Source organism: Camellia sinensis, chromosome 1 (genome assembly GCF_055761805.1).
Source record: "Camellia sinensis isolate YWXY chromosome 1, ASM5576180v1, whole genome shotgun sequence".
NCBI classification, from domain to species: Eukaryota; Viridiplantae; Streptophyta; class Magnoliopsida; order Ericales; family Theaceae; genus Camellia; species Camellia sinensis.
The window spans coordinates 9,278,713-9,350,801 of record NC_138961.1 but is presented as its reverse complement, the minus strand read 5'-3'; the positions used below and the strand labels follow the sequence as shown (position 1 = coordinate 9,350,801).

The 72,089-nt window shown below is 40.4% G+C and overlaps 1 protein-coding gene and 1 long non-coding RNA gene across 3 annotated transcripts; both read right to left on the bottom strand.

Annotated features, from left to right (window-relative positions):
• Window positions 1-13,761: 13,761 nt before the first annotated feature.
• LOC145791447 (uncharacterized) lies at window positions 13,762-39,495 on the bottom strand. 2 transcript variants are annotated; one of them, XR_014331149.1, is made up of 4 exons: window positions 39,292-39,495; window positions 37,309-37,546; window positions 37,084-37,225; window positions 13,762-14,114 (listed from the first exon to the last, which is right to left on the bottom strand). It is a non-coding gene; the product is annotated as an uncharacterized LOC145791447 (long non-coding RNA). The 2 variants fall into 2 exon arrangements; XR_014331148.1 differs by lacking the exon at window positions 13,762-14,114 and having other exon boundaries at window positions 36,868-37,225.
• LOC114256524 (uncharacterized) lies at window positions 27,867-30,689 on the bottom strand. The gene is made up of 4 exons (XM_028196193.2): window positions 29,784-30,689; window positions 28,861-29,673; window positions 28,645-28,763; window positions 27,867-28,551 (listed from the first exon to the last, which is right to left on the bottom strand). Exons 1-3 carry the CDS (start codon window positions 30,508-30,510, stop codon window positions 28,660-28,662), a joined length of 1,644 nt encoding a protein of 547 aa, XP_028051994.2. The 5' UTR covers window positions 30,511-30,689; the 3' UTR covers window positions 27,867-28,551; window positions 28,645-28,659.
• Window positions 39,496-72,089: the final 32,594 nt, after the last annotated feature.

Below are 72,089 nucleotides of genomic sequence, written 5' to 3'. Positions count from 1 at the left end.
GCACTCCCTGCCTGAAGTGCCCGGCACCCCCTCACTGGGGTGCCATGCAAAGCTTACTTTGCAACTCTTTGAGATGGCATCTCTCCCTTCCATCCAGTCTTGGAGAGATCCCAATATGTCTCTAATTCAGGAGCAAAAGAAACTTTCTTCCCTGGGACATGCTTTGCTGTCTTGGTCTCTTTGCTCTGAGCTGTCTTTAAAATTGGCCGCAATGGCTCCGTCTTGTGCACCTCCGAACTGCCTCCATGCGTTCTTGTACACTTTGGTTGCCATGTCTGCTGGGCCCTATGTCTCTTCTGTGCATGTCTTGTACGTCTTGCCCGGTAAGTGACAGTAGCTCCGTCTGTCACAACCTTCTCCACAAGCCTGTACAGGTTGCCAAATCATCTATCCGTCGATGAATGGTCTTCTCTTTTGATTGAACCAAATCCTCCAACGAACTCCGGAGATAATCATTTCTGCAATCCTCTGATCACCCCTGACCAATCCTGATCTCCCTTGATTTGCCATTTAATCAAGCCTGATCTCTTCTGGTCTTCAATGATCTATCTCAATCTGTATCTGGTTGTCCAATCTGGTCAGAATCTACCCATTCTAACCTCTTCAGTGAATCCGCAGCGTTCCACAATATCCAGCAACCTTCCTTCGAGTATTGAAGATGACAAACACCCATGTTTTGACAATCTTTCCAAACCGTTCAGAATTTCACTATTCTGACCTCGCGGTTGCGTCCGGAGCGGTCCGTTTAGCTAGAACCAATCTTTGCTGCATTTTCGGGGACCTCACTGAAAACTATCCCCGAAAGCTGGGCCACACCACAATTTTCTAAAAATTCTGGGCCAAATTGCAATTTTCAGAAGTTCAGGGAATATTCCGTGTACTAACAGAATATTCCGTCCACTGTCCCTAACGCCGTCTGCCACTTTAATCTGCCTTCTTTTTACAAAAACTCCGTCTCCAAAATCTGACCGTACGGATATGTCCGGAATACTCCAAATAGTTGAAAACCACTATTGGATCGCCAAAAACGGACTCCAAATGGCTTTGATCTAGCCAAAACATTTTGTACGCCTCAGATCTGCGGCTGCAACGTAGCCGCGAAGCACTGGATCCCTCCCTGCTTCTGGTTGACTGGTCAACACCACTGCTGACGTGGTAGACACGTGGCACACCTTTGCTGATGTGTCGCCACGTGTCGACGACGTGGCACGCTGACGCGGCCTGCGCGTGTTCCAGGCGCGTGGTGGACACGCGCTGCCTGCCCACTCGTCTTCTTCCTTCAGCGCGCGTGGGGCGCGTGCGTGAGACTGGGCCAACGCGCCGACTCTCTTCACGGCACGTGGGGGCGCGTGGCGAGACTGGGATTCACGGGCCAACTTCTAGGGGCGCGTGAGGGCGCGTCCGGCCTCCGTTGGGTGTCTGCTTTATGTTTCTGGACTCCTCGCGTCGAGCCCTTACTCCTGGTATGCTCAAAATCTGATTTCGAGTAATGCGATTTCTGGACAGTTTCAAACATCGCACTGTTTTTGTTTCGAAACGCCGCCGACGAGGCTCTGATACCAATTGTTGGGATCTGGGATTCCGCCCAAGACCTTATAGAAATTATTTCATGCAGAAAAAACACACCCACACTCAAGGAGACACAATATTTAACGTGGTTCGGCCTCAATGCCTACGTCCACGGGAGAGTAGCCGGTTATCACTATAACAATGGAGATATTACAGAAAGATTACAATAGAGAAGGAGCTCACACTCTCCTCACTCACCTACTCACCCGTTTCCCTCGCTCACACCGAGGGAGACGGTCTCTCCGCCTTACATATCTCACTCTGTGGCTTGCTCTGTTTTTCTCTCTCTATTAAACTCTCACCACAACCTCCATTTATACACTAACAGAGGGAGAGCTTGACTGTCCTGTTGAAAGCTTTGTCCCACCATGTGAAGACTTCACATGGCCAACTCCATGCTTTCTCCTTTGTTGCTGGCGCATGGCAAGCCTCATGGCTGCCAACTCAAGCCTCATGGCTTGCCAACTCATGCCAACCTCTTTTGCCTTCCTTTTACCATGTGGGTTGGCCACCCTTCCATGTGGCTACCAACTCAATTTGGGTTGATCTCCTACATGTTCCTGCAGTGCCCCCAAAACGACGTCGTTTTGGGGGCAAAAAATAAAAAAATGAAGGAAAGAAGAAGAAGAAAGAAGAAACTGAGAGAACCACATTTGCTTCCATCACAAACCCTTCTTCTTCCTTCGGCGGCACCAGCTCCCTTCTCTCTGCGCGTGCGATCTCAATTTTGCCATCAACACCCAACCACCATCATCGGTCACATTTCATCACCGCCCAGCCACTGCCACAACAAGACTCTTTTCTCTTGATTCCTCTTCGCCGCTGCACACACGTAAAAGTCTAGAATTTTAAAACAAATGGGTTCATTGAAATTAAATAGAAACAATAGCAGAACTACAGATTTTTTTAGGATATTCTACAGAACCCCTAAATTGTTTTACAAATTTCAAACAAGTTCAAATTCAAATTTTTAGGGCTTTACACTATAAACAATTAAAACCTAATCTAAATAAAAACAAAACAATGGAAGCTAATATTATGACCCAATTTTTGCAACGAACACTACAATTATATGTAGTGATCTTTTTCTATCATTTTTTAGTTGAGATGCTGGCAATGATGATATGCTCGTGACAGCAAGTTGAAGCCGTAGGCAATGAAGCTTTTCTGTGGCTCTGTGTTGTGTTTTCTTCGTCAATCTCTCTTTGAAAATCCTAGATCTGGGTTTGCACGCTCCTCCTCCCTTGCCTTGCCTCGTCGCCACAGTTTCGCCTCACCTCGCTGCTGACTCACCGCCGTTTCGCCTCATCGACTATACTCCTTCAGCTTCGTCTTTCTCTCATTATATTTTTCAATTTTAAGAATTTTTACCAAGCACAATAGAAGATGAGAGATATATGGATTTTAGGGAGAAAAGTCATTGGTTGTATTGAAAACTGAGTAAACAATTCTTATATTGTTACATCCATTTCTGGATAGGCATTATGGCCCCGTTTGGTAGAACTGTAGGAAAGTGATTTTTGACTTATAAAAAGGTATAAGCTGTATTGTTAAGCTGAATCAAATACATCAAAATAGTTTAAATTAAGCTAAAAGCTGAAATAAGCTGAAAATAAGCCCTACCAAACAGGGTCTATATTTAATAATTAATTTTTTGTTATTTTGCAGAGCAACTGTTTTTTGGGAGCAATTATTCAATCCCCATAGGCCAAAAAAAAAAAAGAAAGAAAGAAAAAAAAGAAGGAAAATAAAATTAAAAGCAATTTCCCAATTTGTCATTGTCCATACTCTGGTTGAATGATCATCATTTTGGTCCATAATTGATTGTTAAGTAATTTCCCCGAATGTTTAATGCTGTTGACCTCAATGCCAAGCAAAAGCATTTTTTCGGTGAAATTACTGCAGCACAATTCATAATTTATTCTAGACTCTCTTTGCACGTTTCTAGACTCCCTTTGCATGTGCAATGATCTATCCAGATAAACTGACACAATTAAGTAGTATATTTTTACATTTTAATTTTTATTAAAATGTTACAACATTTCTCATGAATATACTTATTAATTTTCACCAAATCTCTGAACAACCCGAAACATTTTAATTTTTAATAGAATGTTACAAGATTACTCATGAATATACTTATGAATTTCCACCAAATCTCTATGCAACCCGATGCATCTTTATAGTTTGATTTGATTAAATCATTTGGAAATTTTCTTGGCCAAAGAAGTCTAAGATATTTGAATTTACAATTCATTCACATTGCACTTGTATTTTTTATTCGTGTTTTAATATTATTTCCGTTGTTTACTCTTTTAAATTGAACATTTAGAATTATTTATATTAATTTATTAAGATAAGAAGTATATTAAATCCCGCAACCAAAACATTACGTGAGCCATTATATATTCATCAAAAATTAATTATATTTAGAAGATTTGCTACTGAAAAAAGTTTAATAATAAATATAAAATAACTCATTCAACATTTCTGAAAATCCTAAGTGATTCGTGATTAGATCAAGATTAAAATATTCCAAATCCCAATTATTCAAAACACTCAATCTAAAATCAACAAGCACTTACGAGAATGATTTTAGTTTCTTTGTTTTTAGTAATAAACAATAAATCGACACAAACGATTTTTACGTGGAAAAACCACAATTGAAGAATTCAATTGTAATCAAAAACCACGGGCGAACCGCCACTAATCAATCCACTACTGAAGAACGAAAGATTACAAAGATAATACACAAATTACCCAACCCAGTCAATTTTTCCTCGAATCTTCTGTAACTCTTTCACCACGCCTTCGTCACGGAACTGATCAATCTTGAAGTTGATCCCACAACTTCGCTTGTCGAATTAACGACTACGTATAGAATCAAACGCCTTTTGAAACTCTACGTTTTATCCTTCGGATTCCACCGAAGATAACTCTCTTGAATATAAAGTATCAAACTCCTTGATGTATGAATCTCAATTCATAAGTTTAGAACTCTCTCAAGAACATCAAGGAAAACTCACAAAAAACTCAGAAGAAAACTTCAAACAAAACCCTAGGACTCTTGAATAGGATCTAGGAAAAGTAATCCTGAAAATAGCCTAAACAGGTATAAATAGAAAATCTGAGTCCGCGATCTCCGCTCGAGCGCTCCATATCCCGCTCGGACGGCTTCAACAAAAAATGCGTGTGATTAAACAGAGGTACGCTCGAGCGCTTGAGATTCCACTCGAGCGTAAAATCACACACCCCAGTACTTTTACAGACCTGTCAAACTACTGAGATACCACAAACTCCGCTCGAGCACACAAGACCCCGCTCAAGCGGGAAAGACAAAAATACAGGAAAAATACAATTTTAACAACTCAAAGTTTTGTACCCGGATTTGACAATAAAGGATCCTAACAATCTCCCCCTTTGTCAATTCCCGGACAAAACCTTTCTAAACATTTTTCCCTGAAACACACGCACTAAACAAGATTAAAAACAAAGAAAAATGCTAAACTACTCTAAAAACAAACACTCTTGCCATGAACACAACCATCCAACTTTAACCAACATTCACCTGTGTAAAAATAACAACACACCAAAACAAAACAAAACAAAACTGTGGAATAGCATCAGAAGTGAAATGTATCATGCCAAAGTATTATGCCAATCAAAATATCTGTCATGAACAAAAGATGTACCAATATCCAAAGTCATATGAACAAATGTACCAATATCAACATATCCAAAATGACAAAAGATGCCAATATCAAAAAAATATCCAAAATACCAAAAATGTACAGATGCCAATATCAAAATATATCCAAAATGACAAAAGACCAATGTACCAATGTAACATATCTCCCCCTTTTTGGCCGGGAAACATAAACAAATCATGCAGCAAGAGGAGGCTGTTGAGACTGAATGATATGGGCTAGCTGAGTGAGAGTCTGCTCCATCTGACTAAGACGACCATCAAACGCATCAAAGCGTGCATCCAGAAAATCCAAGCGCCGGGTCATGACTTCCTGAAACTGCTGAAGCTGAACAAGAAGATCTGGAGAAGGAACAGTATCCTTACCACCAGCTGCAGCGGCATCAAACTCCGCCTTCTCAGCGAGGCCAGCAGCGACACCTGCAGAAGGACCAGCCCGGGACGACTACCCCTTAACATGAGCCCTACTTTGTGACACAGTTTTTTTTTGTAAAAGGGCGAGAAGGAAAGCCAAATTCGTCATCTTCTAAGACCGGGACCTCAAGATCAAACAGAAGACGGTTTATCAAACAACCATACGGAAGGCCAAGCTGTTTATTCCCATGAACACCGATCATCTTTTTGATAATAAGGGTGGCGAGGTCAAAAGACATGTGATTGGCAATAGAGTATAAAATGAACCCTTGGTCTTGTTTAATCTCAGAGGAGTGGGTGGTCACAATGATGTTGGCACAGACAATAAGATTAAGCAGTCTGAACTCTGGAAGAAGTTCATACTGTTTAATCAAATCACCTTTTGGCCAATGGCGGGAAACACCACACAACTCCTTAGCCACAGTATCAAAATTACAGGTAGGTCGGTCTGGAATGGGAAAAGGATAATGCTCGGGAAAGACTTGCTCAATCTTAAGAAGCTGGCGTATGAGGGCAGAGGTGACAAAAATAGATTTTGACCGAACCCAAGTTGTGAAAGAAGGCTCAAAATCATGAATACCCTCCATATTACAGTAGAATTCTCGAACCCAATTGAGATTCTGACACCCAGAAAAAGATAAAACTAAGTCACCACCTAGAGGATCGAATAAAGGACGAATGTGGATGGAATCAAAAGTATCAGGTTGAACATTCCGTTCTAAATGAACTGTACGAAACTCAAAAGACTTATGAAACAATTTGTCCTGTTTGGCTGACTAAAACCTCTCAGAATTAAAGGTAGGGCGAGACACTGTGGCCTTACGGCGTTTAGGTGGAGGAGCAGACATGACTAGGTGAGACACCACTACAACCAAAAACCCAACAAAACCAAACAATCCAGAAAACAAACCAAACAAGGACCAGAGCAAACCATTAGTAACAAGTATAAATGATTAAAGAATGAAATCCAGAATCACAAAGCAAAAGACAGGATGCAGGGCAAGAAATAGCAAAGCAGGGTATAGCATTAAGATGAAATTCATAACCAAGATACACAACATGATAGACACAGTGTAAGGCATGAGTGTTAAAACACTATGAAGCACTAATGGGAAACCAAAACATGGCAAACCAGACCCAAAAAAAAAACAACAAACCCACGATCTAGAAAGACCATAGAGAAAACAAAGAGAAACCCTAGTCCTACTGACACAACAAAACAAAAACAAGAAGACCATCATGAAAAAGACAGTATGACTCAGTGAAAGTGTGTGAGAGAAAAGGGGAAAAAATGAAACCCAAAACACCCAAAATCCCGAAACACAACCCTCAAATGTGCCGAAATTACAAAAAAAAAAAAACAGAGAAGAAGAGAAGGAGAACTTTACCAGAGAGTGAAACGGCAAGAAAGAGCAAAGAGGAGGGTGAAATCAAGCCCAATGCAGCGACAGTACAAACCCTAGGTCGGAGAGATATGAAAAGAGGGAAAAAAAATGACCTGAAGAGTCGAGGGAGGGACTTAAATACAAATTTGGTCCGCTCGAGCGTACATAGTACCGCTTAAGCGTAAATAAATGCACGCGGAAGCCAGCTCGAGTGTGAAGACGAAGGCTCGAGCGCAAAAACCCCTCTCTCAGAACTGTAAAACCAAGAACAAAATGCTGCAAGGGTGAAAAATACGCTCGAGCGTAAAACAGGCCGCTCGAGCGGAAAACTTTTTTTTTTTTTTAGTTTTTTTTTAAAATAAAATAAAAACACCTAGAATGTCCTGTAACAAGTAAGGTGACCAAGTGAAAGACTATACCACAAGGACAAAAGAATCCATCAATCATGAGTCCTGAAAAGTTGAGAAGATTTGAAGCACCAGATCATGAATACATCAGATAGTATTAAATCAAAGCCATAAGTATCATAAGAATGCATAACTCAAAAACACATATGAGAGCTCACATAAGCAAAGTGTGTGTGTGCAATCCTTGAGAGCCACAAAGCTAGAGTTAATCCTCGTAGTGATCAGATGGCTAGACCTCCGACACGAGTAACTGACCATCACAGAGAAAAGTCAAACCACTAGGAATCACGGGGTATTGTTAAGTAAATGCGGAGGCTCCCCCTCAAGCAATGATCCCCCTTTTTTTTTTTAACTTTTCTTTCTTGTGGGCACTCACTGGTGGCATACACGCTCAAGAGTATAGAGACCAAACCAGAGAAGAATGAAATCAAAAGGATGGCCTGGTTGGTGCCTCTGAGGTAGCCTTTTCCTAATGCCCGGATATCATGTATTGAGGGAGAAACCATGGAAGTGAAAAAAGATGGTTGATGGTTAAGAGACTCAACATGACCCATGATATACTAGTATAGGTCAATTCCTCTTAAATAGTACAAGAAACACTGTCAGTGGTCCATAGAGAACTTTGATCACTTGTGCGGAAACCCCTGCAACAGTTTATCTCAAGGATGTGTACAGAATGAGATCATGAAGTAAATGAGTATGGGCATTCAGAATGAGCTATGAACAAAGAGTAATGAGATCTTGTAAGAAACATGAGTAGTGTTCATAAAAAATTTTGATGCAAACAAAACAGGACTCAATAACAATGAGATTAATACATCCAAGAACAGTAAGCCAACCACTCACACTCACCTCACATGAGAAAAATAGGAAACAACCTAGTTACTGAGCATTACACCCAAGGTCATTCTAAGAAACTCAAATCGAAGAAGATCAAGGGGTTTTGTAAAAATATCAGCTTTTTGATGCTCAGTAGGAACATGTTCCAAAACAACAAGGCCTTCATCCACTAACTCTCGAATAAAATGATGACGGATGTCAATATGTTTGGTGCGAGAGTGTTGGACAGGATTTTTTGAAATGTTTATGGCACTTGTGTTATCACAAAAGAGAGTGAGAGTGTTCTGTTCTATACCATAATCATGAAGCATTTGCTTCATCCACAACATTTGAGCACAACAACTCCCTGCAGCAATGTACTCAGCCTCAGCAGTCGAAAGAGAGATGGCATTTTGCTTTTTACTATGCCAAGAAACTAGATTATTCCCAAGGTAAAAACACCCCCCGGATGTACTTTTCCTATCATCAGCACACCCTGCCCAATCGGCATCAGAAAAACCAGTAATTTCAGCTGTAGTATCAGTGGAAAACCAAACCCCATACCCCAAGGTCCCATTAACATATTTGATGATGCGTTTTACCACAAGAAGGTGAGACTCTTTAGGACTGGCTTGGTAACGGGCACAAACACTGACACTGAAGGAAATATCAGGATGACTGGCTGTGAGATACAAAAGACTCCCTATCATACTCCTATAAAGGATATGATCAACATCAATACCAGAGGAATCTTTGGAAAGATGAAGAGTGGTGCTCATGGGAGTACGTGCATGTTTGGCAGACTCAAGACCAAACTTTGACACAAGATTTTTTGCATACTTAGACTGGGAAACAAATATACCCGAAGGAGACTGTTTAATTTGAAGACCCAAAAAATAAGACAGCTCTCCCATCATGCTCATCTCAAACTCATGTGTCATGCAATCCGAAAAATATTTCACAAGATGATCAGCAGTGGAACCAAACACAATATCATCAACATATATCTGAGTAACAAGAATATGAGACTTAGTATGTTTCACAAATAAAGTCTTATCCACACTACCCCTTTGAAAATCATTATCAAGAAGAAAGGTAGTAAGTCTATCATACCAAGTCCGAGGAGCTTGTTTCAATCCATACAAAGCCTTGTCTAACTTGTAGACATGATTAGGACATTTAGGATCCTCAAACCCTTTTGGTTGCTCAACATATGCCTCTTCTTTTAAGTACCCATTCAGAAAGGCACTTTTCACATCCATTTGAAACAATTTAAAGCCAAGAAAACATGTAACACCAAGAAAAATACGAATAGATTCGAGACGTGTAACTGGGGCAAACGTCTTATCATAGTCAATACCCTCTACTTGTGTGTAGCCTTGAGCAACCAACCTAGCTTTATTCCTTACAACAGTACCATTCTCATCAGATTTATTTTTAAAGATCCACTTGGTACCTATTACATTCATGTCTCTAGGTTCGGGAACAAGAGTCTAAACTTTGTTACGTTCAAATTGACCTAATTCTTCATGCATAGCATTGACCCAACTATCATTTAGCAAGGCCTCTTTAAAATTCTTAGGTTCAATTAATGAAACATAACACATATGTGATACCTCATCCCGAATCTGTCTTCGGGTTTTCATTCGATCTGAAACACTTCCAATCACCTGTTGAGCTGGATGATTCAGTTTCACCCTTGCTAATGGTTTAAGTTCAGGACTTGCGGTGATAGAAGCTACATGAGTGATGTCCCTTTGAGCACTCTTTGGACTCGAACTTACCAGTGAGGATGGTGCTGTAACAATTTCTTGTGATTAAACCTCAGCTTCTCCTTGATTTTGTGGATCAGTATCCAAGATTAGAGACTCACCATTGTCATCCTCATTTGTTGCTGGAGTAGGTGAACCTGTGTCATCTATAACCACATTAATAGATTCCATTAATGATGAAGTTCGTAGGTTATAAACTCGAAAAGACCCACTGTTGGTTGAATACCCTAGAAAAATACCTTCATCACTTTGGGAGTCAAATTTGCCCAAGGGCTCTCTATCTTTGAAGATGTAACACTTACTCCCAAAAGTTTTGAAGTATTTTACATTAGGTTTCAAACCCTTCCACAATTCATAAGGAGTTTGTAAAGTGCCGGGCCTTAAATACACGCGATTTATAACATAAACAGCAGTATTTAGGGCTTCGGCCCAAAACTTTGGAGAAGACTAGTACTAAGGAGCATGACCCTAGCCATTTCTTGAACAACTCTGTTCTTCCTCTCAACCACTCCATTTTGTTGTGGAGTAATAGGTGCAGAAAATTCATGCTTAATACCATGCATATCAAAAAATCCGAAAACGAACTATTTTCAAATTCACGACCATGATCAGTTCGGATTCTTATGATACGCCCAATGGAAACACCCTGTTCATTTTAGATTTTAAGGACTATGGCCTGAAAAGCATTAAACGTATCAGATTTTTTCCTTAAAAAGTTTACCCATGAAAATCGAGTAAAATCATCAACAGTTAGAAAAATGTATCTTTTACCTTCAATGCTTTCAATGCGAGTAGGACCCATTAAATCCATGTGAACTAATTCAAGAGAACGTTTGGTTGTAAAGTTGTTCACCTTTTTATGAGGGGCACGGGTTTGCTTTTCCAAGTTGACATGGTCCACACACATGGCTCAAATTCTTACCCAGTTTAGGTACTCCTCTCACAAGTTCTTTGTTGGCTATCTTAGCTAGGTCTTTGAAATTCATGTGACCTAATCTTCGATGCCACAAATCAATGTTACTTATGATGGCCGAGTGACAAGTGAGATCATTAGTAGTAAGAATCCCATAGCAGTTATCAGATGTGCGAACCCCATGTAAGACAGCACTCCCCTTTTTATCTAAAATTTCACATTTATTTTTTGAAAACAATACTTCATGATGGGAATCACACATTTGACTAATGCTCAAAAGATTTGCTTTAAGTCCATCAACAATTAAGGCATTATCCAGCTTGGGAAGACCAGCAACACTTATAGAGCCCTTACCAATGACTCTAGACGTGCCGCCATCTCCAAAGGTAACAATTCCTCCTTCATATTTTTCAAGAGAGGTAAAGTAGGATTTGTTACCGGACATATGACGAGAGCACCCACTATCAAGATACCACATGTGTGAGTCACGTGCTTTAAGAGCAGTGTGAACAACTAAATAAGTCAAATCATCTTTTCTTACCCAAATCTTTTTAGTCTTGGTGTTCCGCCTAGTCATGTAAGGTTGTCTCCTAACCCAAAAAGTATTCGAATTTCTACCCTTTTGAGACACCTTACCAAACAATTCAAAACAGTAAAGACGAATGTGGCCATACCTACCACAGTGATAACAAATAAAAACAGGTTTTACCTCCCTTTTGTTGATCTTACCTGCTTTCGGTAGATGAAGAGAGGAATCATCCTGGTCTACCTTCAATTTTCCCTTTGCTTGAGTCTTCAGGTTATGGGAGGTAGAGGCCAGTCCCTTGTGAGCTGTCGCACCATACCCTAGCCCACTTTTGTCAAAACCCATTTGTTGAGACCCGAGTATGTCTTCTAGAGATCTGGAACCTTTGTTCCACATGGTAATTGTTGCTCTAGTGATACGGAGTTCTTCATCTTTCTGACTGACTATCTCTTCCAATGCAGCTTGTGACAACTCAAGACTTTCAAGCTTTTCTTCATATGTGGAATACACCTTCAGAAGTTCATTCCTTTCAGTTTCACAGGAGAGAAGTTTTCCACAGAAGTCTTGCTTGTCACTTGAGATCTGGATGACATTCTGTTTTGCTATTACAAGTTCTCGTTTGAGCCGGACATTCTCGCTCTCACATGTTTTGAGCTTGAGAGAGAGAGTTTGTCGTTGGTTTTGGACAAATTCAGAGATTCCTCATACAGCTTCTCGTAAGCTTGTTGTAGTTCATCGCCATTGATCTCATCATTGTCTTCAGATGTTTCATCATCCTTTTTTTGTTCTTCATTCTCCTTGACCTCATCCAATCTAGCAACCAATGCAGACAAGTTGCTAGATGGAGGTGAAGGTGAATCTCCTCTTTCATGGAATTAGCTCAGAATTTCCCATGCATCTTTAGCCTTTGTGCAGTGAACAACCCGTTGTTGTTCTTCATTAGAAACTGCTCCACGAATAATGATCAGGGCTCTCTGATTGCCGGGATTATCTGCACTTTCTGTATCTTCTTCAATGGCTTGCCAGCCTTCTGGTTCAAAAGCTCTCAGAAAGGCCCTCATTCTGATTTTCCAATACAGGTAGTTAGTCCCATCAAAAGTGGAAGCACGATGCAAGTTCTGACCTTGAGCTGATTCCGAAGGCTTTGGAAGAGGTTGAGTAAAAATAGTCCAAAATGCCATGAAAGCACTATCCCTATCTTCACCAGATTCAGGTTCTTCGGGTTCTTGCTCCGACCCGCTTTCATCATCCCAAGTCACAGTGTAGACTTTCTTTCGATTCTTTTTCGAAGGGCATTCAAGGGACATATGGCCAAACCCTTGACATTCATAGCACTTGACCCCTTGCCCCCTTACAATCTTCTTTTCAGTTTTTTGAGCAAATTTTGGTGGAAACGTTTTGGGTTTATCATTACTCTTATCTTTTGAAATAGGGTCTCTGATATTAGACTTCTTTTTCAAAAAAATTTTAAACTGTTTTATGAGCATAGCCGTCATCTCAAACTCTAAATCAAATTCAGTCTCTGGAGGTTTTGCAGTCTCATGAGCACTTGTGAAAGCCACACTTTCTTTTTGTTTTTTCTTTGAAATTTGGTGGGCTTCATAGGTCTGCAAATTTCCAACCAATTGATCGAGTTTGACGGTATCAACATTCTGAGCCTCCTCAATGGCTCACCTTTGATTGGAACCTCTCGGGAAGGGACCTCAAAATTTTTCCAACAACTTTAGCTTCCGGGATTTTTTTACCAAGAGTGAAACAGGAATTCACGATATCACTGAGTTTTGCATAGAAATCATTTTAGTCAGTAATATAATACACACATTTAGCAAGCAAATAGTTTACTCATTGTTACTTTTATCAACTAAAGACTTTAGTTGCCAAAAGCCTCTTAATTTTCATTTCATTAGTTTTTACCACTAAACATTTTAGTCGCCAAAGGATGCCGTGTTCTTCGTAACTAAAATATTTAGTCAACAATAGTTTCTTCTCTCATTCTAATTTATTTTAGCTACTAACTGTTTGGTCGCAAAAAATCATTTGGTTCTTTTTTGCTACTAAATTATTACGTAGCAAAACATTTGCTTCCATATTTAGCTACCAACATATTTAGTCGCCAAATACTATATTAATTTATTTATTTTTTTAATTTCTGAATCACCCGTATCCATTATTAGTGCAACCTATACCCTGTATAAACAATATAATCCATCAATACTAAATATATATCAATCATTCGACAACGTGCACACATTTCACTTCCAACCATCCAAAAAATTCATATTGAACATCTAATTCTAAATGTAATACAAATTCTATACGAACCAAGTATAATACAACATCAATAATTTAATTCCATACATAACAAAGGGTTAACCAAATTTAATATCCAAAAGAAAATTTGTACCACACCAAAAATTTAATCTGTACTGCCCCTAAAACTAATTTGTACCACGTCCAAGCTAATTTGTACCAGGTCAAATTTTAGATATTTAGCACACCAAAAAGTAATTTCTACGAACCATTATATATAAGGACGGAGGTATAAAAACACCCTTTCGTACTTTTCAAAAAAGTCATATCCACATTTCTATGTCAAAAACCATCTGCAAAAATAAAATTAATCATTAGTATTGATTAAATATTGTCCAATTTAAAATTATTAAAAAAACATATAAAACTCGAACTTAAATAATCTTTTCAAATTAATTATTAGTTTTGCATACTCGACTATATAAACCAAACCAAGTCTTAAGTCCCATCAAATGGGATCGACTACATGAATCCTTCTCCACGCGGCCCTATCAAAGGCCATTTCGTTACTCAAATTAAGTAGATCCATATCTTTATTTACAACGCTATCCAACGTTAATCTAGGCCTACCATGTCCCCTAATACTCTCATCTACGTTATAGCATTGCATCTCTTCACTACTGCCTCTATTAGTCTCCGTTGAATGTGACCAAACCATCTCAATCAATTATCTTTCAACTTATCTTCTATCAGTGCTACTCTTACCTATTCCCGAATATACATTCCTAATTCTATCTTGTCTAGTCTGGCCACACATCCACCTGAGCATCCTCATCTCAGCCACACTCATCCTATCTACATGTTATTTCTTGGTTGCCCAACACTCCGTCCCATGCAACATCACTGGTCTAATAGTCATTCTATAGAATTTACCTTTTAGTCTAGTAGATATTCGTTTGTCACACAGTACCCTAGATGCACTTCTCCACTTACACCATCCCTCCTTAATCCTATGGGCCACATTCGCATCAATCTCCCCTACTGTTGTGATGATCGACCCTAAATAACGAAAATATTCGCTCTTAGACAATTCTTGGTTCTCAAATTTCACTTTTCCTCTGCTTTCATTGTTACTGTTACTAAATTTACACTCCATGTACTTTGCCTTAGTTCTGCTTATCAGGAATCCTTTATATTCAAGAGTTTTTCTCCAAATCTCTAACTTTGTGTTAACTCCTCTACTCTCATCCACTAGCACAATATCGTATGCAAAAAGCATACACCATAGCACGTCATTCTGAATATTTCTCGTCAACTCATCCATAACTAAAGCAAAAAGATAAAGACTTAAGGTAGATCCTTGGTGTAACCTTATAGTGATAGGAAATTCATTTGTCTCTCCAACAGGCAATCTAATAATGGTCACCACCTATTCTATAGCGATTTCGGTTTTGACCCGTTACTTGTTTTTTCGGACTCCGGTTTGTGTGGTTTTGAAAGGTGATTCATATCTTGTTTCTCTTATCTTCTCTCTATTTTTGATTATCGGGTTGTAGTTATGTTTAGCACAAGTTGGTTGCTTGTTTTTCCAAACCTTGTTGCCCAGATTTTTGTTCCTTCGCTCGAGCGGCCTATGTAAATTTTGGTAATCCGCTCGAGCGACCTTCCTTGCGCTCGAGAGGGATTTGCAAACTCTCAATACCTTGCACGTCTGCAAAAGTACTGGAGGGGTGTTTTTCATGCTCGAGCGACGTTTCCTATGCTCGAGTGGGTGGGCGCTCGAACGTCCTTTCTTGAGCTCGAGCGGTTGGTCTGTCGTCTGTAAGATACTAGAGGTGTGCATTCTGCGCTCGAGCGAAACAACTTATTCTGTCTGACACTCGAGCGTCAACTTTGCTGCTCAAGCAGACTCTGCGTATATCAGATCACGAAAATGACTTTTTACATCACTTTTTTAAATCTATTTCCTTCAAAACCCTAGAACCAAGAGCCTCTCTCTAAACTTACCTTCTCTCTACATTTCCATCTAGATCTAATGATCTCTCTACCCTACTTCCTTTGAGAAAAAGGTAGAGCTTCTCAAGACCTTCATTTTGATTCGAACAAACTTGGGTTTCAGTGTCTTTGGAGTTTCAACCTGGTTTTGCTCGTCTTCTCTTCTTGAGGTAGGGATTTTCTACACTTCAATATGGTTTTAACTTAGTTATTTTGTCATTGTGTAACAATGGTGGGATTTGAAGGAAATATGAGCAAACCTAGGGTTTGGGTACAAAATGGAAAGTGGGTTTTTGGTAAATGAGAATAAAATGATTGTGAGATTTGAAAATGATATTGTATGGTGTCAAAATTGTTAATTTTGGTACTTGGTCGATGTTTGGGAAAAGAGAGAGTTTGCCCTAAAATTGTTGTGATATTTATATAAATGAAATTGGTGTCGTAAATATGAAATTAGACAAGTATTGAAATAGATGATGAAATTGAGTAGGTGATACGTCTCATATTCGGAAGTTTTGAATAAATTATGTCTGGAGATTGTATATCTGTATTGGGCTATCAATAGATGATAGCTATGATTGTTGTAGAAATTACATGAAGATTAGGCAAATTAAAACTAATCTATGGTTGGTTATCATTGAATATGATCATGTTGTAAATCCATTGTATATGTATGATTATTTGGGAGGAGAAAGGGAATGTATTCCATGTGTGATTATGTGTTTAAAAACATTATATATGTATAATTATTTGGAAGGAGAAAGGAGATGGACTCCATTATAATTAAGTTAACTAGAGTATCTTGGGTGAAAGCCCTGAAATTTATACATAGGTGCCGATCCCGCGGACAAAATTTTCATAAAATGGCAGATTGAAGTGTTTGTGAGTTAATCATGTATTATTGAAATATAATGGAATTGACTCGTGTATTGAAATAAATTGAAGGGAAGTGAAATGAAATATGGACTTGGTGTTCTATGACTATATAAAAAGAGAATATTTTATCCCTAGCATTGTATATGCACATTGCGGTTATATCTTTGTTAAACCTCATATACTGTTTTAGATTATTCCTGCTGGGTTATGGCTCACTCTATTTGGGAAAAACATTTTTAGGTAATTCTTAAGATATTGATTGGATCTACGGGTTTCTGGAAGTCCTATTAGAAGAGCACTCGATCACTGCTGTTTTTAATTGGAACTCTAGCAACGCCGCGGGACGATCATCATCTAGGACGGAAATTCATATGTGTTTATATGATTACGTGCTTATATGGAGTGATTTACTGTTGTCCATCGTATTAGGACGCGAGTGAGTTAGCTTTAGCACATTTGTGAATGTGCTAATTTCTTTTGTTACCTTTATTAGGATGTCAGAATGTGATGGTGGTAGGCGTGGGAGGCCTAGAAGGCACGAGGTGCCCATACCAGATGATATTCCGATACAGGAGGAGGGAGTTGGTTAGGCCAATGTGGCCGAACCAGTTGGTCAACAGGCCATGGGCGCCTTAGCCCGTGAAATGGCCAGAGCCTTGCTAGAATCTATGGACATTCTCAGAGCTGATAATCAAGTCCAAGCCCGGGTAGTTGAGGCAGGGCCATCTTTTCTGAAGAGAGAGTTCTTCCGGTTGAATCCGGATAAGTTTTTGGGTGATCCCAAAGAGCCGCTGAAAGCAGATGAGTGACTAGAGTAGATGGTGAAGACTTTTGAGATGATCGGCATCGAAGATGGAGGTTTGAGAGCGACCTTGGCGTCCTTCTAGTTGAAAGGAGACGCGGGTCAGTGGTGGAAGTATGTGTGAGGACGCATTGGGGGAACTTGAAAGGCCTTCGTCGACGCCTTCTAGGAGAAGTTTTTGCCTCCCATATTTAGGGAGAAGTTGAGGGACCAGTTTTCCAAGCTGGTGCAGTTGAACACACTAGTGACTGAGTTTGAAGCCACATTCACTAACCTCTCTAAGTTTGCACCTGAGTTGGTGGCGACTGAGGAGCGCCGTTGTTTGGAGTTTGAGAAACGGTTGAGGATTAGGCTCATGTTCAGAGTGGCCAGATTCATGATTAGAGACTGAGCGCCTTGTGGAGGCAACGGCCCATCTTGAGACCATTATGCAGGCTGAGGAGGAAAGGATGAGGGGCTCCAGAAGGAGTTGGGATTGTCAGAGGAGCGGTAAGAGGCAAATGGGTTCTAATCCTCAACAGTCCTAGGGAGCATAGTCGAGGTCTACCTTTCTAGAGCCGAGTTCGGGTTCTGTGAGGGGTGGTCAGGGAGACATCACTTGTTTCAAATGTGGTCAGTTGGGCCACAAGTCTCTAACTTGCCTGTAGAGAGGAAGGTAGCGAGCAGCTTCGTCTTCGACTTGTTCTCAGGACTAGAGTCAAGGGAGAGGGCAGCCGCTCACATGTTATCAGTGTGGGCATACAGGCCACCTGAAGAGATTTTGCCCACAATTGGGTGGCACACCTGGGTGCGTCTGATTTGAGACAAACACAAAGCCACTAGCCAGCACAGTCAGCGCAAGCCTCGAGAGCCAATCAGGGAGCCTCTTCGACTCAGTCAGTGCATCAGACTTATGCTCCGAGGGGTGAGCAGGTTGAGTAGAGACTTATGGGGCATGTGTATGCTGTCATGGCGCCAGACCTTATACTTGCTCCTTCTGTAGTGAGAGATACCTTCTTATTTTGCAATTCGATTGCTAATGTGTTGATTGATACAGGTGCATCCCATTCTTTTATTTCATCTACATTTGCATCGGTTTTGGGGTTAGAGTTAGCACAATTAGCATCTCTTATTTGTGTAGAGTCAACAACGGTGATATTTGCTTTGAAGATTTGGAGGTACTATTTGTATAGTTAGAAATTCGAGGTATTTTCTGATCATAAGAGTCTGAAGTATCTGTTCACTCAGAAATATTTGAATTTGAGGCAGAGAAGGTGAATGGAGTTCATAGAAGACTATGACTTTGAATTGCATTATCATCCTGAGAAGGCCAATGTAGTAACCGATGCCTTGAGTAGAAAATTCGGTAACAATGCGGCTTTTATTGCCATCTGGGAGTGGGAAATGTTGGGTGTTCTTGAGGAGTTTGACTTGCAATTTAGCGAGTCCATTGAATCCGCGGCTTTGTTTACGGTAGTCGCCTAACCTACACTTGTGAATCGAGTGATGGAGACACAGAAGGGTGACCTTGAAGTAGAATCCCTCCGAGAGAAGATTTCCAGTGGGAAAGTAGAAAGAGGCTTGACTGTATATCCCGACCATAGTGTGAGATACCGAGACCGTTTATTTGTGTCGGAGTCTTGCCGAGAGGAAGTACTCCGAGAGTTTCACCATTCGCGCATTGCGGTGCATCCGGGAGGCACAAACATATATCACAACCTTAGTCGCCAGTTTTGGTAGAGGGGTATGAAGAAGGATGTAGCCGTGTTTGTATTGAAATGTCTTACTTGTCAATAAGTGAAGGCCAAGCATCAGAGGCCAGCGGGTTTGTTGCAACCCTTGCCTATAGCCGAGTGGAAGTAGGAGCATGTCACGATGGATTTTGTTGTGGGCCTTCCGAGAACTCAACAAGGTAGTGATGCCATTTGGGTGGTAGTTGACCGGTTAACCAAGTCAGCACACTTTATAGCTATGCGTGTAAGCGATTCGGTGGACTATCTAACCGACTTGTACATTACGGACATAGTGAGGTTACACAGAGTCCCTGTAATGATTGTTTCAGATAGAGATCCACATTTTACAGCTCATTTTTGGCAGAGCTTGTAGACTGCCTTGGGCACTAGATTGACCTTTAGTACTGCGTATCACCCAAAATTGACGGGCAGTCTGAGTGTACTATTCAGATCCTTGAGAATATGCTTCGAGGTTATATCCTTGATTTTAAGGGGTCGTGGGAGAGACACTTGCCCTTAGTAGAGTTTGCCCATAACAGCTTTCAATCAAGTATTGGCATGGCACCGTTTGAGGCCTTGTATGGCCGACCATATAGATCTCCAGGGTGTTGGGTCGAGGTAGGTGTTGCACATTTGTTGGACCTAGAGTTAGTTCGGGAAGCAATGGAGAAGGTGGCACTTATACGTAAGAGGTTTGTCACGGCTCAGAGTCGCCAAAAAAGTTATGCCAACCGCAGGAGGAAAACCTTGTCTTTTGAGGTGGGAGATCATGTCTTTTTTAAAATATCACCTAGTTTGATAAAGTTTGGGAAGAGTGGGAAGTTATCCCCTCGGTTTACTGGCCCTTTTGAGATCCTTGAGCGGATTGGAGAGGTTGCTTACCGTTTAGCGTTACCACAACTTTTTAAGGTTCATAACGTGTTTCATATTAGTATGCTTCGGAAATATGAGCCAGATCCATCGCACGTGTTGGTTTGGATCGACTTGGAGGTAGATGAAGATGACTCGTATAATGAGAGACCAATGAGGGTCTTGGATAGGCGGGAGCAAGTTTTACGAGGCAAGACAATCCCTTTGGTTAAAGTATTGTGGAAACATCACGGAGTTGAGGAAACAACTTGGGAACGTGAATTAGAAGTCTGAAAAAAATATCTGAACTTATTTGTTGATGTTTAATTTTATATTGAGATTTTCATTATGCAAATAAAATGTAAAGACATTATATATGTTTCAATATGAGAACATTGTATATGTTAAAGATGTTTTGAAAACACAGGCTAAGTATGACATTATATATGTTATGGACATTTTGGAAACATGGATTTTATATAAACATTACACATGTTTTGAGAACATGGAATATTGACGATGTTGCATTATTTTTGAAAACTCAAATTTTGATTAAAAATTGTAAATGTTTTGGGAAATTGTAAATTTCATTTTAAATTGGGACTTGTGTATCGAGTCGATATGAAAGGATGACCAAAGAGTGGGTCATGGTGTTGAATTTGTTAAATTAAAGTTGTTGTGAATGGTTTATTAATGATGTTGAACTTGATTTGAAATTTCAGAGACAAAATTCTTTAAGGGAGGAGGTTATAGAGATTCCGGTTTTGACCCGTTATTGTTTTTCCGGACTTGGGTTTGTGTGGTTTCGAATGGTGATTCATATCTTGTTTCCCTTATTTTCCCTCTATTTTTTGTTATCGAGTTATAGTTGTGTGTTTGTAACAAGTTGGTTGCTTGTTTTTCCAAACCTTGTTGCCTAGATTTTTGTTCCTCCGCTCGAGAAGTCTTTCTTGCGCTAGAGCGGGCTATGTAAATTTTGGTCCTCCGCTCGAGCGGCTTTCCTTGTGCTCGAGCGGGATTTGCAAACTCTCAGTACCTTGCACGTCTGCAAAAGTACTGAAGGAGTGTTTTTCACGCTCGAGCAGCATTTCCTACGCTTGAGCAAGTGGGTGCTCGAGCGTCCTTTCTTGAGCTTGAGCGGTTGGTTTGTCGTCTACAAAAGTACTGGAGATGTGTATTCTGTGCTCGAGCGGGTCACTTCTTGCGCTCGAGCAGAACAACTTATTGTGTCTAACGCTCGAGCGTCAATTTCTCCGCTCGAGCAGACTATGCATATATCAGATCGCGAAAATGACTTTTTACATCACTTTTTCAGATCTATTTCCTTCAAAACCCTAGAACCAAGAGCCTCTCTCTAAACTTACTTTCTCTCTGCATTTCCATCTAGATCTAGTGATCTCTCCACCCTACTTCCTTTGAGAAAAATGTAAAGCTTCTCAAGACCTTCATTTTGATCCGAACAAACTTAGGTTTCGCTGTTTTTGGAGTTTCAACCTTGCTTTGCTCGTCTTCTCTTCTTGAGGTAGGGATTTTCTACACTTTAATATGGTTTTTAACTTAATTATTTTGTCGTTGTGTAACAATGGTGGGATTTGGCAGAAATGTGAGCAAACCTAGGATTTGGATATAAAATGGAAAGAGGGTTTTTGGTAAATGAGAAGAAAATAATTGTGGGATTTGAAAATGATGTTGTATGGTGTTAAAATTGTTGATTTTGGTACTTGGTCAATGTTTGGGAAAAGAGACAGTTTGCCCTAAAATTGTTATGATATTTATTTTGTATAAATAAATGAAATTAGTGTTGTAAACATGAAATTGGACAAGTATTGAAATAGACTATGAAATTGAATAGGTGATACGTCTCATATTTGAAAGTTTTGAATAAATTATTTGTCTTGAAATTGTATATCTGTATTGGGCTATCGGTGGATGATAGTTATGATTGTTGTAGAAATTATATGAAGATTATGTGAATTAAAACTAATCTATGTTTGGTTATCATTGAATATGATCATGTTCTAAATACATTGTATATGTATGATTATTTGGGAGGAGAAAGGAAATGTACTCCATGTGTGATTATGTGTTTAAAAACATTGTATATGTATAATTATTTGGGAGGATAAAAAAAATGGACTCCACTGTTTGGGAGAAGAAGGAGATGGACTTCATTATAATTAAGTTGGCCGGAGTGTCTTGGGTTAAAGTCCCAAAATTTATACATGGGTCACTACAAAAAAAGGGAGTATAAAACACGAAACCTTTTCCGACGGCGTGTTCACCGTCGCAAAAAATGATCTTTTGCGACGGCAGATTAAACCGTCGCAAATAAAGAGCTTTCATGACGGCAGTTGTACCGTTAGTAATAAACCTGCACGAGAAGTGTGATAAATATAGAAGTATTCGCGACGGCGTTTTTTACCGTCGCAAAAAAGAAATTTTTTGAGACGGCAGAAGTTTGCTGTCGCAAATAGTGGACAATTTGCGACGGCAAATGTCCGTCGCAAAAAAACCATTATCAAAATGGCGTCGGTTTATCTATATTTATTTATCATTTGCGACGGTGTAAAATGTACCGTCACAAAAAGTAATAAAAAAAATTTTCCCCGCTCTCCCCATTGTTTGGCGCTCGATCATTTGGATCAAAATCCCTAAATCTTTGAAATAGATTTTTTCCCCCCAAAACCCCCAAACAAGCGATGAACAGCGAACGGCAAACGGCTCTCTCTGGACGAGCGACGAACGGCAAGCAGGCTCAATCGCTGTCGACGACGGCTAGCGGTGGGGCGATGGTGTGGCGACGGCTTTCTCACTCAGCGTATGCTCTCTCTCTCTGTATATATATATATGTATGTATTAGTTGTTCAAAAATATATATATATATATATATATATATATACATGAATATATATGATTAGTGTAAATTTACTGTAAAATATATTAGTTTAAAATTATTTAAATAGTCGTAGTTGGTTATTATGTAGTAATTTATTGATCCTAACAATTATTTTTAATTAATAAACTTTTTAGTATATTTTTAAATAAATGCGATAAAATAGAAATATTACAATTATTGAATTGATTTATTTGTTTCAGACATAAATTTTGTAAAATAAATTATTAAAATGATTAAAATATAACTTAGGATGGACTCACGAGACCAAATATGATTGTTAGGTTTGAGAGACAAATTCAACCCATAAAAATTAATAATAATAAATAATTAAACAAACATTTAAAGAATTGGGTTCCTCAGTATTCTTCATTAGCTTAAGAACTATGATAGCTTAGGAGTGGACTGTGGAAGCTATGAATTGTAATTTACCTCAACTTCTCCACTGAATTTTATTTTCTTGGAAAGTCACGAATTAAGAAATGAGCGAGATATATATAAAAAAAAAAAAAAATCAGTTTTTGTAATTAGGCTATTTGGAACATGCTTATGAGTCACATGATTGAATCTTAAGGACAAAGATAAAGACCATAATTATGTTCTATAGTCCTGTTTATAAAAATTGGAGAGACACAAATTAATAATTCAATATAAATCTTTAAGGGTCGGATCAATAGTGCAGGCCATTTCATGGGTTTTATATGTAACAATTATTTAGTACATGAAGGAGAGAACTGTAAACATCCAATCAGTATCATGTAATTAAAAAAAAGAAAATTCTATATGAAAAGGAAATTCTAACCCCAAAAGATTGTAAAGACTTGAAAATAGTATCTAAAATCTTAAATTAGAGTCTTTCAAGGAATTATTGGAGATTTATTCGGTCATTAATTTTAGAAGTTTCTGGGATTGATCAAAACTCAAGATATGTATATAGATTTCAATACTTAACATAGAGCTTATCTAATAATATCTAGTTAGTATGTTTGTTAGTGTCCCTATAATTATTAAATTTTAAAATTAATAATTTGTGATTACAATATCATTTTAAGTTTGAAAAGTTCCCTTAAATAAATTTTGAATTTATAATGAAAGTATGTTAATATGAATCTTTGAGAGTCTTTGACTATGAAATGAAAATCTTCATTCTATCTAATGCAATGAATATAATCTTAATTCCTATATTATGTCTAGTCAATGTGTTTGTTGGTAATTTTTTTTACCGTTCCTAACATTATTTAATATAAAATTAATAATTTACAATCACAATATTTCATTTTAAATTTGAAAACTTTTCTTCAAAAATCTTCATTCTATCTAATGTAATGAATATAATCTTAATTCCTATATTATGTCTAGTCAATGTGTTTGTTGGTAATTTTTTTTTACCATTCCTAACATTATTTAATATAAAATTAATAATTTACAATAACAATATTTCATTTTAAATTTGAAAACTTTTCTTCAAATTGTGTTTGAATCGTGAATTTGGAAATCAAAAATGAAAAATTGAGGGAAATGTGAATTATTGTTAATTAATGGTACAAACTCTTCTCATTTGTCAAGTGTGGTGCGTAAAAAATACTATGAAAAATATCAACTATTGATATTATGAAATACTTCTTATGTTTTAAAATAATAGGTCTTTAATTTTGTTATATCATTATATATATATATATATATATATATATATATATTGTATATTATTACTTTTATGTGGAAATCTTTGTTAAAATTTGTTTACAATAACACCATGTATATCACATGCACACTGAATAATTTTTCTTCATGGAGGTTTATTATTCAAATCAACAAACTTAAAATTGATTGATACGTCCAACATGGTATATTAGTCAATAATATACATGTGATACTCAAGTTAATGATTGATTTAAGTACACTTATTAACATATTTTAAAGGGAGCACTTAAAGGGAGAGCACTTAAAGTCAGGGTAGTGGTCTTTTTGGTCATATCTATATTCTCCTCGTGAAGACAACAAGGACCAAAGTTTAATAATTAAAAATAGTAGCAATTTCAATTACAAATATTGCTAAAATTAGAGAACCAAGTGTTTGCCTACAGGACTCTAGTATGATAGAATAACATGGTGCTTGCACTATGTTTTGAACTAAGTGTCGTTTTTTTTAGAACTAAGTGTCTTATTCATGTCAAAACTTGTCGTATGTTTTAGAACTAAGTGTCTTACTCAAAATTTTTTTAAACTTAAGGAGTCTAAATGAATATGATCTTCATATTCCGTCTCAAATCAATTCATTTTAGATCCTTAAAATTTAATGGATAGCTATATTCATTGCTATGGAATGGAAGTGTACTACTTGTTTTGAGAGATGAGGGTGTAATTATTTTTGTCTGAATTTTTTTTTTCCTAGCTCTTAAAGCCTATGATGTTCTGTGCACCTCTTAATGTTCTAGACATGTCGAATTAGTGATGGAATACTTGGTGTTTTGCAACATTTTTATGTCTCACATGTTGTTGTATAAGTATTTCATTTTTTTATGTTCTCCCATCAAATTGGTAAATAACTAACTGGGATAAGATCACCTACCTATTTGAGAGAAATTGGATGGATGTGTATCATGGTACATGAATACGTAGGTATTATATTTAGAGTTACTTTGATGAGATATTTTTGTTGATGTGTACAGATGATCCCAATGCATCTAAACCCCAGCTCGGTCTAAATGCAGAGACTGCAAAGTATTTCAAACTTCTTCAAGATGCACAAAGTGAATTGTATCCGGGTTGTCAGAAGTTCACATCATTGTCATTCATTGTTCGACTTCTACATTTGAAGGTGCTTAATTAGTGGACAGACAAGTCTGTTGACATGTTGCTTGAGTTATTGAATGAGGCGTTCCTGTTGGGTGTGAAACTCCCGGACTTATATTATAAAGCTCAAAAGGTTACAACAGATTTGGGCTTCACGTATGAGACATGGGATGCATGGTCCAACAGTTGCATGTTGTTTCGAAACGAGGACGCCAATCTTGATAAATGTGTCATATGCAACAGTTCTAGATGGAAATCAAATGGTGATAGTGGTTCAAATGGTCGTAATAAAGGTGGCAAACGAATAGCTGCAAAACAGATTAGGCATTTTCCTTTAAAGCTAAGGTTGCAAAGTTTTGTATGTCATCCAAGACGGCCAAGTTAATGAGATGGCATGCAGAGAAACGAACTGATGATGGTGTCTTTAGGCATCCTGCTGACTCCCTTGCATGGAAAGATTTTGACCGTCGGAATATTGACTTTAATAATGATTGCCGAAGTGTAAGGCTTGGCTTAGCATCTGATGGTTTTAACCCATTCAGGACGATGAACATAGTTCATAGCACTTGGTCTGTTGTGCTCATTCTATACAACTTGCCGCCATGGATGTGCATGAAGCAACCATTTCTAATTTTATCCGTGCTTATTGACGACCCGAAAGGACCTGGTGACAAGATTGATGCGCATATGCAACCGTTGATTGAGGAGTTTAAAGAACTATGGAATGAGGGTGCGTCAACATTTGATGCATCAACAAATCAAATGTTTCAAATGCATGCAGCTTTACTGTAGACAATTAGTGATTTTCCTGCATACGCAAACTTGTCAGGATGGAGCACTAAAGGCGAATATGCATGTCCTTGTTGCAATAAGGAAACTACATCGTGTTGGTTGAAGCATAGTAGGAAACAATCATACTTGAGGCATCGCAAATTTTTACCTAGTGGCCACAAATTTCGGAAGGATAAAGTATCATTTGATGGTAGTCGGGAAGTCAGACTCAAACCAAAATTGTTGTCTAAAACTGAGATGCTGCTACAATTAGAATCTGAGGGTATTTTAACCCAATACAACAGGGATGACCTTAAGGAGAGGCATAGGAGACAAGTAGAGAAGGAGAAAGCTGGACATCGCACCCATAGCTGGAAGAAAAATAGTATCTTTTATGAACTGCCATATTGGGAGCACAATCTAATAAGACAACCTCGATGTGATGCATATAGAAAAGAATGTTTGTGACAATGTGTTGTGGACAATATTAGGGTTGCAGGAAAATCGAAAGATGGTGTTAATGCTCGGCGTGATTTACAAGATATGAATATTAGAAAACCCCTACATTTGCAGTTAAGAGGGTCGAATAAAGCTTATTTACCACCAGCACAATTCACGATGACCAAGGATGAGAAAGATTTGTTCTTGAAAGTGTTGAAGGAAAATAGTTCCCGACGGGTATTCATCCAATATATCACGTTGTGTGTGCTCATATGATAGAAGTATTGGGGGTCTTAAGAGCCACGATAGTCATATTCTGAAGCAACTTATTCCATTGGCTATTCGAAGATCGTTACCGAAGAATGTAATTGAACCTATGATTGAATTGAGCAATTTTTTTAGACAATTGTGTTCCAAAGTGAATCGTGCGACGGATTTGCAATATATTCAAGATTGTATCGTTGTAACACTGTCATCTAGAGAAAATATTTCCTTCGACTTTTTTTGATATAATAGAGCACTTGCCTATACATCTAGCTGATAAAGCATTATTGGGTGGAGAGATTCAGTTTCGATGGATGTATCCAATTGAGAGGTATCTTTTTACTTTGAAGCAATACGTGCGTAATAGAGCTCATCCTGAAGAATCAATTGCTAAAGGATTTCTTATGGAAGAATGCATGAATTTTTGTGCACAATATCTCAATGATGTGGAAACCAAATCTAGTCAACCCGTGAGGAACTATAGTGGTGATGATAATCTAGGTCATGCTATTGGTGAAAACACAAGTTATTATCTTGATAATACTTCTTGGGTACAAGCTCATCGGTACATCTCAGTGTTTTTAAAGGCTCAAGGCGCACTAAGGCGCTGAAGGTCTCTCGGGGCCTAGGCGCAAGGCGAGTCGCGGGCTTTATTGAAGTAAGACGCACAGTCTTAATAAAAAATAGAAAAATTAACATAGACTAATCATTCATAGTACTAAGAATTTTTTTAAAAATAAAAAGTAATCAAGTTTCAAGACACAATATAGAATAATTCTCAAAGCCATGAAAGTGCATATTACATAACATTTCAAACATCCAAAAACATAAACATAAACACTAAACATCCAAAACATTAATATCCAACAAATACTAATATATCTTAACACTTAAAAACATCAACATCAAAAGAAAGGGTAGGTTAGGTCGGTCGGTCAATCATCATCCTCAACATCAATGGCAAGCAAACTATCATCTTCTTCTCCATCAATTGATTTGTATCCCTCAACATCTTCCTCCTCTGTGTCATCTGAGCCTGCTTCCTCTTCATTTATTAATTGAAGTGGAGTTAATCTTGATGATTTAGCTATCCTCGGTTGTGCCTTTGAGCGTGAACTTGTTGCTCTACTTGCATGGCTACTTTCTTCTACTCCAGAAGCTCTAGCAACAGTGGCCCACGTCAAGCCATCATCATCATCAAACACAGGCTCATTATCTTCATCTGATTCTCCATCCATCCTCCCAAGCAACCACTCATTGCTTTCATCAATATTTTGCAAAGTTATGGGATCAAGAGTGTTGCGCATGTCATACCTAAATCTCAATGTTTTATTGTATTTGGCATACACTAAATCATTGAGACGTTCCAATCTATTTCTTTTCTTGCTATGAAGCTGCAAGTATTAAAAAGTTATTAAATTCTATATAATGAGAATAAAAAATATTTGAATTGAACAAAAAAATTAGTTAGAATATTAAATACTCACATGTTCGAATGCACTTCAATTTCGTTCACAACCCGATGAACTGGATGTTAGGCTAAGGACTTTTATGGCAAAAGTTTGCAAGTTTGGAGTATAAGAACCATATGATGCCCACCAATCAGCTGCGATAATCCACTAGTTAGAAATAACTGTTACCAAGTATTGAGTTTTACTAAAAGTATTACTAAAAATAAACTCTATGAGTCTATAATATATTACCTGGTGCTCTTGTATTTCTTTGCCTAATCGCAACAGACTTGCCAAAAAGACTCTCAACTTTCATATAAATACTCATGTCATTAGTGATCAAATCTTGAACATTGACATCCGGGACCAACCTTTGCATGCATTCATAAAACCCATTCATCACTTCATGATCTCTTTGCATCTCTAACGCTTTTGGGTAAAAGAATTTTGGGTTAAGAAAATGCGCAGCTGCATGTAAAGGCCGATGCAATTGGACATCCCATCTTTTGTCGATAATTTCGAAGATTTCATTATACTTCTCTTCTTTATGATTAAATAAACTTGCAATGCATTCTTTTGCCCTATCCATTGCCTCATAAATGTATCCCATGGGAGGTTTCTTCTCGGTATCAGCCAATCTAAGCACTTTGACAAGAGGACCCGAGACCTTAACGGCAAACACAACAGTATTCCAAAATAAAGGCATCAACAAAGTTTGTGCCATTCTTTTACCTTGTGGCTCCTTTGCCCATTTGCTTAAGGTCCAGTCTTCGAAGGTCACCATCTTTCTCAAATTGTTTTTTTGTTGATACATTCTAGACAAAGTCAAAAAGGTGGTTGCAAATCTAGTTTTTGCAGGCTTGATCAAATTCTTCAAATTTATATAGCGTCTCATCATGTTTAGCAACGTAGGCCGATTGCAAATGTAGCCATGTACTGCAATACCCCTTTCAAATGTCTTTTTCAGTCTAGGTATCTTGAAAATGTCTTCTAACATTAAGTCCAAACAATGAGTAGCACATGGTGTCAAATACAAGTGTTCATACTTAGCTTCCAAAAACCTCCCTATAATGTAACAATAACGAAGAATTATTATTTTCAAGTTTTTAAATTTTCAATACAAAACAAACTATGAGTAAACAATTTTGATGTAAGAAATGAGAAAATATTCTTACCCGCCAACACATTAGCTGCAACACTATCAGTGATAACTTGCACCACATTCTCTTTTCCAACTTTCTCCACAAACTTGTCTAGTAATTCAAATAGTTTTTGCCCATCCTTTGAATAGCTAGAAGCATCAACCGACTCAACAAACATGGTTCCTCTTAGACAATTAACTAAAAAGTTAATCAATGTCCTTCCTCTCTTATCAGTCCAACCATCAGCCATTATGGAACACCCGTATTTTGCACAATCCTCTTTATGATACTTCATCAAATCTTCAGTATGTTTCGCTTCTTTTTTGAGTTGGGTAACCCGCACTTCATGGTAAGTCAGTGGCTTCATACAAGGACCATATTGGCCAATGGCTTCAATCATTCGTCCAAAACTCTCATAATTTACTGCATTAAAAGGGATACCAGCATCATACATCCACCTTGCAAATCTTTGCAGTGCCCGAGCTCTCCTTTCTTTTTTGTAAGGGTCATTTGCATCAATTTTGGTTTGTTTCCCTTTTGCTTGGTCTCTTCGATTTTTCACCACTGATTCAGGATTGGGTGTGAAGTAAACATCCATAGGCCCTTTTTTCTTTGGCATTTTTGATTTGGATTTGGATTTGGATGAACCTTGGCTACTACTTGTTAACTTGCGGTGTTGATTGACATTGATCTCAACGACATCATCATCTTCATCTTCATCTTCCATGTCCATGTCATCGAAATCAGGCAACATGTTCATTTCTTCTTTTTGTGTCTTTTTTTTTTTACATGAACTCTCTAATCTCTTCTCTTACATGAGAAGGACACTTCAGGCAAGCAGTGACATTCCTATAACCTCCCGCAAGGTGTTGTTTCACCCGATAAACACCTCCATTTGATACTTTACCACAAAAATTACACTCGAACTTGTTTAAATTATTCTCCTCTACCAAATGGACATATTGCCACGCCGGATTTTTTCTATTACTTTCCGATGATGTCATTTTCTACACAACAAATTTAATAAATGAAAAATAATTTCAATGTAATGTAAGTGTGATTAATTGTGTAATGTAATGGAAAATTAATTAATACAATGTAATGCAATTGTGTAATGCATAGTGTATTAATTAATTGTGTAATATAATGGAAAATTAATTACTATAATGAAGACTGATCAAAGCAGATGTGTAATACAATGAAGACTAATACAATTAATTAATTAATTGTGTAATGTAATGGAAAATTAAAATTAATTAATGTAATGTAATGGAAAATTAATTAATTAATACAATGGAAAATTGATGGAAAATATTTATTTTGTATTTTTTTTGTATTTATTTTAAAAAATATTTATTTTGTTAAAATATTTAATTGACAAAGGCATAAATATTTTGTATTTATTTATTTATTTTAACAGAGACTCCAAGGCATAAATAATTGAGCAAAAAAAAAAAACAAAGGGCAGAGCAGAAGAGACGACACAGTCCAAGTTGAAGAAGAGAGAAGAAGGAGAGAGGAAGGAGAAAAATAAAAATAAAATGAAGACAACACAGTCCAAACGATCGAAGTCGAAGAAGGCAGAAGGGGAGAGAGAGAGTGTAGCGCACCTGAAAGTTGAAGTCGAAGTCGAAGTCGAAGCCGAAGAAGGAACCTAGTCCAAGTCGAAGTCGAATCTAAGTCGAGAGATGGAGAGCCAAAGAGACGACACAGATTTAGGGCTTCGTTTCAGTCGTATGGGGTTTGTAGTGTATATAAGTTGTAATCCTCTGTAGTTAGAGCCATTCCGAACACACACCACAGCCGTTAGATCAAAGATTAGGGTGTAAACATCAGTCGTGCCTAGGCGCGAGCCTTGCGCCTCTCTCGCCTGCTTCCAGTCGCGCCTAAGGCGCGCAACTTATTCAACGCGCCTCGCTGCGCCTTGCGCCTAGGCGCGCTTTTGAAAACACTGGTACATCTTATTCAATACAAGCGCGGTTCAACCATTCATAAAACTCACTCACTCAATATTTTGTTATGTTTTATTGAATTTTGAATCAACCATTCATAAAGTAGGTTATGTCACTCACTCACTCAATATTTTGTTATGTTTTATTGAATTTTGAATCAACCATTCATAAAGTAAGTTATGTCACTCACTCACTCAATATTTTATTATGTTTTATTGAATTTTGAACCAAATTTTTTGTATTGATAAATTTTCAATCTACACAGCAAACACCTTGAAGTACTTAAGCTCAAAATTCCTCGTGTCGACGATCATCAGCTTCGGCGTGAACATTTTGAAACTTTTCACATTTGGTTCAAGGAACATGTATGTATTTAAGTCTACAGATTCTAGTTACTTAAGTCGAACTACATTTTAAATTTTATATTTTTGTTTTAAATAGGTCCAAACTTTGCGAAGCACTACTGATATCATACTTTCTGAAGAGATTATTCTATTGGCAAATAGTCCTCATAACCTGGCAAAGAGGTTCAACGGGTATATAATGAATGGGTTTCGGTATCAAGTAAAGGCCATGGATGATCGTCGAGCCACACAAAATTGTGGTGTAGCTTTGAAGGCAAATACCATAAGTTACACTAGTCGGAAAGACAAGAATCCTCGTGTGGGGTTTGTGTACTATTATGGACAATTGACAGATATTGTTGAGATTCGATATTCCAATGAGAAGAAACATGTGTTGTTTAAGTGTGATTGGATTGATAACATTCACGGAAAGAAAGAAGATGCCTTCAATTTCACGTTGGTGAACTTCAATCATTTGTTGTACCGAGATGATCGAATTACCAATGAACCTTTCATCTTGGCGTCCCAAGCAGAGCAAGTTTGGTATGTTGCAAACCCGTTACAACAAGACTGGCAAATGGTGGTGAAGATGTCTCAAAGAGATTTATTTGATATGAGTTTGATTGATCCACAAATCGAGCCATATATGAGCCAACAATTGGAAGAAAATATAATGCTTCGTGATGAAGAAGTTGGTTGGGTGAGAGAAGCCGCAGAAGGGGAAACAGTTGATATTCAAATACACTGATATTCAATCAACATCAGTAATTCAATTAAAGCCAAAGTTGTAGTTAATCATCAGTTTCTTAATTTACTGTCTTTGTAATTGTATTTGTTCAATTAATGTCATATTATAGTTGATGACAAACCATTGTCTATATTTCTAATGTCAATTAATGTTATATTGCTTGTAGATTATTATGGGAAGGAAGAGGAAGCCTGATCATCCCCAGCGTATGATGTCCGATGTGGTACATAACAGGACATCAGTAGCACCACCATCAGAGGAGGCATCACATCGGCCACCATCAGAGAGGCCATTAGTGCCACCACCATCTGACCAGCCATCGCAGCGACCACTATTACTGGCACCACCATTAGAGGAGGCATCCCAGCGACCACCATCAGGGGGCCATTAGTACCACCGCATCGACCACCATCAGTGGCACCACAGCAGCTATCATCCCGACTAGAGTCATCAGTTTATGAGCCATCCACATGTATATAAATTTGCTTTGATTTGTATGAAAATTATTTAAATATACATTTATTTATTCTCATTATATATAACTTGTTTATTCTCATTGAATTTTGCAGATCCTTCGAATTCTTCACAGCCCACCTCAGGTATAAGAATTCGATTTGTATTGACATTATTTAAATTTGCATTTGTTTATTATCATTGCATATTGTTTATTGTTATTATATCTCGCAGGTCATGTTAGTTCTTCATCAACCTCGACAAGGCGTGGTAGAAGATGTGCCAAGGTCATTAGGGAGTGGGGTACTGGTACAAAGTTGGACGTACAATTTGATGAAAATTACTGTCTAATAGGGGATAACTGTCCAATAAGGGATAACGTGTCTAAGTTAACTACTCAACTTGGCATTATTGTGCGGAATGGTAACATTGTTCCTCTTACTTTTCTTGACTGGAACAATGTGCCTAATGATATTCTTGATGCTATCTGGAATGATGTGAAGGTAAAAGTATATTTTTGTCCAAAAAATTCAAATTTCAAAATTGTGTAATTATTATTTAAGCTTTGAAATTGTGTTTTATAGGACAATTTGAATATATGTCCAGAGGAGTATAAGCCAATTCACATGAAAACCTGCAACAACATATGGAAGGATCACAAGAATAAGATAAAGACCAAGTATTTCAAGCCTAGAAGTTGTGATCCTAATCTGAAGGATGATGTTCCTTTACACATTGTGCCAAGCTAGTGGGAAAAACTTGTGGAGTATTGGCGTACTTTCGATGCTGAGGTATACAAATAAGTTATATGTATGATATTTAAACATACAAATCATATTTATATACTTATATTTGTTGAACCTGTTATAGAAAATTGCAACTAGGAACGCTAAAAATCGGCGAGCTCACGACATAGCTCATACCACAGGGCGTACTACTTTTGCTCAGATACGGCATAAGGTTTAAATTTTATTGTTTTATTTTTGTATACAAATAAACATTGTATATTTGTAAATTATTTGGATTCTAATTTTCGTATTTCTAAAAAAATCTAGATGACCAATAAGGGGAAGTCTACTGATAAGATGAATGTTTGGCTTATGACACGTAGAGCAGATGCCCCTGAGGTTATCCAGACCTTGGTAGTTTCCAAACACCTAACATTGTATTTAAAGTTTATTTTTTTATTTTTTTGTGTATCAACCATCTTAATTTCACATATGCTTGTATGTCTTATTCAATACATGATGAGTTTAATCATCAACTCTCCATGCTACCTGAGGATTATCAGACTTTGGAGGCTAGGAATGCCATTTTCCATGAGTTGATAGGTCATGACGGACATGGATATTGTCGCATATATGGGAGAACTGTGCCTTGGAGAGTGGTGTATAAAGACGGGACAGGGTCATCATAGTCAACACCCCAGCCATTGACTATTGTTCAGATCACCCAGTAGGTTCGTGCAGAGCTAAGGGATGAGTTGAGGGAGGAGATGCGAGCAGAGTTCTCTACACATTTACAGCAGATGAGAGCTGAGATGATGGCCTTTGTGTCACAGGGGGCGAGTGTGGATCCCAACAGACATGTTTGATATAAATTAAATTGTTTGATAGTTAAATTTTCACACAACATATATGTACATATGTATAATAAAATTCGAATATGATTAATACATTATGTATTGACTATCATAGGTTCCTGATGCATCAAGTAGCCACCGAGCATTTAGGGAATCTACAGGAGATTAGAATCCATTCACGCCACCACCAGAAGATCAGGTATAAAATGTATCTTTGCATTCTAAGCTAAGACTAACCATAAATTAACTGTACACAACAAAAAAGGATCGAGGCTAGGCACGAAACTTGGCACACATGACCGTCTAGGCATGAGAGACTTGTGGGAGAAGACGGGATTCCAATCGGGTTCCCGGTTTGGGAGTTAAAGTCGGATTTCACTCCAGGCAAACTAGTTCCTTAAGAAACTTGAATTGGAGGTGTTGACGCCCCAAAATCAGCAAACGGCGTCGGTTTAGCACGAAACTTGGCACACACGACCGTAGACTTGTGGGAGAAGACGGGACTCCAATTGGGTTCCCGGTTTGAGAGTTAGAGCCAGGTTTCACTCTAGGCAAAACTAGTTTCTTAGGAAATTTGAATTGGAGGTGTTGACGCCTCAAAATCACGAAACGGCGTCGGTTTAGCACGAAACTTTGGCACACACAACCGTCTAGGCACGAGAGACTTGTGGAAGAAGACGAGACTCCAATCGGGTTTCCGGTTTGGGAGTTAGAGCCGGATTTCACTCTAGGCAAACTAGTTCCTTAAGAAACTTGAATTGGCCGGATTTCACTCTAGGCAAACTAGTTCCTTAAGAAACTTGAATTGGAAGTGTTGATGCCCCAAAATCACCAAACGGCGTCGGTTTAACACGAAACTTGGCACACACAACCGCCTAGGCACGAGAGGCTTGTGGGAGAAGACGAGACTCCAATCGGGTTCCTAATTTGGGAGTTAGAGCTGGATTTCACTCTAAGCAAACTAATTCCTTAAGAAAAACTTGAATTGGAGATGTTGAGGACCCAAAATCACCAAACGGCGTCGGTTTAGGACGAAACTTGGCACACACGACCGTCTAGGCACGAGAGACTTATGGGAGAAGACGGGACTCTAATCGGGTTCCCAGTTTGGGAGTTAGAGCCGAATTTCACTCTAGACAAACTAGTTTCGGTTTGGGATTTACAGTCGTATTTCGATCTAGGCAAACTAGTTTCTTAGGAAATTTGAATTGGAGATGTTGACGCCACAAAATCACCAAACGGTGTCGGTTTAGCACGAAACTTGGCACACACGACCGTCTAGGCATGAGAGACCTGTGGGAGAAGACGGGACTCCAATCGGGTTCTCGATTTGGGAGTTAGAGCCAGATTTCCGTCTAGCCAAATTATTTACTTAATTATCTTTGTAATTATATAGTAGTTAATTTTTTATGTTTTTTTGTAATTAAAATATTAAAACAAAATTATATTGTCATTAATTATTTTTATTTTTTGTTTTCAGATATTTCCTGAGTAGCAGTTTGCTTTTGTAGAATACAGGGGTTTGAAGATTGCGATTTACTTTTGTTTTTGTTACCCACAGAAGAATCATGAGGGAAACTTTTGTTTTGATTTACGTTATTTTGAATTGTGAATAACATTATATATTTAAACATTGTGTATGGATTATGCAATATTATGTAGTGGATTAATTTTGCTAATGTGTTGTAATGAATGAATGCAAGGAAATTTTTATTATGGATGAATTGTTATTTTTATACTGAAATTTTTATATTATTATGTAATTATTGGTTTCTTTTTCAATTATTTGTCATTTAATACAGGTAATTTTCATATTTCTAATAATTTTATTGCAATTTTTTTTTTAGACGGCAGCACATTACCGTCGCAAATAACATTGGTAGAATTGAGGTAACTCCTTTTGCGACAATAACCTTAGCCGTCACAAATACTCTTTTAGCGACAGGCATCGTGCTGTCTCAAATATTTTTTTGGCGACGGCAGATATCCCGTCGAAAAAAATTCTTTAGAGACGGCTTTTTTACCGTCGCAAATAACATCATTCCTAGTTTCTTTTTTTTGTTGTGGTACAGATTTATATATTTCTTAAAGCAATGGAAATTCTTCACTACCAATGAATGCAACTGCTTTTAAACTAAGATCTTCACTTTTTCTCACTCAATTCAAATTACTACCTTCTTTTTTGGCTAATAAAGCTTGAAACTTTTGAAAATAAGAGACAGACCAAAGAGTGCTGACTTGAATGAACACATACCTGTTATCAGAACACATCCACACAAATCAAGGGCTCTAAGATCGGGGGATCCATATGCTAAACTCATTACCCCCACATCACCAACATTCTCACACCATCCCAGATTCAAGGACTGCAACTGACGACAGTTGTGTCCAATAGTCTGCACATGATAGCTTAGTAAAGTGAGAAAATAAAACTCTACCGATCGTAAATGAGTAATAACAAGCTCTAACTCTTTCTTACCTTCAACGCCTTGTCAGATGCAGTTTTCACACATCCACAAAGATTTAAGTACTTCAATTTTCTGCAAACAGAGCCAAATATGAAAGACCCATATCGCTGAAGGCAGTACACCCACTGATGTTAAGTTTTATAAGATTTGGACACCCATGAGCCAAAGCAAACAGAGAGCGATCATTAAGCTTGAAGCCCTTGCTGAGGTCCAAGAGATAGAACCAAGTTGTTCATGTTGTTCTTGCACCTAAAGAAAAACTTTGACTGTTAGTGAGAGATCATCTAGCGGACACAGGATAATGTCAGATAAGACATAGTTATCAAGTAACATGGAAAAACAAAAAAAAACAAAAAATGGTGCATGAAACAGTAGACATACTCACGAACTACCTAAAATTAAACAAAACAACCTTTTGTTTGATCCTATATATTATGTCTTATTGTTCATATTGGACTATCAATTTCTCGCTATTGAAGTGGATGTACCTCCAGTGCTCTGTGAACTGAATCTAAACACCAATCTAGAGCATGTATTGGATGTTGTCCAATACGCTGGAGACAGATAGAGATAGACAGGTTTCTCCGCAAAAGGAAGACATATAATGATCATTCTCATCATTTTATAAGCCAAATCATGCAAAACACTCAAACAATGGACTAATTGTTAAGAAGTATTAATGTCAAGAGACCAGTGTTTGCACCATCCTCACAGAAAAACAAAATGGATGCTAAATTACACTGTCGAGGACAATAATAATTGTGAAAGAGCCACGTGAACATATTTTTATTCAAATTCAAGACAGTTACTGGGGAATTTACAATTCAAAATGACATAACCATTATAGACCGTTGATTTTGGATATACGTTGCAACCTTGTGGATTTCCATTACAACCATTTAATGAAGAGGAACCAAATCCTAACCAGTAACATAAGAAAAAAGTTATGCACATGTTTTATTTTTAACAACATCATCAACAACCAAAAACTTAAAATCTATCATGTCCAGCGTAGTTGATTGCAAAGAATAAAGATAACACAAAACATAACACAATTTACAATTATACCCAGAGAATATATTCTCATCTTGATAAAGGCAATCAGAATAACAAGTAAACCAAGGAACACACCAAGACCAAATCAAACAAAACAAATAAATGGAATATGATGCTTGGCCCACAGAAAAGTTACTAAATCACAATTGCATAGACACAAACAATTTTTTGCAGCACTGACATCATACTTAGTGGCAGCATTGACATCAACATTGTTGTATCCAACAGCCATGTTACTGAAAGCCTTTCCACCTTCTCTGCTCGATGCAGAGAACAATGTCATGGGTGGCTACTATTTTTTGCAACTGATATATAACATTCCCTCAAATATTAGTCTTTCAAACTGAAATTGGATGCATTCTATTGTTTAACATGAGTATGATTTTGGGCCTCATTCAACTTTTACTATCAAAATTCTATTGTTTAACATGTGAGCATTGTCCAGTTTCGTTTGAACATGTCGTCAAACACGTGGCGAGCAAAAGGGGCCGAAGACAACAACAAATACAAGTATGTACGAATTTCATTTGAACATTTTTTCAGGCACATGGTGAGCAAGAGGGTGAAAAACAACAACAATTACAAGCATAGACCAAACAACAGTCATACATACACTGCCATCACAAAAACACACACACACACACACACACACACACACACACACACACAATAAATTTCATGAACTAGAGTGAAAAATAAAAATCTTCATTTTGGCAAAAAACAAACCCTAAGAAATGACATGTTCCTTCAATCATTTTATAGAAACCCATTTCAATCATTGGTTCATTGATTTCACATAAATCAAAACCCTACGCCATAAAAAAACAAACCATAGATGTAGAGTGAAATGTGGAAATAGAGAAAGAGAGAGAAAGAAACAGAGCCGAGAGGGAGAGAGATAGAGAGAGGAAGAGAAATAGAGAGAGGACGATGAAAACCTCAATGTCAAAGCGATGCAATGCGAGGAGCTAGGAGGCGAGCGACGACGGTGACGGTGGCGGTGGCGGTGGCGGTGGCGGTGGCGGTGTGCGACGGTGGAAGATCGATGGTGAACGATGGTGGAAGATCGACGGTGAGCGATGGGGGGTAAAGTGACGGTGAGTCGGTCCATGAGAGAGAGGGAGAGCAAGAGTCAAGAGACTGGTTTTGTTTGGGTGGATTGATAAAAACAAATATGAAAATAAAATAAAATAATAATAATAATAATAATAAATCAATTGCCTCTAAATTTGAAAAACTTTCTTCCCAAAAAATTTGTTATCAATGCCGACTAAACAAAATTTTAGTCGCCAATTGTAGCACTTTTGGTAACTGAAGATATTTTGGTCACCAAAAAAAAATATTTAGTGACTAAATTAATTGTAGTCGCTGAAATTAATTTTTTGCTACCAAACTTGTGTTCGCAAAAGATAAAAAGTAATTTTTTTTTTCATTCGGCGACTAAATAATTTTAGTAACCAAAACTAAATATACAGCAACTAAAATTTTTTGTAGTCGCTGAAAATAACTTTTTGGCTACCAAACTTGCGATTGCCAAAAATAAAAAATAATTTTTTGTTTTTCATTCAGCGACTAAATAATTTTAATAGCCAAAAGCAACTATAAAGCGACTAAAATTTTTTGTAGTCGCTGAAAATAATTTTTTGGGCACCAAACTTGTGGTCACTAAAGATAAAAAGTAAATTTTTATTTTTCATTCGGCGACTAAATAATTTTAGTAGCCAAAAGTAACTATACAGTGACCAACATAATTTTTTGTCACTGAAAATAATTTTTTGGCTACCAAACTTGTGGTCGCCAAAAATAAAAAATAAAATTTTGTTTTTCATTGGTGACTAAATAATTTTAGTAGCCAAAAATACCCATCCAGTGACTAAAATTTTTTTGTCACTAAAAATAATTTGTTGGCTACCAAACTTGTGGTCGCCAAAGATAAAAAATAAATTTTTGTTTTTCATTCGGCGACTAAATAATTTTAGTAGACAAGCGTAACTATACAACGACTAAATTTTTTTTTAATCACTGAAAATAATTTTTTGGCTACCAAACTCTTGGTTGCCAAAGATAAAAAGTAATTTTGTGTTTTCCTTTCGACGATTAAGCAATTTTAGTAGCCAAAAGTAACTATACAGAAACTAAAATAATTTTTAGTCATTGAAAACAATTTTTTGGCTACTGTACGGACATAAAAAAAAAATCGTATTTGATGATAAAGAAATCCAATTAAGAAGATGATCAGCACCACCACACGATCGTTATCTGCACGACAAAATACCCCCAACCGTAGCCGAGGGCCCTCCGATGCCTAAGTTCGTCCTCAAATATTATCAAAATATTTAATGGAGTAGTTCATAGAAAGAAATTGCATACCTCAACCCATGAGGGTGTTGCCTATTTGTAATATCCGGTGACTAACTTACCAAGCAATTTGAATGTTCCAGAAGTCATATCCCAAACAATCTTTGGTTGTGAAGGACTTCTATATCGATAAGATTTCATATCCTGATGAGTTTTGCACAACATAAAACACAAATGCAATGTTTGATAAGAATTTGATAATTGCCATACACATGATAATTTATAATTACGCCACGTGGAAATGTCGGGACCCACATAATTCCTGTAGTTATTTTTATTCCCTCTCAATTGCCCCCAAGCTTTCATTCTCTTTGAACCCAGTGAAAGAGTTGAAGCTTTCTGTTGTTCTAACAAAAATAGCCATGTAATAATGCCTAGCTAAAACCATACATGGGTGCTAGGGCTTATTCCAAAATGCATAACTTTATTGGGACTTATTCCGAAAATACCTAGCCTTGTTGAAACTTATTCCAAGAATGCCTAATCTCGTTAGGACTTATTCTGAAAATGCCTAGCCTTGCTAGGACTTATTCCAAGAATGCCTAACCTTGTTAGGACTTATTCCGAAAATGCCTAGTTAGGACTTATTCTAAGAATACATAACCTCATTAGGACTTATTTCAAGAATGCCTAATCTTGTTAGGAACTACCAAAACACCAACTTGCTTATTAGTAAGCAAAACCTGTTAGGCAATGAATCCCACTGTTGGACAAAACAACCAACCTACTCTGTAAAAAATTTCAAAGTTGGTCAAACCTGCCAACCCACTTTGCCGAGCAAAACCCACTCGACAAAGATTTTCCAAGTTGGTCAAACCTGCCAACCTACTCTGCCAAGCAAAACCCGCTTGACAAAGATTTTTCAAGTTGTTCAAACCTGCCAACCTACTTTGTTCGACAAAGATTTTCAAAATCGGTCAAACCTGCCAATCTACTTCACCAAGCAAAACCCACTCGATAAAGATTTTTTAAGTTGATCAAACCTGCCAACCTACTTTGCTCGACAAAGATTTTCAAAATTGGTCAAACCTGCCAATCCACTTCACCAAGCAAAACCCACTTGACAAAGATTTTTCAAGTTGGTCAAACCTGCCAACCTCCTTTGTTCAACAAAGATTTTCAAAATTGGTCAAACTTGCCAATCTATTTCACCGAGCAAAACCCGCTTGATAAAGATTTTTTAAGTTGGTCAAACCTACCAACCTACTTTGTTCAACAAAGATTTTCAAAATTGGTCAAACCTGCCAATCTACTTGACCAAGCAAAACCCGCTCGATAAAGATTTTTCAAGTTGGTCAAACTTGCCAACCTACTTTGTTCGACAAAGATTTTTAAAATTGGTCAAACCTGCCAATCTACTTCACCAAGCAAAACCCACTCGATAAAGATTTTCAAAATTGGTCAAACCTGCCAATCTACTTCACCGAGCAAAACTCACGCAATAAAGATTTTTCCAGTTGGTCAAACCTGCCAACCTACTTTGTTTGACAAAGATTTTCAAAATTGGTCAAATCTACCAATCTACTTCACCGAGCAAAACCCACTCGATAAAGATTTTTCAAGTTGGTCAAACTTGCCAACTTATCTCTTGCCCAAACCAATTTGGCAAAGAGATAAAATTTGTAACCAAAGGGTAGCGTAATTCATATTGCCCCTATGATCCATAAAGCGCGAACTCCATCTCAGCATATTTGACCCAAAATAATAGTCTTCATCCATGTTTGGTATAAAAACTCATATTTTTCAGATAATAAAAATCTGATATAATTATTTGATCTTCCATGTATTCGTGGTTGGAATAATAATGCATAAACTCCGTGCTCCATAGATAATCAAAATTTAGCACAATAAAACATCTTCATCCGCAGAGTAATAATGCATAAAATCCGTACTCCACAAATAATAGAAATTCAATATAATATCTTGGCTAGGAAGCCACTGTCTTTTTGCAATGACTTATTTTTTGATTTATTTAACCATATCGTAACTCATTTATTTCTTTTTCCTCCGTTGAGTTGTGTCAATCCTCTTATGTGTACGATTAACTTTACACCGTGCCCAGAAGCAACTCTAGAAAACAAAAATGAGTGTGTACGGACAAAATCTTGAAACTGGTTGCATGTGACTTTGCTAATGTTGCTTTTCGGCATATCCGCATACACACATTATACTTCTATATATATTGAAATAGCAAATCTTTGATAGAGCCTTATGAATGATGACCATTATAAAAAGTAGTGGCTTAAATCCTTGTAGATAAAGCATAGAACACTGCATTTGTTTTGTTGTTGATGAACTCCAACGTAAAAGTATGTAATTGGTCAAAAACAACCAATATCATGAACAAAGCCCTCCAAGAAAGTTTATTGTGGTTTATTAATTATCTTTGTTAAATTTCATCATTTCCCACAGACGACGCCAATTGTACGGACATGAAAAAATACTGTATTTAATGGTAAAGAAATCCAATGAAGAAGATGATCAGCACTACCACACGATCGTTATCTAAAAGACAAAATACCCCCAGCAATAGCCGGGGGCCCTTCGACGCCCAAGGCAGTCCTTAAATATTATCAAAATATTATGGACTAATTCATAGAAAGAAATTGCGTACCTCAACCTATGAGGGTGTTTCCTATTTATAATATCCAGTGACTTACTTACCAAGTAGTTTGAATCTTCTAGAAGTTGTATCCCAAACAATCTCCGGTTGTGAAGGACTTCTATATTAATAAGATTTCATATCCTGATGAGTTTTGCATAACATAAAACACAAATGCAGTGTTTGGTAAGAATTTGATAACTGTCATACACATGATAATTTATAAATACGCCATGTGAAAATGTCGGGACCCACATAATTCCTGTAGTTATTTTTATTCCCTGTCATCTACCAAACTTGTGGTTGCGAAAGATAAAAAGTAAATTTTTGTTTTTCATTCAGTGACTAAATAATTTTAGTAGCCAAAAGTAATTATACAGCAACTAAAATTTTTTTGTCACTAAAAATAATTTGTTAGCTACCAAACTTTTGGTTGCCAAAGATAAAAAGTAAATTTTTGTTTTTCATTTGGCGACTAAATAACTTTAGTAGCCAAAAGTAACTATACAGCGACTAAAATTTTTTTTTGTCGCCAATTGTGGGATATTTAGCGACCAAAAATTTTTTTAGTCTCAGATTGTGGCATTTTTAGCAACTAAATTTTTTTTGGACGCCAATAATCAATATACCCCAACTAAAAAAAATTAGTAGCTAAATCTTGTACTTTTGCTGACTAATATAATTTTTGGTCGCCAATTCCACGACTTTTGGCGCCAAAAGTGTAATTTCCTGTAGTGCTTGCATATATGCATAATAAGATGTTGGCTTCCATTGTGCAATATTGGCTTTGATATGGAGATTTTAAGTTGCAATATTGTTGTTTATTGGCTTTTGGGCTCAACATTGATGAAAATGATAGTCAACAAAGACCCCAACTCATGGAGCTCTTAAAGAACACTCATATCTTTTATCATTCAACCACATGAGGTTATTTTAACAATACAAATATTGAATTTATTCATTAATTTTTCCTTCGAAAATCAGAAGTGTTAGAACAGCGAGAAGAACCAACCAAAACTAAGCACCCATCCATAAAATTACTATGGTGAGAACCAAGCTTGAAAATGAAATACCAAGTTGCCATTTTTGTTGCAATGTGTAGGAAGAGCGAAGGATGACATTGTCAATCACAGGGCCACAAAACACATTATCACTTGTTTGGCTCTCATTATAGCTTACAAAATTGATTGAAGTTGTGCTCGAGTCTGCCATAAACATGATAAACTGCTTTTGTGCTGAGCTAGTGCCATTGTTTCGCATTGTAAAATTTTCCATAAACGTTCCTATTTGAGCATACACTATTAAATCGCCCACACAGAAGTCAATAGCATCGCCTACCATGAACTCCAAGTTGTGTGTTGAACCCTTTGTGAGGGTTGGGATAATAAAGATTCCTGATGGAGCCCCCCTAGAAACTAGCTCTATTGTCACTTTTCCTTTTGGCACTGATTAGTGTTTAGAGTCTACGTACTTTAACAGTTCCTATAATAGACCACTATTGCAATGGAGATAGCAGTGAATTTGGCTCTTCATGCAGTAGAATCCCCTCGGATGAATTACTTAGAAATGCTAGGCCCACTTCAAACCCACCATTCACCAGCATGTTGTCTGCAAAATATGTATTGGAAGGTTTAGCAATGACTAAATATCAAGTTGACTGTGTTTAGATTTTGACATTTTTTAAATCAAGTGTAGACTATGTATAAAAATCTTCAGACCTAGAACTATCCCTATCTATGATTTAAAATGCCTGACAGTGTTTGAGACAACTTTTTCTCCAAATTTTAATTTTGAGCTGTCAATTTAAAAATTATAAGAACCAATTGGAGGGCAATGCTTGGGTTGGGAGTTCAAAACCAGGTGTTACTGGTATCATAAATGTAACACCCGCATCCTTTAATCCATTGAAGTGTGTATTTAATTCCCTTATTTTTATTTTTGGGAGTATTTGTGGTTGTTGAATGTTGGTTTTGGAGGATTATAATCCGATTTAAAATTGTTGGGATTGTTTGTTCACGCTTTCTTACATTGAAAAGTTCTTTGGAAACTTGGAAAAATTGTTCTAGGGTCGACACTTGCCTTTCTGGGGGTCGACACCACCTTGTTGCCTTGTTCTTGTAGACACCTCATTTTTGACCGACCTTAAGACTCAGACGTCACTGATTGAGCACTTGGTGATGTTTCATAATGTGCTCGTTCAGAAGTTTCAGAGTTGCGGCCGTGAGCCCTGCCTCTGGACTTCCGAACCCTTTTTTGTGCTTTGCCTCGGTTTGCGAACCAGGCTCAGTTTTCTTTGTTTCTTTTCCTGAGGGGAGGGAGAGGTCCCGTAGACCATCTCTCAGTGGCCGTGGGCTACATTTGGTGGCCGTAGGCCATTTTGCCCATTTCGGAGTTCGGTTCCCGGTTTTCGGAGCTGTCAGGCCGTGTGCCTCGGTTCGGGACCGCTTAACCATCTCCGTTTGTTCTGATTTTTGGCATACTTCCTCTCTACTCCATTTTGAGGGACACTGGGGTCTAAGAGACCCACTCCGTGGTCGAATGCCACTTTCGGTGCTTAACAGCCCATTTTCGGGACCCCGAACTGCGCGTTTTGGCCCCCGAACATTCGTTTTGCAACGGTTTTCGTTCATTTTTGGCAGGTACCTCTGTTTTATCACTGGGAAGGCCGTAGAAGGGTGGGAGGCCAGTAATTGTTGCAGCAACCAGTTATATATCCTCCGACGCCCTCCGATGCCCGTTTTTCACACTTCCGGGCTAATGTTGAACACCTTGGGGCCACTTTCTTGAACTTTGAACCACATACTTGTGATGTACACACATGGGAGGACCCTAAAAGTTGGTGGTCGGCCACTAATGTTGCTTGACCCTTTTGAACCCCTCCTTCCGGGCTAATGTTGAACACCTTGGGGCCATTTTCTTGAACTTTGAACCACATATTTGTGATGTACATACATGGGAGGACCCTAAAAGTTGGTGGCCGGCCACTAATGTTGCTTGACCCTTTTGAACCCCTCATTCCGAGCCAATGTTGAACACCCTCGAGCCACTTTCTTGGACTTTTAACCACAGGGTTGTGTTGAGGGCACATGGGAGGACACTATTATGTGGTGGCCGGCCACTAAACCAACTTGACCCTTTTGACCCCTAGCCGGCCGGCTAGGGGGTGTGGCCGGCCGGCCACCTGCAACAAAAATACCTGGCCGGCCATGATCCTCACACTGTTCACTTTACAGCTGTATGGCTTTATCCCCCAGAAAATATCTATATCCGGGGGATATTTTGTGGGGGAAAGCTTGCCTCATTTTCCCCCACCTTTTGCCCCTCTTTTTGGTCCATATAACCAAAGGCCAACACTTGTATTAGGGGTTAGAGAAATTGCCTTCAAGCATATACATTCAAACCTCCCTCTATCTCTCTCATTTTCCTCAAAAACATCCAAGTTCTATACTTCATTCCTTCATCACCACCAAGCACCACCACCACCACTCCATTTCCAGCAACAAGGAGGGCTTCTCAAAGGCTAAAGGTGCTGCAACTTGGTCCAAGAAGCAACCAAAGATTGGTCTACAAGGGTGAGTTGCTATTTCACCCTTTTTGGGCTTATTTTTGCAACTTTTCTTAACCATATATGCTTTTTGCTTTGAGCTCCGGCCATAACTGAAAGTGGCCTTGTTTTGATCTCATTTTCACTTTTTCTTAAGGGCTCAACCCTGTTTGAGCCCCCCATATTGCACTTGCTTCAATACCCTTCTTAAATACCGTTTTCTTGCATGATTTTTTTAGCTTGTGTGTGATCTGTTTCGGAGCATGATGTAAACTGTAAATAGGCTTATTTTGAGCCCCTCTTCAACATTGAAGAAGGGATCAACACTGTTTGGGACCTCCATGCTATACTTGCCTTTATACTCCCTTTTTGGTCCCATTTTTGCATGCTTTGGCAGCCTATTGTGCTTTGGTTTTTGGCCATTTTACAGCACTGAAAATAGTCTCATTTTGGTCCATTCTTCATGTTTCATTTAGGGCCTTTCATGGTTTGGGACCTCCATATGCCACTTCATGTTATATCTCTCTTATGGTCCCCATTCTTGCATGTTTTGTTAGCCTATTGTTCTTTGGTTTTTGGCCATTTTACATCCATGAAAATAGTCTCATTTTGGTCCATTATTCATATTTCATTTAGGGCCTTTCATGGTTTGGGACCTCCATAGGCCACTTCATGTTATATCTCTCTTTTGGTCCCCATTCTTGCATGTTTTGTTAGCCTATCATGCTTTTGTTTTTGGCCATTTTACAGTTCTGAAAATAGTCTTATTTTGGCCCATTATTCATGTTTCATTAAGGGTCTTTGGCCGTTTGTGGAATATTTTGTATACTTTGTGTTATAGCCTCTTTTGAGCCTCATTTTGCATTGCATTTCTAGCATGTTTTTATACTGTTTTGGCCATTTTACAGTTCTGTAAATAGTCATATTTTTGGTCCCTCTTAAATGTTGTAGAAGGGAATTTTTCAGTTTGGGCTTTGCATATGCCACTTGCCTCTTTGGCCACCTTTTGGCCCTTTTTCTTGCATGGGAGTGCAGCCATACCTGTGTTTGTTTTTGGGGTTTTTACAGTTCTGGAAAACATCATATTTTGGGCCCCTCTTCAACTTTGTTGAAGGGCCCTAACCTGTTTGAGGACAGCAGCTGTGAGTTGCTTCATAATCTCATGTTTAGGGCCATTTTTGCATGCCATTGTTGCCCTATCTTTGCTTGCTGTTTGGCTATGTTTTGAACTGGAAAAATGCTTATCTTGGGATTGCCTTGCTTCTGTATTTTCATTGCATGTCCATATTGTGCATGTTTGGTATAGCTATAGGCCATTTCGGATGCCAAAATTCATATTTCGGGAGAGATTCCATGCATCGGGTGTGTTTTCGCCTCATTTCGGGACTGTTTTCCCCCACATTTCATTGCTGAAAATCCATTAACATATTTGCATGTCATTTTCCATGCATTTGCATTGCGTATGCCATTGCCTCGGTTTGCGTGCCCGTGTGCACGCATTTCGAGGCACTTCATTTTCATCTATCGGCCTCTTATGTGAGTGTGGCTGAGGCTCTCTCATGTTAGTATAAGTCCATGTTGCATTCTATATGTCATTTTTCATGCATTTGCATTGCGCGGGCATTGCCTCGGTTTGCGTGCCCGTGTGCACGCATTTCGAGGCACTTCATTTTCATCCACCGGCCTCTCATGTGAGTGTGGCTGAGGCTCTCTCATATTAGTATAAGTCCATGTTGCATTCTATATGCCATTTTTGCCATATTGCATTGCGTATGTCATTTTCTCGATTTGCGTGCCCGTGTGCACGCATTTCGAGGCATCTCATTTTTACAGCATAGTGCATACTAGGTTGTATCTTAGATCGCATTCCGTCATTTTCTCAGTTTGCGTGCCTGTGTGCACGCATTTCGAGGCATCTCATTTTCATAGCATTGTGTATGTTAGGATTGTATCTTAGTTGCATTCATGCATATCATGCATATTGCATCATGTTCGGGATAGGAGTTAGCCCGGGAACAGGAAACGAGGTACGTTTCGTACTCCGAGTGACGGAATGTATCTCAATTCCCCAGTCACCGACACTCCGGATCACCCATGATGGAGTTAGGTCTTGTTGTGATTTCACATGCATTCATTATATATTGAGTTGCACATTTCGACTCCTCTGCCATCATGCATCGATATGCGTGATTGGTGGCACGAGGATCGAGGCATGCATATATCTGTGAAAATACATTGCTATGTCCCTTTCCTGCTCTCTGTTGCAGCAAAATGAAGAATCAACAACTTTTCGGAGTCTGGCACGCTTTCCAAGAATAACTGCTAAACAGAGGCTAATTGGGGCATCCCGGTGGATTTCCGCGCGAGGCAGCCCAAACATACATCATTCATCAGAAGCAAGGCAGTCCCTGGCTTGCACGCCAGTTTTACAGCTTTCTTAGTTAATTTGATTAATTAACTAGGAATTTGTATATTATTTGGACTGTATATTATTTGGACTGTAATATTCTTTTATTCGGGACTGTATTATTTATTTGGACCCTCTGTGCGGGGGCACAACTGTAATAAGTGTGGGTGAGTGTGATGTATGTTTTCCAACCCCACGTCTTTCTTCCCTTTTATTTACCAGCTTATGATGGTTAGATTAGGGCATGTTTTAATTAGCATACAGTATGACAGCATGTTTGCATCATTCATCTGTTTTGCATGCACCGGGCTCGGCGCATCATACTAACTGCATTGTATTTTCAATTCCAAATTGGATACATGTTAGCTGTAGCATTCCATATGCCATGTTTAGAATAGCCGAGCCTGTGTAGACGTCCCCGAACGCCCCGGGAGGGTTAGTCCCGTTCTGTTCATTTGGGGTCACTACAGCTCGGACTCTTAAATGTCACGGTTCCTAATCTGAACCAAAGAGTCCAAATCCGGCAAATCGTTTTGAGAAACTGATTTTTTTGAAAAAGTAGTGCCAAATATGGACTGCTTTGCCAGATACAGAGTCGCCACCTAAATATTTTATTTTGGGAAATTTAGGAAACCCTGACTCGGTGCCAAGAGGCCACGTGTCCGTCATTACCAAAGTTGCCTCGGCTCGGGAACTTGGGTACGATTGGGGAAGGTCACTTCGTGAGCACCCCCGCTCGCCCGGTCATAGTCCGGCCTCTACTAACCATGATATCTAGTTTTGAAAACATTGCGAGTTCTTATTCCGGTTTATTAGCCTAGGTTACTATGTGATGCGCACAGCATACAAATATAGACCGGGTCGCCTGAATTGGAACGAAACATTTCATGTTTGTTTTTGAAAATGGTTTGCTACCCGCAAGTAGGCTTGAAACATTTGATGATTTATTCTAATTCAGATAACCCAACCTTCACCCACAGGCATTCAGGCAGATATATCACATAAGCATATTGCCTCATGGTAAGCATGCTATCATGGCAGTCACTCACACGCATGTAAGGATGCTAAAGCATAAAACTCACCGAGTACTCCAAGCCAAAATAGAAACTACATTAGAAATCATGCATGATCCTAAGTATACAGAAATGCCTAATGCAACACATGCAAAATGCAACTATAGCAGGCTCGGCTATTCTAAGATGGCATATGGAATGTTACAACTTATCATGTATTCAACTTTGAAATTGAAAATACAATGCAGTTAGTATGATGCGCCGAGCCCGGTGCATGCAATACAGATGAATGAATGCAAACATGCTGTCATACTGTATGCTAATTGAAACATGCCCTAATCTAACCATCATAAGCGGATAAATAAAAGGGAGAAAGACGTGGGGTTGGAAGACATACAACACACTCACGCACACTTATTACAGTTGTGCCCTCGCGCAGAGGGTCCGAATAAATATACAGTCCAAATATTACAGTCCCGAATAAAAGAATATTACAGTCCAAAATATTACAAAATTCTAATTAATTAATGAATTAACTAAGAAAGCAAATAAAACTGGCGTGCAAGCCAGGGAATGCCTTGCTTCTGATGGATGATGCATGTCCGGGTTGTCTTGCGCGGAAATCCACCGGAATGCCCAATTAGCCTCTTTTTACATCTGTTCTTGAAATGCGTGCCAAGCCCCAAAAATTTATTGATTCTTCATTTTGCTGCAACAGAGAGCAGGAAAGGGGCATAGCAATGTATTTGCACAGATATATGCATGTCTCGAACCTCGTGCCACCAATCACGCATACCGAGGCATGATGGCCGAGTAGTCGAAATGCACAACTCAATATAGGATGAATGCACATGAAACTACTGCTAAAACCTAACTCCATCATGGATAATCCGGAGTGTCGGTGACTGGGGAATTGAGACACATTCCGTCACTCGGAGTACGAAATGCACCTCGTTTCCCGTGCCCGGGCTAACTCCTATTCCGAACACGATGCAATATGCATGATATGCATGAAATGCAACTAAGATACAATCCTAACATACACAATGCTATGGAATGACATGCCTCGAAATGCGTGCACACGGGCACGCAAACCGAGAAAATGACAAAATGCGATTTAAGATAAAACCTAGTATGCACTATGCTATGAAAATGATATGCCTCGAAATGCGTGCACACGGGCACGCAAACCGAGAAAATGCATGAATGCAATGCAATGAAAATGAGATGCCTCGAAATGCATGCACACGGGCACGCAAACTGAGGCGATGGCATACGCAATGAAAATGAGGTGCCTCGAAATTCGTGCACACGAGCACGCAAACCGAGGCAATGGCAGAATGCTATGAGAATAAGGTGCCTCGAAATGCGTGCACACGGGCACGCAAACTGAGGCGATGGCAGAATATGATGAAAATGAGGTGCCTCGAAATGCGTGCACACGGGCACGCAAACTGAGGCGATGGCATACGCAATGAAAATGAGGTGCCTCGAAATGCGTGCACACGGGCACGCAAACCGAGGCAATGGCAGAATGCTATGAAAATAAGGTGCCTCGAAATGCGTGCACACGGGCACGCAAACCGAGGCAATGGAAATGAGGTACCTCGAAATGCGTGCACACGGGCACGCAAACCGAGGCGATGGCAGAATGCTATGTAATGACATGAAAACATGATATGGGCTTATACCAACATGAGTGAGCCTCAGCCACACTCACATAGGATGCCGGCGGATAAAAAAAGGAGTGCCTCGAAATGCGTGCACACGGGCACGCAAACCGAGGCAATGATAGAATGTGATGTAATGACATAAAAACATGATATGGGCTTATACCAACATGAGTGAGCCTCAGCCACACTCACATAGGATGCCAGCGGATAAAAATGAAGTGCCTTGAAATGCGTGCACACGGGCACGCAAGCCGAGGCAATGGCAAAATGTGATGCAATGACATGAAAACATGATATGAGCTTATACCAACATGAGTGAGCCTCAGCCACACTCACATAGGATGCCGGCGGATAAAAATGAAGTGCCTCGAAATGCGTGCACACGGGCACGCAAACCGAGGCAATGGCAAAATGTGATGCAATGACATGAAAACATGATATGGGCTTATACCAACATGAGTGAGCCTTAGCCACACTCACATAGGATGCCGGCGGATAAAAATGAAGTGCCTCGAAATGCGTGCACACGGGCACGCAAACCGAGGCAATGGCAAAATGTGATGTGATATGGAAAAAATGATTTGCAAGCATGCTAATGGAATTTCAGCACTAAAATATGGGGAAAACAGTCCCGAAATGAGGCGAAATGACATGAAATGCATGGAATTGTCCCGAAATGCGAATTTAGGCACCCGAAATGGCCTATAGCTATGCCAAACATGCACAACATGGACATGCAATGCAAAGACAGAAGCTAGACAGTCCCAAAAGATGCACTTTCACAGTTATAAACATGGCCAAAAAGCAAACATAGGTATGGCAAAAATGGCATGCAAGAAAAGGGGCCAAAAGAGGGGTAATGAAGCAAGTGATATAAGAAAAACCAAAACTGAAACATTTCCTTCTACAACATTGAAGAGGGACAAAAAATATGAATATTTACAGTATATGGAAGCCTCAAAATCAGTATACAAACATGCTAAAAAATGAGCACAAGATTGAAGCTCAAAAGGTGCTATAACATGAAGTATACAAAATAATCACCAAACAGCTGAAGACCCTTAATAAAACATGTAGAATGAGCCAAAATAGGACTATTTCCAGAACTGTAAAATGGCCAAAAACAAAAGCATGGTAGGCTAACTAAACATGCAAAAATGGGGAATAAAAGAGAGATATAACATGAAGTGACCTATGGAGGCCCCAAACCATGAAAGGACCTAAATGAAACATGAAGAATGGACCAAAATAAGAACTTTTTCAGAACTATAAAATGGCCAAAAACAAAAGTATGATAGGCTGCCATTGCATGCAAGAATGGGGAAGAAAAGAGGAGTATAAAGGTAGGTATAACATGGAAGTCCCAAATGGTGTTGAGCCCTTCTTCAATATTGAAGAGGGGCTCAAAATAAGCCTAATATCAGTTTAAAACATGCTCAAAAACAGATTACTCATGGGTCGAAAATAGCATGCAAAATGATGACATATAAGAGGATCAATGAAGCAAGTGTATCATGGAGGGCTCAAACAGGGTTGAGCCCTTAATGAAAAGTGAAGATGAGCTCAAAAGAGGGCCCTTTTCAGTTAGGGCCGGAGCTTGAAACAAAAATCATAGGGGGCTTACCAATGGATCAAGAAAAAGGGTCAAAGTGAAGAAAAGTTACTCACCCTTGAAGACTAAGACTTTGGTTGCTTCTTGGATCAATTTGCAGTTTCTTTGGCCTTTGAGAAACCTTCCTTGTTGCTGGAAATGAGGTGGTAGTGGTAGAGCTTGGTGGTGTAGAAGGAATGGAGCTTAGGGACTTAGGGTTTTTTAAGAAAAAGAGAGGGATAAAGATGGAGTTGTGTATGGATGCTTGAAGGTGAAGTTTTCTAACCCCAACAAAGGATATATCTTGCTTGCTATATAGGCCAAAAAGGGGGTGTAAAGGTGGGGGAAAAGGAGAGTAACTTTCCCCCACAAAATATCCCCCGGATAAAGATCTTTTCTGGGGGATAAAGCCTCACAGCTGTAAAGGGAACCGTGCAAGGAGCCCGGCCGGCTTGGTACTTTTGCTGCAGGTGGCCGGCCGGCCACACCCCCTAGCCGGCCGGCTAGGGGTCAAAAAGGTCAATCAGATTTTCTGGCCGGCCACCAACTGGTGGGGTCCTCCTACCTGTGTACAACACAACCCTGTGGTTAAAAGTCCAAGAAAGTGGGTCCAAGGGGTTCAACATTAGCCCGGAAGGAGGGGGTCAAAAGGGTCAAGTTGAATTAATGGCCGGCCATGAACTTTTAGGGTCCTCTCAGGTGTGTACATCACAAATATGTGGTTCAAAGTTCAAGAAAAAGGGTCCAAGGGGTTCAACATTAGCCTGGAAGGAGGGGGTCAAAAGGGTCAAGTTGAATTAATGGCCGGCTATGAACTTTTAGGGTCCTCTCATGTGTGTACATCACAAATATGTGGTTCAAAGTTCAAGAAAAAGGGTCCAAGGGGTTCAACATTAGCCCGGAAGTGCGAAAAACGGGCGCCGGAGGGCGTCGGAGGATGTATAACTGGTTGCTGCAACAATTGCTGGCCTCCCACCCTTCAGTGACCTCCCCGGTGATAAAACAGAGGTACCTGCCAAAAAATAACGAAAACCGTTGCAAAACGAATGCTCGGGGACCAAAACGCGCAGTTCGGGGTCCCGAAAATGGGCTGTTAAGCACCGAAAGTGGCATTCGGCCACGAAGTGGGCTTCTCAGCCCCCAGTGTCCCTCAAAAGGGAGCAAATAGGAAGTATGCCAAAAATCAGAACAAACGGAGATGGTTAAGCGGTCCCGAACCGAGGCACACGGCCTAACGGCTCCGAAAACCGGAAACCGGACTCCGAAATGGGAAAAATGGCCTACGGCCACCAAATGTAGCCTATGGACATTGAGAGATGGTCTACTGGACCTCTCCCTCCCTTCAGGAAAAGAAACAGAGAAAACCGAGTCTGGTTCGCAAACCGAGACAAGGCACAGAAGAGGGTTCGGAAGTCCGGAGGCAGGGCTCACGGCCGCAACTCTGAAACTTCTGAACGAGCACATTATGCAACATCACCAAGCGCTCAATCGGTGACGTCTGAGTCTTAAGGTCGGTCAAAAATGGGGTGTCTACAGTTGCCCCTCTTTGACAGAACTCGGAAGTCACAAGTGACGGGAGTGAATGTCAAAGCCCAGAGACGACCCATTTTTGACAAGGCCGAAGACTTAGACAAACAGGCAAGATAAACAAAGATGTGCCCGCAGGCAGGGGGCAAAATGCAAATGATATGCAGAAAGCCGAAGGTAACCCAATGATCATGCAAATGCAGCAAGCTGTAATGAAGCAAGTATTCGCAAATAGATGCAACAGTTTTAAGCAAGAATGCAAAGCAACAACTACATTTCATGCAGTTAAGAATGCGGAGGATTATTCAATCCCCGCCACGTCTCACACGGAGAAGATACGATACCTGCGCGATTCGTCTGGTCGCATCAGCCTCAATTGAACCGTACATACAATATCGTGCCTGCAAAAGAGAGAAATTGCAACAAGTACAATATGCTACCAACATATATTTAATGTGATTCCGAAGGTTCGACACACGCAGTGCTGGCATGTGAATGCATCGCAATGCAAGAGTGGAACATGCGTGACGACGTATGCTCAAACATAAAGGTATGCCAATATCAAGAAATGTGCATGTTAATGCAGGTATGCTCATGAGAATGCAAGATAATGTGACACGAGCATGAATCAGGGTGTTCATTTGTCATGAAACAATGAGTACGGAAACGCGTGTTTCGGCGAAGGTAACTCAATCGCGGCCTCCGATCCACCTCCCTAAAAGGTTACAACTCATTCAAAAAGGATACACTTTGATTTCGATGAATGATGATGAGACATATGTCAGAACTTGAAGCTGAAGTCCCGGCGGAGCTATTTCGCGACCGGAAGTGTACTTTTCTTGAACTTTTTCAGGTCCCGGGAACTCCGATCTTCCTCAAAATTTGCAGAGAGCTAGGTGGGCATGTGAGGGACATGGCCGGCCGTTCATCTTCCCAAGGGGAGGTGGCCAACCGGTTTCCCATAAAGCTAATGGCTGGCCGGCCAGTTATCCAAAAAGCAGATAGCTGGCCGGCTAGAAAATGGGGCCAGCCGGCCATGTGCCCAGATCCGGGGGTATTTTGGTATTTTCACCTCCTTCCTTCATGCTTCTTCAATCAAGACTTGGGGCCTATATAAGGCAGCCGAGACTTTCCCCTTTCTTGCCTCCTATTCCACCTTCCTCTCCAGATCTGAGTTTTATGCGCGTTTTCTAACGCCCTGTGTAAATTGTTTTCGCAAAAACATTCAGTTTCAAGCACTTTGGAGCAATTAAATTTCAGTTTCGGAGCTTCTTTTCGCACTTTCGCCACTTGAGGTAAGTTTGCCATAATATTTGGAAGATTTTCTCGGGAGTTGACTTTTGTTGACTTTTTATTTCCCGAGAGTTGACTTTTGTTGACTTTTTCCAATTTCGGCTCATTTTGCTCATTTTTGCTCCCTTTTGCAGATCTTTTGAAAATGGCGGGTAATTCTCCCCACGGCGGAGGTTTTCCAGGTGCCGGCGATGATTTCGATCCCATGACTCTACCCCCGAGGACCCGACCTTTTATTCCCGGGAGGTACCGTCCGCCAGCACATGTCCTCCCTCGTGCTGTCTTCCGTCACTTCACTAGCTTTGACGAGCGAGCACCCGTGGATCTGCTTCTCCGAGAGCCGGAGCATCACCTCTCTCATGAGGCCCGAGAGGTATTTACTTCATTTTCTGTATTTTTCCCAGATTTCGCACCTTTGCCATGCTTGAACACGCAGTTTAGCTTATGACATAGTACTTTGCTTGCATCTTGAACATGTAATTTCAACATTCGAATTTCTGAACACTCGGCTCATTAATTAATTGCGAACACACAGCCCACATTAGAACACACGGCTCATTAATTAATTGCGAACACACAGCCCACATTAGAACACACGGCTCAAACACTGATTTGTCGAACACAAAGCCCGAATTCGAAAGTGAACACACAGCCCACACTTTAAATTTTCTGAACACGTAGCCCAGATTAGATAGTGAACACGCAGCCCACACTAGTTGAAATTTGAACACGCAGCCCAAACTTTAAATTTTCGGAACACGCAGCCCAGATAGATAGTGAACACGCAGCCCACAATTTAACTGAAAGTTGAACACGCAGCCCAAACTTCAAATTTTCTGAACACGCAGCCCAGATAGATAGTGAACACGCAGCCCACAATTTAACTGAAAGTTGAACAGGCAGCCCAAACTTCAAATTTTCTGAACACGCAGCCCAGATTAATAGTGAACACGCAGCCCACAATTTAACTGAAAGTTGAACACGCAGCCCAAACTTCAAATTTTCTGAACACGCAGCCCAGATAGATAGTGAACACGCAGCCCACAATTTAACTGAAAGTTGAACACGCAGCCCAAACTTCAAATTTTTTGAACACGCAGCCCAGATAGATAGTGAACACGCAGCCCACAATTTAACTGAAAGTTGAACACCCAGCCCAAACTTCAAATTTTCTGAACACGCAGCCCAGATAGATAGTGAACACGCAGCCCACAATTTAACTGAAAGTTGAACACGCAGCCCAAACTTCAAATTTTCTGAACACGCAGCCCAGATAGATAGTGAACACGCAGCCCACAATTTAACTGAAAGTTGAACACGCAGCCCAAACTTCAAATTTTCTGAACACGCAGCCCAGATAGATAGTGAACACGCAGCCCACAATTTTACTGAAAGTTCAACACGCAGCCCAAACTTCAAATTTTCTGAACACGCAGCCCAGATAGATAGTGAACACGCAGCCCACAATTTAACTGAAAGTTGAACACGCAGCCCAAACTTCAAATTTTCTGAACACGCAGCCCAGATAGATAGTGAACACGCAGCCCACAATTTTACTGAAAGTTCAACACGCAGCCCAAACTTCAAATTTTCTGAACACGCAGCCCAGATAGATAGTGAACACGCAGCCCACAATTTTACTGAAAGTTGAACACGCAGCCCAAACTTCAAGTTTTCTGAACACGCAGCCCAGATTAATAGTGAACACGCAGCCCACAATTTTACTGAAAGTTGAACACGCAGCCCAAACTTCAAATTTTCTGAACACGCAGCCCAGATAGATAGTGAACACGCAGCCCACAATTTTACTGAAAGTTGAACACGCAGCCCAAACTTCAAATTTTCTGAACACGCAGCCCAGATAGATAGTGAACACGCAGCCCACAATTTTACTGAAAGTTGAACACGCAGCCCAAACTTCAAATTTTCTGAACACGCAGCCCAGATAGATAGTGAACACGCAGCCCACAATTTTACTGAAAGTTGAACACGCAGCCCAAACTTCAAGTTTTCTGAACACGCAGCCCAGATTAATAGTGAACACGCAGCCCACAATTTTACTGAAAGTTGAACACGCAGCCCACAATTTTACTGAAAGTTGAACACGCAGCCCAAACTTCAAATTTTCTGAACACGCAGCCCAGATAGATAGTGAACACGCAGCCCACAATTTAACTGAAAGTTGAACACGCAGCCCAAACTTCAAATTTTCTGAACACGCAGCCCAGATAGATAGTGAACACGCAGCCCACAATTTTACTGAAAGTTGAACACGCAGCCCAAACTTCAAATTTTCTGAACACGCAGCCCAGATAGATAGTGAACACGCAGCCCACAATTTTACTGAAAGTTGAACACGCAGCCCAAACTTTAAGTTTTCTGAACACGCAGCCCAGATTAATAGTGAACACGCAGCCCACAATTTTACTGAAAGTTGAACACGCAGCCCAAACTTCAAATTTTCTGAACACGCAGCCCAGATAGATAGTGAACACGCAGCCCACAATTTTACTGAAAGTTGAACACGCAGCCCAAACTTCAAATTTTCTGAACACGCAGCCCAGATAGATAGTGAACACGCAGCCCACAATTTTACTGAAAGTTGAACACGCAGCCCAAACTTCAAATTTTCTGAACACGCAGCCCAGATAGATAGTGAACACGCAGCCCACAATTTTACTGAAAGTTGAACACGCAGCCCAAACTTCAAATTTTCTGAACACGCAGCCCAGATAGATAGTGAACACGCAACCCACAATTTTACTGAAAGTTGAACACGCAGCCCAAACTTCAAGTTTTCTGAACACGCAGCCCAGATTAATAGTGAACACGCAGCCCACAATTTTACTGAAAGTTGAACACGCAGCCCACAATTTTACTGAAATTTGAACACGTAGCCCAAACTTCAAATTTTCTGAACACGCAGCCCAGATAGATAGTGAACACGCGGCCCACAATTTTACTAAAAGTTGAACACGCAGCCCAAACTTCAAATTTTCTGAACACGCAGCCCAAATAGATAGTGAACACGCAGCCCACAATTTTACTGAAAGTTGAACACGCAGCCCAAACTTCAAATTTTCTGAACACGCAGCCCACAATTTTACTGAATGTTGAACACGCAGCCCAAACTTCAAATTTTCTGAACACGCAGCCCAGATAGATAGTGAACACGCAGCCCACAATTTTACTGAAAGTTGAACACGCAGCCCAAACTTCAAATTTTCTGAACACGCAGCCCAGATTAATAGTGAACACGCAGCCCACACTGATAGAATTTGCATGTAGCTTATTTCACTTCATCGGCATACAGCCCATTTCATCTCATTGGCACACAGCCTATTTCATTTCATTGGCACACAACCCATTCATCTCATTGGCATACAGCCCAGTTCACTTCATTATTGACACATGTATTCATTCTGAATGCAGGTTGGTTCCCGCAGTGTGCGGGGGTATGGTTCCACCATCGCGCGGGACTGGTATGCCGAGCTCCCGGAGGGTGTCCGAGATTTGGTAGATTTGGCAGGATTTGGACCCTTCTGCGTCGGGTTGTCACGTTGTCCTGCCAGGAGGACATTGATGGCAGCCTTGGTAGAGAGATGGTGGGACACCACCAACTCCTTTCATTTCTCTGCTACCGGGGACATGACCATGACCCCTTTTGACTTCGCTGTATTGACCGGCCTTGACATCGGAGGTTGGTCCATCCCCTACGATGAGGATATGGGCAAGTGGGAGGCCGCCTGGATGTATCTATTGGGGGCTCGCCCACCTGTTGACTGGGTCTCTGGGAGAGTCCGATACACTTGGTTCTCTTCCCATTTTCGGCGGGCGGAGATGGTGCCTGAGACTCCCGAGGAGGCAGAGCAGTATGCCCGTGGTTTCCTTATGTTCCTCTTCGGGACTACCCTGTTTGCCGACAGAGGGAACACAGTTGGGCTATACCTGCTGAGCGCTCTGGTTGACCTATCACAGGTCCATCGATATGACTGGGGTGGCGCCGGCCTGGCTACCCTTTACTTTTATATGAGCGCGACCTCCCGCGGACGGGGTGATTTACTTGGCGGCTACTGGAGAGCTTGGGAGGTACTTTTCTGTCCTCTTGATTTACATTTCTGCTTTTCATTACTTGTAGATTGCACACACAGCGCACTTTTACAGTCTGTATTTTGCTCTCAGCATTTCGTACTTACATTCTGCATTGCTTTTCTCAGCTATGGGTCTATGTATACTTCCCATCATTAGCCCCAGAGTTGGAGGTAGCGGGGATTCTCATGACCCCATATTCATTGGTGTTCGAGGGCCCGCACCGGCCGAGACCTCGAGAGACCCTCCTTAACCTGCGACAGTACTTTGACACTGTGCGACATTCAGAGGTACCTCAGAACTTTCAGTTCCTTTCATTTTCATCTTTGATTTGCCCTGTATATTCTCGATTTCTGATTGGTTTATGCATTTATCATCCGCAGATCACATGGCAGCCCTGGGTGTCCCTGGGTGACGGTCTCCGACTTCAGTATACCGGAGCGTCGGACATCTCCCAGTATAGGGTCCTGCTTGGCAGGGCATGGTTCCTGGGGGAACGCTTTCTGCGCCAGGTATGGGGGTATCTTTCTCAGGATCCTCCCGCAGTACCTCCAGCCAGTATGTGGACTGCTGACAGGCTCTCTTACTCTGAGGTAGTCGGCGCCATGCTGGGCAGTGATGCTTTACTATATGTTGAGGAGGGGGACTACGCCACTTACCGTCATATATACTTGATGCCTCCATTGACGGGAGCTCATATCCCGATGATGAGGCCTGCCGGTATGTCATCCTCGGGTCAGGCTCAGGCTCGGGCTCGGACTGCAGACGCCCCTTCTACTAGCAGGGCTGGTACATCTAGAGGTGGGAGTAGACCGGTTCCTCCGGTTCCGTCGACTCATCCTCATCCCGGATGGCCAGATATGCCGACTGAGTTGATAGCGTGGCAGTATGGGGCTGTCTCTCCGACTCCGATCCCGCTAGAGCCTCCGATGCCCAGTGATCGATACGCCATTGATCCGGACTCACCGCCGGTATGCTCCACTTTTTTTTTCATTCATCATTCAGATGTTTAGGCACAGCCCCCTGGAATGGCCCAAATGGCCCAACTTCCCAAGGAGGCCCAGGTGGCCTGGCCTGCGGCTGACCGAACCATGAAGGTATCTGAAAACAAAGAGTTCAATTCAAATACATCAGTCCAAATATATACATCAGATGCAGATACAAGCAAAGACTACGTGAAGTGGGTGCATGTAAATACAGTGTACAAGTGGGGTGTGTGTCAGATGTGCTCTACACAAGTAGTCTATCGACGCAGTAGAAATCAGCATGTCATCAGAAGTATGATAAATGCCAGAAAACTGAAGGGTACCTGAATGCCCGCGATAGACAACTGTGCCTCCCTCCGAAGGACCATGCCCTCGAGTGTGGCCACCAGTCCAACCACCTCCTCCACGTACCCTCGCGATGGCTGCAAATATGAGCTCATAATCATCAGTGAATGAAAGAGTGTCTAAACGTCTGAATGATGAATGAAAAACAGTGGAACATACCAGCGGTGAGTCAGGATCAATGGCGTATCGATCACTGGGCATCGGAGGCTCTAGCGGGATCGGAGTCGGAGAGATAGCCCCATACTGCCACGCCATCAACTCAGTTGGCATATCTGGCCATCCAGGATGAGGATAAGTCGGAGGAGTCGGAGGAACCGATCTACCCCTACCTCTAGATGTACCAGCCCTACTAGTAGAAGGGGCATCTGCAGCCCGAGCCCGGGCCTGGCCCGAGGATGACATACCAGCAGGCCTCGTCATCGGGGTACGAGCTCCCGTCAATGGAGGCATCAAATATGTATGGCGGTAAGTGCCGTAATCCCCCTCCTCGAGATATAATAAAGCATCGCTACCCAGCATAGCGCCGACTACCTCCGAGAAAGAGAGCCTGTCAGCAATCCGCATACTGACTGGGGGTGCTGAGGGAGGATCCTGAGAAAGATACCCCCATACCTGACGCAGAAAGCGTTCCCCCAGAAACCATGCTCTACCAACAGGTCCTTCAAGCAGGAACCTGTACTGGGAGGTGCCCGATCCTCCGGGATACTGAAATCGGAGACCATCGCCCAAGGGTGCCCATGGCTGCCATGTGATCTGCGGATAACAAATACATAAGCCAATCAGAAATCGGGAATACACAGAGCAAATCAAAGATGAAAATGAAAAGAACTGAAAGTTCTGAAGTACCTCCGATGGGCGCACAGTGTCAAAATACTGTCGCAGATAAATAAGAGTCTCTCGGGGTCTCGGCCGGTGCGGGCCCTCGAATACCAATGAATATGGGGTCATGGGAGGCCCTGCCACCTTCAACTCTGGGGCTAATGCTGGGAAGTATACAAAGACCCATAGCTGAGAAAAGCAGTGCAGAATGTAAGTACAAAGTGCTGAGAACAGAATACAGACTGTAGAGTGCGCTGTGTGTGTGCAATGTACAAGTAATGAAGAGCAGAAATGTAAATCAAGGGGACAGAAAAGTACCTCCCAGGCTCGCCAGTAACCGCCAAGTAAGTCTTCCCGCCCGCGAGAAGTGGCGCTCATATAAAAGTAAAGGGTAGCCAGGCCGGCGCCACCCCAGTCATTTCGACTGACCTGTGATAGGTCAACCAGAGCGCTCAACAGGTATAGCCCGACCGTGTTCCCTCTATCGGCGAACAGGGTAGTCCCGAAGAGGAACATAAGGAAACCACGGGCGTACTGCTCCGTCTCCTCAAGAGTCTCGGGCACCATCTCCGCCCGTCGGAAGTGGGAAGAGAACCAAGTATATCGGACTCTCCCAGAAACCCTGTCAACAGCCGGGCGAGCCCCCAACAGATATGTCCAAGCGGCCTCCCACTCGCCCATGTCCTCGTCATAGGGGATGGGCCAACCTCCTATGTCCAGGCCGGTCAACACAGCGAAGTCTAGAGGGGTCATAGTCATGTCCCCGATAGCAGAGAAATGAAAGGAGTTGGTGGTGTCCCACCATCTCTCTACCAATGCCGCCATCAGAGTCCTCCTGGCAGAACAACGTGACAACCCAACACAGAAGGCCCCGAACCCTGCCAAGTCTACTAAATCTCGGACACCCTCCGGGAGCTCAGCGTACCAGTCCCGCGCGGCGGTGGAACCATACCCCCGTACACTACGAGAACCAACCTGCATTCATAATGAATACATGTGTCAATAATGGAAAGTTTAGGCTGCGTGCCAATGAAGTGAAATAGGCTGCGTGCCGATGAAATGAAATGGGTTGTGTACCGATGAAGTGAAATAAGCTATATGCAAATTTAAAGTCTGGGCTGCGTGTTCAGAAAATTTGAAGTTTGGGCTGCGTGTTCAACTTTCAATCAGTGTGGGCTGCGTGTTCACTATTCTAATCTGGGCTGCGTGTTCAGAAAATTTGAAGTTTGGGCTGCGTGTTCAACTTTCAATCAGTGTGGGCTGCGTGTTCACTATTCTAATCTGGGCTGCGTGTTCAGAAAATTTAAAACCTGGGCTGCGTGTTCAGAAAATTTGAAGTTCGGGCTGCGTGTTCAACTTTCAATCAGTGTGGGCTGCGTGTTCACTATTCTAATCTGGGCTGCGTGTTCAGAAAATTTGAAGTTTGGGCTGCGTGTTCAACTTTCAATCAGTGTGGGCTGCGTGTTCACTATTCTAATCTGGGCTGTGTGTTCAGAAAATTTAAAGTGTGGGCTGTGTGTTCACTTTCGAATTCGGGCTGTGTGTTCGACAAATCAGTGTTTGAGCCGTGTGTCCACCTCTTAACTAATGTGTACTGTGCGTTCGCAATTAATTAATGAGCCGAGTGTTCAGAAATTTGAGTGTTTAAACTACATGTTCAGGATGCAAGCAAAGTACTATGTCATAAGCTAAACTGTGTATTCAAGCATGGCAAAGGCGCGAAATGTACGAAAAATGCAGAAAATGAAGTAAATACCTCTCGGGCCTCATGGGAGAGGTGATGCTCTGGCTCTCGGAGAAGCAGATCCCCGGGTGCTCACTCATCAAAATCAGTGAAATGACGGAAGACGGCACGAGGAAGGACATGTGCTGGCGGATTGTACCTCCCGGGAATAAAAGGTCGGACCCTCGGGGGCAAAGTCATAGGGTCAAAATCGTCCCCGGCACCCGGAAAGCCTCCACCATGGGGAGAATTACCCGGCATTTTCAAAGAATCTACAAAAGGAGCAAAAATGAGCGAAAATGCGCCAAAATTGGAAAAAGTCAACAAAAGTCAACTCTCGGGAAATGAAAAAGTCAACAAAAGTCAACTCCCGAGAAAATCTTCCAAATATTGAGACAAACTCACCTCAAGTGGCGGAAATGAGAAAATAAGTTCCGAAACCAAAATTTAATCAGTTCAAAGTGCTTGAAACTGAATATTTTTGCGGAAACAACTTGCGTGGGGCGTTGGAAAACGCGTATGGAACTCAGATCTGGAGAAGAAAGTGGTGTAGAAGGCAAGGGGAGAGAAGATCTCGGGTGCATTTATAGGCTCCAAGTCTTGGGATGAAGGAGCATAAAGAAAGGAGGTGAAAAGACCGAAATACCCTTGGATTTGGTCATATAGCCGGCCGGCCATTTCCTTTTTGGAAAACCGGCCGGCTGGCCATTTCCTTTTTGGAAAACCGGCCGGCCAGCCATTCACTTTTTGTAAAACCAGCCGGCCACCTCCCATCCCTCATAAAACTGGCCGGCCATGTCCCTCACAGGCTCACCTAGCTCCCTGCAAATTTTGAGGAAGATTGGAGTTCCCGGGACCTGAAAAAGTTCAAGAAAAGTACACTTCCGGTCGCAAAATTGCTCCACCGGAACTTCAGCTTCAGGATTTGACATGAGTCTCATCATCATTCATCAAAATCAAAGTGTATCCTTTTGAATGAGTTGTAGCCTTTCCGGGAAGCGGATCGGAGGCCGTGATCGAGTTACCTTCGCCGAAACACGCATTTCCGTGCTCGTTATTTCATGACAAACGGGCACCCTGATTTATGCTCGTTTTGCACTATCATGCACATAACTTGCATTCTCATGAGCATACTTACATTTTTATGCACATTTCTTGATATTGGCATACCTCTATGCTTGAGCATGCGTTGTCACGCATGTCCCACTCTTGCATTGCGATGCATTCACTCACCGGCACTGCGTGTGTCAAACTTTCAGAATCACATTGAATATATGTTGGTAGCATATTGTACTTGTTGCAATTTCTCTCTTTTACAGGCACGATATTGTATGTACGGTTCAATTGAGGCTGGTGCGACCAGACGAATCGCGCATGTATCGTATCTTCTCCGAGTGAGACGTGGTGGGGATTGAATAATCCTCCGCATTCTTAACTGCATGAAATGTAGTTGTTGCCTTGCATTCTTGCTTAAAACTGTTGCATCTATTTGCGAATACTTGCTTCATTACAGCTTGCTGCATTTGCATGACCATTGAGTTACCTCCGGCTCTGTGCATATCGCTTTGCATTTTGCCCCCCCTGCCTGCGGGCACATCTCTGTTTACTTTGTACGTTTGTCTAAGTCTTCGGCCTTGTCAAAAATGGGTCGTCTCTGGGCTTTGACATTCACTCCCGTCACTTGTGACTTTCGAGTTCTGTTAAAGAGGGGCAACTGTAGACACCCCATTTTTGACCGACCTTAAGACTCAGACGTCACTGATTGAGCGCTTGGTGATGTTGCATAATGTGCTCGTTCAGAAGTTTCAGAGTTGCGGCCGTGAGCCCTGCCTCCGGACTTCCGAACCCTTTTTTGTGCTTTGCCTCGGTTTGCGAACCAGGCTCGGTTTTCTTTGTTTCTTTTCCTGAGGGGAGGGAGAGGTCCCGTAGACCATCTCTCAGTGGCCGTGGGCTACATTTGGTGGCCGTAGGCCATTTTGCCCATTTCGGAGTCCGGTTCCCGGTTTTCGGAGCTGTCAGGCCGTGTGTCTCGGTTCGGGACCGCTTAACCATCTCCGTTTGTTCTGATTTTTGGCATACTTCCTTTCTACTCCCTTTTGAGGGACACTGGGGTCTAAGAGACCCACTCCGTGGTCGAATGCCACTTTCGGTGCTTAACAGCCCATTTTCGGGACCCCGAACTGCGCGTTTTGGCCCCCGAACATTCGTTTTGCAACGGTTTTCGTTCATTTTTGGCAGGTACCTCTATTTTATCACTGGGAAGGCCGTAGAAGGGTGGGAGGCCAGTAATTGTTGCAGCAACCAGTTATATATCCTCCGACGCCCTCTGATGCCCGTTTTTCACACTTCCGGGCTAATGTTGAACACCTTGGGGCCACTTTCTTGAACTTTGAACCACATACTTGTGATGTACACACATGGGAGGACCCTAAAAGTTGGTGGCCGGCCACTAATGTTGCTTGACCCTTTTGAACCCCTCCTTCCGGGCTAATGTTGAACACCTTGGGGCCATTTTCTTGAACTTTGAACCACATATTTGTGATGTACATACATGGGAGGACCCTAAAAGTTGGTGGCCGGCCACTAATGTTGCTTGACCCTTTTGAACCCCTCCTTCCGAGCCAATGTTGAACACCCTCGAGCCACTTTCTTGGACTTTTAACCACAGGGTTGTGTTGAGGGCACATGAGAGGACACTATTATGTGGTGGCCGGCCACTAAACCAACTTGACCCTTTTGACCCCTAGCCGGCCGGCTAGGGGGTGTGGCCGGCCGGCCACCTGCAACAAAAATACCTGGCCGGCCATGATCCTCACACTGTTCACTTTACAGCTGTATGGCTTTATCCCCCAGAAAATATCTATATCCGGGGGATATTTTGTGGGGGAAAGCTTGCCTCATTTTCCCCCACCTTTTGCCCCTCTTTTTGGTCCATATAACCAAAGGCCAACACTTGTATTAGGGGTTAGAGAAATTGCCTTCAAGCATATACATTCAAACCTCCCTCTATCTCTCTCATTTTCCTCAAAAACATCCAAGTTCTATACTTCATTCCTTCATCACCACCAAGCACCACCACCACCACTCCATTTCCAGCAACAATGAGGGCTTCTCAAAGGCTAAAGGTGCTGCAACTTGGTCCAAGAAGCAACCAAAGATTGGTCTACAAGGGTGAGTTGCTATTTCACCCTTTTTGGGCTTATTTTTGCAACTTTTCTTAACCATATATGCTTTTTGCTTTGAGCTCCGGCCATAACTGAAAGTGGCCTTGTTTTGATCTCATTTTCACTTTTTCTTAAGGGCTCAACCCTGTTTGAGCCCCCCATATTGCACTTGCTTCAATACCCTTCTTAAATACCGTTTTCTTGCATGATTTTTTTAGCTTGTGTGTGATCTGTTTCGGAGCATGATGTAAACTGTAAATAGGCTTATTTTGAGCCCCTCTTCAACATTGAAGAAGGGATCAACACTGTTTGGGACCTCCATGCTATACTTGCCTTTATACTCCCTTTTTGGTCCCATTTTTGCATGCTTTGGCAGCCTATTGTGCTTTGGTTTTTGGCCATTTTACAGCACTGGAAATAGTCTCATTTTGGTCCATTCTTTATGTTTCATTTAGGGCCTTTCATGTTTTGGGACCTCCAGATGCCACTTCATGTTATATCTCTCTTTTGGTCCCCATTCTTGCATGTTTTGTTAGCCTATTGTTCTTTGGTTTTTGGCCATTTTACAGAACTTAAAATAGTCTCATTTTGGTCCATTATTCATGTTTCATTTAGGGCCTTTCATGGTTTGGGACCTCCATATGCCACTTCATGTTATATCTCTCTTTTGGTCCCCATTCTTGCATGTTTTGTTAGCCTATCATGCTTTTGTTTTTGGCCATTTTATAGTTCTGAAAATAGTTTTATTTTGGCCCATTCTTCATGTTTCATTAAGGGTCTTTGGCCATTTGTGGAATATTTTGTATACTTTGCGTTATAGCCTCTTTTGAGCCTCATTTTGCATTGCATTTCTAGCATGTTTTTATACTGTTCTGGCCATTTTACAGTTCTATAAATAGTCATATTTTTGGTCCCTCTTCAATGTTGTAGAAGGGAATTTTTCAGTTTGGGCTTTGCATATACCACTTGCCTCTTTGGCCACCTTTTGGCCCTTTTTCTTGCATGGGAGTGCAGCCATACCTGTGTTTGTTTTTGGGGTTTTTACAGTTCTGGAAAACATCATATTTTGGGCCCCTCTTCAACTTTGTTGAAGGGTCCTAACCTGTTTCAGGACAGCAGCTGTGAGTTGCTTCATAATCTCATGTTTAGGGTTGTTGCCCTATCTTTGCTTGCTGTTTGGCCATGTTTTGAACTGGAAAAATGCTTATCTTGGGATTGCCTTGCTTCTGTATTTTCATTTCATGTCCATATTGTGCATGTTTGGTATAGCTATAGGCCATTTCGGATGCCAAAATTCATATCTCGGGAGAGATTCCATGCATCGGGTGTGTTTTCGCCTCATTTCGGGGCTGTTTTCCCCCACATTTCATTGCTGAAAATCCATTAACATATTTGCATGTCATTTTCCATGCATTTGCATTGCGTATGCCATTGCCTCGGTTTGCGTGCCCGTGTGCACGCATTTCGAGACACTTCATTTTCATCTATCGGCCTCTTATGTGAGTGTGGCTGAGGCTCTCTCATGTTAATATAAGTCCATGTTGCATTCTATATGTCATTTTCCATGCATTTGCATTGCGCGGGCATTGCCTCGGTTTGCGTGCCCGTGTGCACGCATTTCAAGGCACTTCATTTTCATCCACCGGCCTCTCATGTGAGTGTGGCTGAGGCTCTCTCATGTTAGTATAAGTCCATGTTGCATTCTATATGCCATTTTTGCCATATTGCATTGCGTATGTCATTTTCTCGGTTTGCGTGCCCGTGTGCACGCATTTCGAGGCATCTCATTTTTACAGCAAAGTGCATACTAGGTTGTATCTTAGATCGCATTCCGTCATTTTCTCGGTTTGCGTGCCTGTGTGCACGCATTTCGAGGCATCTCATTTTCATAGCATTGTGTATGTTAGGATTGTATCTTAGTTGCATTCATGCATATCATGCATATTGCATCATGTTCGGGATAGGAGTTAGCCCGGGCACGGGAAACGAGGTACGTTTCGTACTCCGAGTGACGGAATGTATCTCAATTCCCCAGTCACCGACACTCCGGATCACCCATGATGGGGTTAGGTCTTGTTGTGATTTCACATGCATTCATTATATATTGAGCTGCACATTTCGACTCCTCTGCCATCATGCATCGATATGCGTGATTGGTGGCACGAGGATCGAGGCATGCATATATTTGTGAAAATACATTGCTATGCCCCTTTCTTGCTCTCTGTTGCAGCAAAATGAAGAATCAACAACTTTTCAGAGTCTGGCACGCTTTCCAAGAATAACTGCTAAACAGAGGCTAATTGGGGCATCCCGGTGGATTTCCGCGCGAGGCAGCCCAAACATACATCATTCATCAGAAGAAAGGCAGTCCCTAACTTGCACGCCAGTTTTACAGCTTTCTTAGTTAATTTGATTAATTAACTAGGAATTTGTATATTATTTGGACTGTATATTATTTGGACTGTAATATTCTTTTATTCGGGACTGTATTATTTATTTGGACCCTCTGTGCGGGGGCACAACTGTAATAAGTGTGGGTGAGTGTGATGTATGTTTTCCAACCCCACGTCTTTCTTCCCTTTTATTTACCAGCTTATGATGGTTAGATTAGGGCATGTTTTAATTAGCATACAGTATGACAGTATGTTTGCATTATTCATCTGTTTTGCATGCACCGGGTTCGGCGCATCATACTAACTGCATTGTATTTTCAATTCCAAATTGAATACATGTTAGCTGTAGCATTCCATATGCCATGTTTAGAATAGCCAAGCCTGCTATAGTTGCATTTTGCATGTGTTGCATTAGGCATTTCTGTATACTTAGGATTCATGCATGATTTCTAATAAGTCTTTGTTTTGGCTTGGAGTACTCGGTAAGCTTTATGCTTTAGCATCCTTGCATGCGTGTGAGTGACTGCCATGAATAGCATGCTTACCATGAGGCTATGTGCTTATATGATATAACTGCCTGAATGCCTGTGGGTGAAGGTTGGGTTATCTGGATTGGAACAAATCATTAACTGTGAGTTTTAAGCCCACTAGATAGTGGAAAAACCATCTTTTCTAAGCCCACCCGAGGGTGGCAAAATCTGCATTTTTAGCCTACTTGCGAGTAGCAAAACACCTTTCAAAAATAAAACATGAAATGTATTGTTCCAATTCAGGCGATCCAGTCTATACTTGTATGCTGTTCGCATCACATAGTAATCTAGGCTAAAAACCGGATTAAGAACACACAATGTTTTCAAAATTTGATATCATGGTTAGTAGAGGCCGATCATTGATCGGGCGAGTGGGGGTGCTCACAAAGTGACCTTTCCCAATCGTACCCAAGTTCCCGAGCCGAGGCAACTTTGGTGATGACGGACATGTGGCCTTAGGCAACGAGTCAGGGTTTCCTAAATTTCCCAAAAATAAAATATTTAGGTGGCGACTCTGTATCTGGCAAAGCAGTCCATGTTTGGCACTTCTTTCAAAAATCTATTTTCTCAAAACGATTTGCCGGATTTGGACTCTTTGGTTCAGATTTAGAACCGTGACTACAAGTCAAGTCCGAGCTGTATCGAAGTCCCCCGCGGGCTTGTTACAGTTCTTAATACCTTTACTGGCTTTTGGGGTCAACACCTGAGTCCCTAGGGTCGATCCTTCCCTTGCTTTCTTGTTCTGGGTTGTATTTTGGAATGCAAGGGTCGACACCTCTAGTTGCAAGGGTCGACCCTTGTCTGCTGCATACATTGGTGTCTCAACATTTCTTCATAAGGGTCAACACCTCTGTCGGAAGGGTCGACCCATGCGTGTAATTTTCAGATTTTTGGGCTGGTTTGGGCCCTACTTTTGGGGGTTTTTTGACTTGTTCTTTTTGTTTGACTTTAGGGCTATTACTCTATTATTACCTTGCTACTATAAATAGGCTCAAAGCATATTTTCATTTCACTTTTTCTCCTCTTTCCTCTCTCTTAAACCGTGAGTTCTATACTCTCTCTCTAAAACTCAAACTTTTTCACTTAAATATCTAGATCTACTCACCTAGAGTGATCTTTTCACCTTGGTCCTTTGAGAAAGAGTGTAGATCTCGTCAAGGGCTTCATTTTTATCCGAATAGTTCGTGGTTTCGTCGCCAGTGAATTTTGGGTCATCATCTCTTGCTTTAATAGGTAGGCGTTTCTAGTTCTCTTTTAATACCCTCATTTATAGATAGATTTGTGGTATTTTCTTTATATAAATACAAAAGTTCATATTTTTATGCATATTGTGATGAATCATGAGATTGGGTGTTAGGGTTTGAAGAGAGTTGGGTTTATTTGTTGGATTATGATCTTGAGTCATGAGTTTGGGTGTAACAGTAATAGAAGGGTTGGAATAAAATGTGCTTTTGTGAAAAGCTTTAATTTCTCTTAAAAACCCTGGTTTGGCTCATGAAGATGGTTAATGGTTTTGCTTCAATTGATGGTAAAATCATGAAATTGAGGTGTTAAATTACACATGTACAAGTTTAATTGAAATGTTAAAGATTTTGAAAAATTTAGGTAAAAGTTACGATTAAACTCTTAATGTTGATGTTTTAAATTATGTTATAATATGAAACCAAACTTATGGGAAA

Excerpts from the sequence above, each read along its gene's own strand:
- LOC114256524 (XM_028196193.2), bottom strand. The coding sequence starts at position 30,510 with ATGAACATGTTGCCTGATTTCGATGACATGGACATGGAAGATGAAGAT. Across the intron at positions 29,674-29,783 it reads TGCAGCTAATGTGTTGGCGG|GGAGGTTTTTGGAAGCTAAG; the intron begins GTAAGAATATTT and ends GTTACATTATAG. Across the intron at positions 28,764-28,860 it reads AAGAAATACAAGAGCACCAG|CTGATTGGTGGGCATCATAT; the intron begins GTAATATATTAT and ends GGATTATCGCAG.